The 72,089-nt window shown below is 43.8% G+C and overlaps 1 long non-coding RNA gene across 1 annotated transcript; it reads right to left on the bottom strand.

Moving 5' to 3' along the window:
• Positions 1 to 22,176: 22,176 nt before the first annotated feature.
• On the bottom strand, positions 22,177 to 56,848 carry LOC127055765 (uncharacterized). Its single transcript, XR_007775613.1, has 3 exons — positions 56,628 to 56,848; positions 55,557 to 55,663; positions 22,177 to 22,560 (listed from the first exon to the last, which is right to left on the bottom strand). It is a non-coding gene; the product is annotated as an uncharacterized LOC127055765 (long non-coding RNA).
• Positions 56,849 to 72,089: the final 15,241 nt, after the last annotated feature.

The following is a 72,089-nucleotide window of genomic DNA, read 5'->3' as shown; positions in this document are numbered from 1 at the left end:
GTCTGCTTTCCCCATTCCAAAAAGAATGCTGAAGAACTGGAGTAAAGAAAAGAGCCATAAAAATAATTTGAGGGCTGGAGAAAATGCCTTATAGTGAGGCATTTAAAGAGCTCAATGTCTTTATCTTTTAAAAAAAAAATTGAGGTGACTTGATTATGATGTACAAGTACCTTCATGGGGAGAAAATACACATGGTAGTAAAAGGCTCTGTAACCTAGCAGAGAAAGGCTTAACATAAGAACAGCCGTACCAGGTCAGACCAAAGGTCCATCTAGCCCAGTATCCTGTCTACTGACAGCGGCCAATGCCAGGTGCCCCAGAGAGAGTGAACCTAACAGGCAATGATTAAGTGACCTCTCTCCTGCCATCCATCTCCATCCTCTGACACACAGAGGTAACCATTCGTTACCAATCCTGGCTCATAGTCATTTATGGACTTAACCACCACGAATTTATCCAGTTCTCTTTTAAACACTGTTATAGTCCTAGCCTTCACAACCTCCTCAGGTAAGGCGTTCCACAAGTTGACTGTGCGCTGCATGAACAACTTCCTTTTATTTGTTTTAAACCTGCTGCCTATTAATTTCATTTGGTGACCCCTAGTTCTTGTATTATGGGAATAAGTAATTTATTTATAAGGAAAAGTTAACCACAACCACCAGCCCCACCCCCACACTAGCTAGAGCTTGAGCCAGACAAATTCAAATAAAAAAATTGTGCCTTATTTCTCAATAGTAAGAATGACTAATGCGTGGAACACACTCCCAATGGAAGTGGTGGCTTTTCCATCTCTTGAGATCATCAAATCATGATTGGATGCCTTTCTGGAAGATGTGATTCACACACGCAACTGGCTCAAACACACATGCAACTGGCTGAAATTTAATGATTGTGATACAGAGGAGGTTAGACCAGTTGATCTAATAATCCTTTCTAGCCTTAGAATGTACAACTTCATGACAAACTCACTGTGGCAAGACAAGCAGGTTCTGCTATTTTACTGTATAGCCTGTTTGATCTCTGAATCAACCATGTGTGAGTGGGGTGATCCATAGCAAACAAAAACTTCCACAGAGGACTGACCATCAGCTATGCAGGGGATGCTTCTCTTTCACTCCCCCACACCCTTCTTTTCTCTTGTTCACTCTCCCTCCACCTTTCTCTCAGCTTCCCTTCCTCCATGAGGAGGGTAGGGCTGCTTTCAGCTCTTATTGTGGGAGGACCTCATAAAGGGGAGGGGCTGGAATTTTACTCAGACAATGATCCCCTCCAATGACAAGAGCTGTCCTTACCTCTGGTGAGAACACTCAGCCTCTGGGCCCTGAAATTCTCCACTTTGGTTGGCCAAGAATGGGAGTATTATCGAGGAAACAAGGAGGAGACTCTGGTCATTGTTCTCCTTTAATACCAAGCAACTAATTCATAACAAATCACTGATCTGATCAATTTTGCTGCCATTTCCCCATGAATTGTGAGCAGTTTATGATGCTTTTGACAGGAAGAGTTCTTCCAAAACACTTCCTCAATTTATAGAAATAATTCTTGGTCTGTAGTAGAGCTGAGTGCATAATTGATTTTTCTGTTTGGTTATCAAAGGAAAAGATGCGGGGAGGTTAGTTTCTTTAGAAACTAATTGAATTTTCTTTTAGAGCTTTCCCCACCACCAAAATAAAGAACAAAAAAATTAATTAATTGAGTAGAAAATTAGAAGTGTTGATTCAATTCTACATTGTTTAGAAAAATGTTGTTTTGATCATATATTACAAAATTATTAATTCAAAACTAAGATGTCCAAAAGTTTGGGGGTTTTTTAAGCCATTTTCAAAAGGAATCATTTTGACATTTCAGAAACGAGGAGAGAATGGGGAAGCCTGCCCCAGTTTAGTAAAACAGATAAGTTGTTCAATGCACGAAGAGCAGTGGGGGACCTGGAGTTCAGAGCTGATCTGGGTGAATTACACAGTTGATCCTATTTGCCCCCTTTTTAGGAGGATTAACAAAAGTCATTTCATCTGCACTGGTATGAGTGATCATAGCCACCCACAATGCCAAGGAACAGAGGTGGGAATGGAGGGGTGGGAAATCACAGCTACCCACAAGGCCCCAGGGTGGGGCTACAAATAGGGCACTAGAACTACCCACAAGGCCACAGATACTTTTATTGCCCAATGACATGACAATTACTATCACAAAAGTGAAGCATGTTAATCAGAACTTGCCCTGCTTCTCTCCAGTCCTCATTTGTGTTTTGTCTCCCCTTGCAGGTGCAGAGATCCCACCAGCTCCTGGCCCCTCCTCCTGGGGAGCCAGCACTGGCTAGGTCCCTGCCACTTGTGCAGAGGCTGCAGGAAGATCTGCCCCTGTACAACTGCAATGAAGGTGCAGTGCAAGGCCTCCTGCCACCAGGTACCAAGAGGTTCTGGTTTCAGCCCTGACCTGGACCTTGTTAGTGAGCTCCATATAGCCCTAGAGGGAGACTGCATGCCGTGGTTGTGGAGAACCTGATGCAGGCAATAAGTGTCCTAAAGCTAGATATGCTGTTGAAGGGGGAGTCTGAGATTCCTCCCCTATAATTTGCTCCTTGCCATGCAGCAATAGAGCCCTGCAGGTAGAGATGTCACTGCAATGAAGAACTCGAGGCCTGCTTCCAACCCAAATATCATCATCATCATCATCATCATGCACTCCTGTAGAGCCCTGGAAGGATGTTCACCTGCTGTTGAGGCCTGACCCTACATAAGAAATTGACCTAATGGCTGGGCTCCTGTATAGCACTGAATCATGCTCTGATTACTGCTTAGGAAACACTAGGGCCTGGTTCCAGCCTCTGTTGACACTGGTGCCAGGCTCCTATATAGCTTGAATGGAAGGATGAACTGCTGTTTCTGGAGGAGAATAGGAGGCCTGGCTCCACCCCTTCTAGTGTTCTATAGCCAGGCGGCATGTCTGGCATCCAAATCCAGAATTAAGTCACTCCACAATGCAATATAGCCCTGCAGGGAAGGACACTCCGCTGTAGCACTACCAGCTCTATCCACAGAGACCTGAAGGCATGGTTCCACCCCAGTACTAACATTATAGCCCAACTCTTCTCTAGTCCTACATAGCAGCATATTCTTCTGCTGGAAATTTCTTGAGATCTGGGTCTACCAGTGGAATTGATCTAATTGCTGGGCTCCTACACAGACTTGCAGGGAGGGAAGCCGTCTTCTGCTGCCAATTCTATTCTGGAGACCCCAGAGCATCAGCCTGGTCCCATCCCTGGAAGCGATGTATGGCTGCTGAGCAGGCTGTACCATTGCTGCTAATTATCCCATTTCCTGCTTTAGAACACTGAGCAGTCACTGCTGGAACTGCCAACTTGCCTCTGCTGCTTGCAGAGCTTCAGGGTAGAAGAGAATGGTGTTCCCTGCCCTCCCCTCCCCCCGAACATCCTGCACCCACCGGGAAAGCCACATTTGAGGCTACTCCTCCCCATTCATCTAGTGGGACACCAACAAGCTGCTTATTTGTAACTCTAGAAGTCTTTGCCTTGATTTTGGTGAATTGTTACTGCATTTTCTATTATATGGTTTGTGAAGTTACTGGGGTTGAAACATAGTCTCTAGTTTATGTTTGCCAGAGAAACACTGAATGTCAAGGGAACAGATCAGCATTTTAGGAAGAAAAACAAATGTTACAGAGATGCTGCAATTCTCTCCAAAAAAAAACATTAACTCTGTCCTTGCAGGGTTTGTCAACTTAAAATAAAAATTACATACAGACCCCCACAAACCTGCACACACACCCTGTCATAAACAGATAAGTAAGAGTTAGTAGCACAGAAGTATTTCATGTCTCTTTTGCCTGTAAAGGGTTAACAAGGTCAGTGAGCCTGGCTGTCACCTGACCAGAGGACCAATCAGGGGACAGGATACTTTCAAATCTTGAGGGAGGGAAGTTTGTGTGTGTGCTGTTAGTTTTTGGTTGTTGTTCACTCTGGGGGCTCAGAGGGACCAGATGTGCAACCAGGTTTCTCTCCAATCTCTCCGATACAGGCTCTTATAAGTTCAGAATAGTGAGTACTAGGTAGATAAGGCGAGTTAGGCTTATGTTTGTTTTCTTTATTTGCAAATGTGTATTTGGCTGAAAGGATTTTAATTTGTAGTTGTATACTTAGGCTGGGAGGGTATTCCCAGTGTCTATAGCTGAAAGACCCTGTAGCATATTCCATCTTAAATTTACAAAGATAATTTTTACTGTTTTTCTCTCTTTAATTAAAAAGTTTCTTGTTTAAGAACCTAATTTTTTTTTTATTCTGGTGTGAGACCCCAGGGGACAGGGTCTGGATTCACCACGGAACTGGTGGAGAGAAAGGAGGGAAGGGGGAGAAAAAGGCTAATTTCTCTCTGTGTTAGGATAACTGTCTCTCTCAGGGAGAGTCTGGGAGGAGGAGAGAGAAGGAAGGGGGAAGGTGCATTTTCCTCTCTATTTTAAGATTCAAGGAGTTTGAATCACAGTGATCTTCCACGGTAACCCAGGGAGGGGAAGCCTGGGAGAGGCAATGGTGAGGGAAAGGGTTTACTTTCCTTGTGGTAAGATCCAGAGGGTCTGGGTCTTGGGGTTCCCCAAGCAAGGTCTTGGGGGGACCAGAGTGTACCAGGCACTGGAATTCCTGGTTGGTGGCAGCGCTACAGGTTCTAAGCTGGTAATCAAGCTTAGAGGAATTCATGCTGGTACCCCATCTTTTCGACGCTAAGGTTCAGAGTGGGGAATTATACCATGACACCCTCAAACACGTTAAGGTCTGGAAACACCTAATTGGAGTTCCCAGAAAACCTTAACTCTGCCCTGCAGTGAGTTATACCGGGGCGGGTGGCAGGGGAGGAGAAGAATGAGAGTCTTTAAAAATCAATTTAATCTAATCAGGGTTCACAAACATTGCTATACATAGGTCTTAATTGTATAGTGAGGCCATGCACCAAGCATAGACTTAATGTTTCTTGGCGTCTTTCAGTGAACCAAATTCTCAAAAATTAGTTCACACCCTCCCAGAGGGAACTGACACCATGGATTTTCAGATTTTCACATGCTGCATTGCTGGCCTAGGTCCTCAGAGTAGTTATGATTCACTTCTACCTCTAATTTCTCAGGTTCTGCTACACCTCCATGTGCTGGAACATCAACGCCTCCGCAAGTCTTCTCCTGCCATGTACCTCATACCATTTCCTCCCCACTGCTGCTGCTAACACCAGGCCACGCAAAGCAGGGTGTGAGTGCCAGCCCAGAATACCATCATTGCCAGGGGGCTAAAGGGACAACAACATGAGAAAGAGACACTGCTGTTCTTTTTGGTACCACTCCAGCAGAAATCCTGAGACCTAGCTCCTTCCCCCAGATTATCAATGCCAGGCTGCTATCTAGCCCTGCAGCGAGTGATGCTCTGCTGATGCTATTAAGACCCTGACGCCTGCCTCTGTTCCCCAAATTATCGATGTCAGTCTGGTATAGAGTTCTGCAGAAAGGGAAATCTACTGCTGCAGAAACCCTGATGTCTGGCTCATTCTGTGCCCCCCGGAAACACTTTGCCTCCCAGTCCCCACTACACAGGCATCTCATTCCAATCTCAGCTTCCTTTCCCAGACTGTCCCAGGGGATGTCATTGAGAGCACCGGAGAGACACACAGACAGACTCCCTGGTCTCAATTCCAGTGCCCAGATCTGGGTGGCAATTACAGGGAAAGCCCAGCTTCACCCCGATGGACCTGGGCTGGAGCATGCTCAGTTACTCTGTGGGGTGAGTGCAAATGCCATCTGGTCATCATTAGGATCTAACAAGGAATGGATCATGCTCTATGTGGATGGAAACTTTAAAGATTAAAGTCTCCTATTCAACTCCAAGTCTCTACTGAGCAAGTGCAAACTGCCATTTTTGGCAAGCTCATGACTTGGCCAAATCAGAGTGGATTTTCACTGGGACAGGAAAAGACCCATCCCTGGTATAAAGGCAACCCCTGACAAATTTCAAGTCCCTGCTCCAAAGTTCAAAATAAAGTAGCCTCAAGAATTTTTTAAAATGTGAGCAACGCTTATTCTTCCATAGCCTCATTTTTGGCAGTAGTATGAAACAGCCACTCTGCATAGAAAAGTTTACCCAAACAGTTAAATCTTGGCAAAGTTTGATCATCAACACATGAAAAACAGGGTCTTATAATGGAAAGCGATGAGCAACCTTACACATGATGCTACCTGCCCTGCCTAGAATATATACACATAGAAAAAAACATTTGTGTACAAAGGAATATAAGAGTGTACATATGTAACAAATAGGAATGGCACATAGTAATATGAAAATGAAGTTGTTTTTTTCTCCTTTCAGTCAAGTTCCCTCCTTCTGTCCCCCCTGCTTACTGCCTTTCATCCGAGTGCATCATAGGTCTCAACATCGCAATGAACGAATGACAATCTTTTACTGTGGCTGTTTTTAAGAATGTTCATTCCAAAAGCAGAAATTTCTGAAGACATATGGTGAGCTAAATATGCCAGAGATTTTCCCAGATGGCTTCCTCTACACAGGAACATGCCCCTCAGGTAGAAGCATTCAGAATCCCCAAAACTCAACTACAGGGTAAAAATCCTTAGGCAAGAGGTTCTATATATTCCAGAACTATACAGGGATAAGACTTCTGCTACTATCTGGTCCAATCCCAAGGCTCCATTGACTTTGAGTTACTTTGAATTTATGTTTGGGTAAGTGTGATCACAATCACACACAAATTTTAATGATACGAAATGCCTTGATACTAAGCAAACATGCAGAAACAGGGTGCAGAGACTTCCTGTTATAACAACCACTGTGCATCACAAAGAGGCAAGCACCAAGTTGCCTAAATTAACCTTCTACCAGAGCCAAAGGATTCTGTGGAAGAGTTCTTGAAATTCAATGTGCAATGTGTCTAAAACTAGTCAACTTGAACAGTGATGTTAGTCCCGCCTCTTTACACTGGTTCTCTCACTATAACAAGACTAGAGAACATCCCAGCATAGGCAAAAGTTGACAGAGCATGGGGGACACTGCCCCGCCTAAAAAAACTAGATATGTCACATAGGTGATATGTGCGGGCAGCACCCAGATTTCTCCCTTAGTCCTGCTTCCTCCCCTCAGAAGAAGTTGCGGGTGGGGAATGGTGATGCCAGGAACTCTGTGCCTGCTGGGCAGTTTCCCCTCACATGGTCTGTGTAAGGGGAAGTCAGCAGGAGAGCTGCTCCTGTTGACTAACTGCACAGCTCACATTAAGAAACCGACCAGCAAGCACAGAGCACCTGGAGTTACTGCTCACCCCCTCTTCCTGCCCAGGCCCCTAGGAGGGCACAGAGGCATGTCCGGGCAGGGTCTAAGTGGAGACAACAGCCAGGTGTTCTCTGCTAGCAGGTCAGTTTCCCCCCTCATGGGCTGGGTAAGGGGAGAGCGGGAAAACAGTTATCCAGGAGAGACAAGTGGCTGAGCTGCTTCCCAAGCATCTGTGCAGTATACAGCTCAGGCGAGTGACCAAGTTAGTTACTCCAGTGTGGGGAGCCTGGACCCTCCACCTGCCCTGGGTGATGTGCCCCAGGGGCTGGGGACTATTCTTCAGCCCCCCTGGCCCTCTGCCCAGTGCAGGTAGAAGATCCCCACAGCAGCCTGGACAGCTCTTTCCACTGCCTGGCTCTGGCTTCCAGTCTGCATCGGGGACAGGGCTTTAGGTAGAAGAGGAGGAGCAGGGCCATGAGGTGGAGGGGGAAGAAGTAGGGGGGAGGAATAGGGCTCCTGCATGTGTCCCAGTTTTGTATTTTGAAAAGGCGGTCAGCCTACTAAGGACATTGCCAAAGCCTCTCTGAAGGCTAAAATCTCCAAGATAGATGTTAATAATGATGTGGTTGCTGCCACCAAATGTTGCAACACTTGTAGGGCAATATTCACATGGAGACTGTTTAAAATTAGGAAGGAGACTATTGGGAATTTCTAAAAAGAAACTGTTCCTCTGTAGGAGAGTAATTATTAGTGTTGGCCTTAGAGATTAGTCAATATTTGGGGCCTTGCAGGGTTGTTTCCATGAACAGGACAAATCAGTAACATCAGACTAGGATATTCTTGGTGTAAACTTGTTTGTATACAAAGAATGTACGCAAAGATATGTTTCCCTGAACACAGTAACAAAACCACCACAAACGGGCAATTTCCTTGCTCAAATATCCGCAAGACTTTCATAAGAACAGCCATGCTGGGTTAGACCAATGGTCCATCTAGCCCAGTATCTTGTCTTCTAATAGTGGCTAGTGCCCCAAAGGGAATGAACAGAACAGGTAATCATCAAGAGATCCATCCCTTGTTGCCTATTCCCAGCTTCTGGCAAACAGAGGCTAGGGACACTTCAGAGCATAGTTTAGCATCCTGGCTAATAGGCCCATCAATGGCTATCTTCCAGGAACTTCTCTAGTTCTTTTTTGAACCACATTATAGTCTTGGCCTTCACAACATCCTCTGGCAAGGAGTTCCACACACTGACTGTGCATTATGTGAAGAAATACTTCATTTTGTTTGTTTTAAACCTGCTGCCTATTAATTTCATTGGGTGACCCCTAGTTCTTGTGTTAGAAGGAGTAAACACTTCCTTATCTACTTTCTCCATGCCAGTCATGATTTTATAGACTTCAATCATATACTCTTTTAGTTGTCTCTTTTCTAAGCTGAAAAGTCCCAGTCCTATTAATCTCTCCTCATATGGACGCTGTTCCATACCTCTTGCAATAAATGAAGGGGGGCGTAGCTCCCTTTTATGGACACCCAGCATGTATCTCTTGGTGGCTGTTCTCTGCTTGTTTTACCTGTAAAGGGTTAAAGTCCTCCAAGTAAAGGAAAAGGAGTGGGCACTTAACCAAAAGAGCCAATGGGAGAGCTAGAACTTTTTAAAATTGGGAAAAAACATCCCTGTGTCTGTGTGTTGTGGTTCTCCAGGAAAGAGGGAGACAAAGAGCAGCAATGCTGTAAGCAGCTTTAAAACCAGGTGAGTGTGTGTGTGTGTGTGTGTGTGTGTGTGTAGGGGGGAAATCATCAAATCATATCTCAACCCTACTTATCTAAAACCCCAAATATGTAAGTAATCAGGGAACGTCTAGGAAGATGCAATTAGGGTTATTTCTTATTGGCTTGTGAAATCTCTGTGCTAACCCCAGATGCTTTTGTTTGCTTGTAACCTTTAAGCTGAACCCTCAAGAAAGCTATTTTGGGTGCTTAATTTTTGGAATTGCTCTTGTAAAATTTAGCAAAAGCCTAAGTTCTAGGTGTATTTTCTTTTAGTTTTTAATAAAATTTTACCTTTAAGAACAGAATTGGATTTTTGGTATCCTAAGAGGTTTGTGCATGTGTTGTTTAATTAGATGGTGGCAACAGCTAATTTCCTTTGTTTTCTTTCTCAGCTCTTCCCTGGGGTGGGGATGAGGGTGAAAGGGCTTCCTGGGTTCCAAAAAAGGGGGTTTGCATTTGCGTGGTGGCAGTATTTACCAATCCAAGGTCAGAGAAAAGCTGTAACCTTGGGAGTTCAATACAAACCTGGAGTGGCAAGTATTCATTTTTTAAAATCCTTGCAGGACCCCACCTTCTGCACTCAAAGTGCCAGAGTGGGGAATCAGCCTTGACACTTCTAATCACTTTTGTTGCCTTTTTTTGAGATGGGGCAACCACATCTGCATGCGGTATTCAAGATGTGGGCGTACCATGGGTTTATATAGAGGTAATAAGATATTTTCTGCCTTATTATCTATCCCTTTTCCAACATTGTTCACGTTTTTGACTGCCGCTGCACATAGAGTGGATGTTTTCAGAGAACTATCCACAATGACTCCAAGATCTCTTTCTTGAGAGGTAACAGCTAATTTAGACCCCATCATTTTATATGTATAGTTGGGATGATGTTTTCCAATGTGCATTATTTTGCATTTCATTCCAGCAAGCTCTGTACTCAAGAAATTGTCCCTCCATTTTCTCTCATGGAGACACTCACTACTCATTCCCCTGGATTTCTCAAACTCCACAGCCTGCTAGCTGTAATAAATATCCTACCCCAGCTTCTGCATCCAGGGAAACCCCTCAGTTTACATAGCTTAGATCTCTGACCTGCTGCCCACCGCCTTGGCCAGTAGCCTGAGATGTTTTTTTACTACATAGATCAATCAAAAATTGTTTTTCTGTCGAGACTGAAAGAGGCTTTAGATAAGAGATCCTCCTTCTGGCAGCCATTAGCACCTTTCAGCATAATATACTGTTTGTGTTATTATTGCAATTCAGGTGAAGCAACAGATACAAGAAATAGTGTAAACAAAGAAGCAATGGCTGTGCCTTTCATGCTGTAAAATAAGATTAGTAGTGTTCATCTCCCTTCTGGAAGAGCACTTTCAAAAAAATGTTCTAAAACTAATTTTGTATTAATAAATGTAACCTCACCACTTGATCCTGCAACAAATCCAATCCAAAGGAGAGCTAAGTACAAACTGGATGAACAATTATTTCACTGCTTATGTTAAAAGCAAGACCCAGGTTTCCCAAGCTTATTTACCCTACTTATTAGGCCCTTAACCCATTACATGAAAAATGTCAGTGTTTTCTTTTTAATTCCCTCCCTGTCCCCACCTCCTGCCCCAAAAATCAGGCTTGGGGTTGGGGGTTGAGTTAAGTGACTTAATCTGAGAGAATAAAAGGATCTACTAAGTGGAAAGCCTAGGCAAATACATAGGTCTGACACTTAGCTCTGTATGTGACTGTTCTTATTTCTTCTGCCTGTGAATTTGATATCCTTGATCCAGCTCCTGTGTAAGGTTGCCAACTTTCTAATAGCACAAAACAGAATATCCTTGCTCTGACCCCTGCCTCGCCTCTTCTCTGAGGGCCTTGCCCCACTCATTTCATCCCCCTCCCTCTGTCATTTGCTCTCCCCCACCCTTGCTTATTTTCACCCACTGGGGCAGGGGGTTGGGGTGTTGGAGGGGGCTCAGGACTGGGGGAGGGAGTTTAGGGCATGCTCCAGGCAGCACTTACCTGAGGCAGCTCCAGGAAATGGCAGCATGTCCTTTGGCTCCTAGGCACAGGGGTGGCCATAGAGGCTCCACACACTGCCTTTATGCCAGAGGCACCACCCCCACTGCTTCCATTGGCCGTAGTTCCCAGCCAGTGGGAGCTGCCGAGCCAGCACTCAGGGCAGGAGCAATGCACAGAGCCTCCTAGCCGCACCTGCACCTAGGAGCCAGAGGACATGTTGCCGTTTCTGGGAGCCACGTGGAGCCAGGGAGCCTGCCTTGGCCCCATTGCGCTGCTAACTGGGCTTTTAATGGCCGGTTGTCAGTACTGACTGAAGCCTCTAGGGTCCCTTGTCAGCCAAGCGTTCCAGTAAAAAAAAAAAACAGATGCCTGGTAACCCTACAGAGTCCTGTGAGGGTTCTGTCTTCCAGGGCCACAAGCTCAGACCCTAATGATCAACAGTCACACCACAACAGTCAATGGAGGGCAGCTATTAGGAGGGGTCATGGTCAGGGCACCAGAACACGGGGCTAGTGGGCCATGGTACCATCACTTTTAAAAGTGGGAGGCCTCCCACTTTTTATCAGCCATAAGGGCAAGTGACAGCAGGAAGTGGGTGGAGAGAAGGGAGTGGGAGGCAGGGTCTTGGGGGTAGGGGAAAAGGGCAGCATGAGGGCATGGACTCTGGGGAAAAGGGCAGCATGAGGGTGCAGGGCCACAGTTCAGGTGCTCATGGGCCCCACCCTATCCTCCACTTTTACAAGAGCTTTCGTCACTCCTGTGGAAGGAAAGAGATTGCCTCCCAGGTAGCCAGGAGTAATTCCATGTAGTGCTGTGAAATTCAGGACATTCTCATGAAGACCTTGTCTATACTAGAAAAAATGTGCTGGTATAGCTATCAGGAAGACCTAAAGCACATGCAGCAAAGGGTGCTTTTGCCGGTATACTTTATACTAGTTCTCCAAACAAAATAAGCTACCCTGACAAGAGGACTGTTTTGTTAGTAGAACTACTGTGATGCTGGTAAGCCACATGCCAGCTCTTGCCCAGGTTGCAGGCTTGGGTAAGAACTGAAGCTCTCACTGGAAACCAAATCAGGTCCCCTCTATGTTAGTTTTTCCTCAAGATAGGCATCAGGTCTTATAAGAATGTATTTAGTGTTTAGAGTCTGTGAAATACTTTTAAGTTGCTGCATGTATCAATTTCACTGGTAATGTCTATAGTCCAAGCTGTAAGCATATATGTAAGGTTTGCTTTATAACTTTGAAAATGTTGGCTCTGAACTTGTGAGCCTAGGCATGGGAATCATTCCCCCATCTCCACTCACCCAGAAGGGCTATAAAATCAGATGGCCAACAAGGAATACCTCAATACAAACGATCAGTTAATGGCCCCATCCCACCTTGGAAATGCTACGTGCAAGGAAGCATGTCCTGACTTGGAAGATTTTCCTGTGACTTGGTTTTATTTTCTTCATTCAACTTCCATCTCTTTGCTGTTTGAACTCTCACAGGGCCAGACCCACCAAACTGAAGCCAGAGATCCTCAGGGGCTGCCTCCTGGATCCATCCTGAAAGATGCTTTGAGTTGAGAGATCATTACAACTCTGTCATACTGAGGATCTAGATGGTAACTCATTTGTGTTTATATGTTTGCTTTCTTTAACTTGTAAATAACTCATTTCTTTTTCCTAGTTAAAAAAAGTCTTTAGATAGCTTATTACAGGATTGGCTACAATTGCTGTCTTTAGGATACCAATTCATCTGGGGTAAGTGACCGCTCTTTTGGGACTGGAAGGAACATGAACGTGGTGTGATTTTTGGTGTAAATGACCATTTATCACTGAGTTCAGTTTGTCTGGGTGACAAGCAGAGTCTAAGGGGACAGTCTGTGACTTCACAGTAAGACTGTTATAGTGACCATCAGTTTGGGGGTGTCTGCTCCGTTTTTGACAGTCTGCCCTGAGGTAGGCACTTACAATCATGAGCCACTCCAGACAGCATGACAACTATAGCTACACTAGGGTTGTTGCTGGCAGAGCTATGTCAGTCATAAGGTAAGGGAGGGAAACAAACAAAACAATCACACTCCTAATCAACATAGCTATACTCACAAAAGTTTTAAGTTTAGACCAGGTGTAATGGGGTACACTGACCTCTCGCAAGCTTCCTTGTTTCCCCCCTCCCCCATCTAAGTGCATGGTACCTGCACACACACACACAGTTTGTGGTGGGTCTTTGGTGACTCAGAAAAAACAAAACAAAAACCCCTCACACCAGAACCGCCTTCTGGAATATACGTCCAACAGGGGGCCTCTCAGCCTCGTCTGTAAAGTCTCTCAATCTGAGCCCAGAGATAGGGCTGCATTCTTCAATCATCCCAGCAGGACCTATCACAGTACGCTGTTTCAAACTTTCTCAACCCCTTCTGGGCTCTCTCAAAGAGCCAGGACAATTTAACAGTCCTAGCCCTGGTGTAGGACCATGTTCCCCAGAGTTCCCTCCCTGAAGACTCTTAGCTTCTCTGGGCCTTTCTAGCCCCAGATTATCAGGCAGGCCCCTAAAATAGTTCAGTTCTCCTTCTAGGGCACATCAAAGTCCAGGCCACTTTCCCACTGACTGGTAGAGTGGGGATCTAGGCCCACCCTCTACTCCAGATCCCAGCTGAGGAATCCTATAACTAGCAGCTATCCACCAAATCCCTTTGAATAAGCTGTGTTGCTGCTATGATTCCCTGAGCCACTTCCCCATAGCCCCAGCTCATTCTTTGCCCTTACTTCAGTGTCTTGTCCTGATTGAGTCCTAGCATTCCCCCAGTCTCTGCCAGCACTGCTTTGTGCAGGGGCCCAGAGCTCCCTCAGCCAGCCAGGAACACCATCCACACTCTTCCAACTCCAGCAGAAAACTGATTGCCCTCTGTCCTGTAGCTCTTTTTATATTAGCCTGCAGCCTCTCTGATTGGCTGCTTCCCACATAGCCACTCTAGGCAGCTTGGAGGAACTCTCTGCTGCCCCCTTCTGCAGAGAGGCGTGGCTGCGCTTCAAGGTCTCCAGTGCTGGTCCACTCCATCACACCAGGCCTTACATCAGTACAAATCTGAAATAGCTACACTTAAATCAACAAGTTTACTTCAGGCTGATACTAGACTAAATAAGTACAGAATTTAACTCACTGATTTGAATTGCACTGGAACTGGACATGAAGTGAATCCTAGTGCTAATATAGAGTTTTGCTTGTATTTCATGATTTCAGTTTACCAGGGATAAGGCATGCTTAGAAGAGGGCCTTCACTGTTGAAGTTTGCTTCTGTTATGCTAGCAATATGTCTAAACCCAGCCAGGGCTACACTGAGTCTTAGCTCTAAACCCTGCTTTTAGGGCAATGCATAGCAGTGCCACCTCAGTCAGAGCCGAATGCATAGTAACTCAGAGGCACAAGTCCTTTCCTCCAGGAGGAAAGTGGTTTCCTGCTGTGCTATACAGGACATAGCTGACTTCTCCACTCACTCTCTGCTTTGCCAGCCAGGATATGGTGAGGAGCTGAGCCAAGCCTCTGCCAATACCCCAACCTACTTGCTCATGGTGGGCTGTAGCAACTGTGTGGAGCCTGCTTTCACACTGGGCCTGTGCTTCCTGTCTGGTAAGTCCTGCATAATTACAGAGGAAGGAGTGAATTAACCCTTCCCCTCCCACTGCTTACTCCCATTCATAGCCACATAAGGATCAGACTGTCACTGAGCCCTAGCGTATATCTACATTGCAATAAAAGACCTGTAACATGGTTGCAGCTGGCCAGGTCAACTGACAGGCTCACAGAGCTCAGGCTGGAGGGCTAAAAGCTGCAGTGTAGATGTTCAGACTCAGGCTGGAGCCTGAGCCCTGTGAAACCATGTCAATTCACCCAGGCTCCAAGACTTGATGCTGCAGGGTTTTTTATTGCAGTGCGGACATACCCTTAGAAAGTATTATAAACCACCTGTTTGCACAAGCTATTCTCTAACCTCTAGGTCTGGAATCCTTAACAGCCAGCCCACATGCCAGGTTCCCTTGCTCCAAATTGGCGTTAAGGTAAAGTTCAGCCCATTGTGCTGTTGCTTAGACAGCTGATGAGAAGGGATGGCGCTCAGTCCAGTTTCATTGGGCTGGCTTTAAGGTACAACACAGCAGGTTAGTGTTAAGAAGCAGGATATCTATGCAACTCAAGCAACCTCCTTGGTACCAAATGGAAAAAAAAAAAACAACAGAAAAAAAATATATATCATTCTTTTCCATTTTCTTCCCTCCCCTCCCCCTCACCTTTTTAAATGAGTGTTTTTACTAGCTAAGTGAATGCAGCAGATGCTGCCTGAGTCTTTATTGCAGGGATTGACAAAGTGGCTATAAGTATTGCACATACAAGGAGAATGCTTCTTTATGACCCAGTAGCAAGAACTGATATGATATACATCCCAATTTCCTTTTGTCTTGCAAAGGAGAGAGTGTTTGTTCATTTAGTACTGATTTAAGCTTATCAGGAAAAATCCTACTCCCTCTCGGTGTAAATGTCTGCTCTCTCATGTAAAACTATTTCAGGTTCTATATAAAGTGTATCTGAATAAGATATGTGATTTCTTATATATATATATATATATATATATATATATATATATATTTTAAGACCTGCTGCTAGAGCACCTCCTTATGGCTGCATCTGCGGAAGAGCTGTGCCTGGTCTGACACTCCCTTCTTTCTCTTGCTCATGCTGTGGATCCTCTCACTCTCCAGGAGTTACAGTGCTTTATCTTTTTGAGTCAGGCTGCTCCCTCTTCATGCCTTGGCCCTCCAGCTAGATCACTATGGGTACATCTACACTGAGATGCAGGAGAGTTCTAGAGTCTAGGCTTTAGGCCAGGTCCAGATCTCTACACCACAGTTAAACAGTCCCATAGCTTGAGACTTGCAAGCTTAAGTCAGCTGACATGGGCTACCCATGGGTGTTTAATTGCAGAGTAAACATACCCAAAAGGGGAAAAAACACATAGGGTATCAGAGTCTTTGCATATGACCTGCCTGAGGCACTCTTCCAATTCATTACCCACATGGACTGTACCACTTCCCCAGTGGCTTGTAGAAGAATCTGGGCCCAGCCATTGCTCTGGGTTCCAGCTCAGGAACCTTCAAACCAGAAGCGAAGACCTGTACCATCCCAAATCTTGCTGATGTTTCCTGAGCCTTTTCCTACTCCACCTCTATCAAATTTCCTTCTCCACCACCTCCCTAGGCCCACCTTTCCCTCTAGGTTGCAATTCCAGGGCTTCTCCTTTCCTCTTTGGCTTCCACAAGCCAATCTTCAGCTGCCTTCACTGCTTGGTCTCATCTCAGCCCTGCCTGCTCCTGCTTAGCTGGGCTGTGCCCTCAATCAAAGATTGCCTATCAAGACTAACTCTCCCTCAGGTGTGACCTGTCAGGTTTTTTAGCTCTTTCTGAGTCATGTTAACCCTTTCTGAGCTTAACTTTTCAAAAGCCACTAGTGCTGTTCAGTGCCACAACTTTTGGGAGCCCAACTTGAGATAACTTGAAGATGCATGATGTTTACAAAGTGCCAAAGTTCTGCTTTCTGAAAATCTGGCCCCTTTAAAGGGGTCTCAGATTTGGTACCTAAATATTGATGCCACTAATCACTTTTGGAAATCTAGGCCTAGATGTTAAAAGCTGGCAACTTCTGCGAGAATTCCACATTGTCACGCTTCTCACTGCTGCTCAAAATTCCTATTAATGAGTTGTAAGAATACCACACAGTACTTTTGCCTGTACCACTGCTATGCTATGGCTGTTATTTCAAATTCTGCTACTTAAGCTTCTCTATTCTTCTGGGACTACTGCATAAAATTCAGAGTGAACATTAAAACGTGGCTGCAATTCAGTGGTGTGTTTGCACTAAAAACAGACAAACCCTATGGCTTTACCCTGTTCAAGATCCCCCTCCCGCATAAAGGGATTCTCTACCCATGTAGAACTGCTGTAGCAATTTCTAAATTGCACACCACCTCAGCCACCAACATAAGAGGCATAATGGGGAAAGGGAATGTGGCCAGGGCTTCTCTGTAAAAATTCCTGGCTACCAAAACTGCCCCATAGGGTCAGAGGCAGATGGTGGCAGCTCCAAGCTATGCCTGCGGATAGACCAATTGCTCACTGGCTCTAGTACATTTGCAAAGCCCTTCCCCAAGCTACAGTCTGTTTTCATCAGACACAGCCATGGATCTGGGCCTATACAAAATTGTATAAAATAAAAACACACCAGGGAGCATGCAGGCAGTGTGCACACACATGAGTGTAAAAACACTGAACAGTTCGGGATTTTTACCTACATCATTTCAGCAAATTTATTTCCACTCCAGACTCAAACACTCAGAGCCAGAGGGTGGATGCAAATGTAAATGCTCAACCTTTCGAGGGCTTGAGGGGTCTGCTGGTATGTTTTGAAATGCACTAAAGAAAAAGAGGTGGGTTGGAGAGAGAAAGGAGTAACCTTTCAGGAGTATATTTGGGAAGAAGGACACTAGCGCTACTGAGGACAATCCATACGCAAAAGCTACCAAAATCTTGGCTTGCTTTCAAATTATAGACATGGAAATGTGCTGTTAAATACTGTCACATCTCCAAAGGTTCCACCAATTAGAAGAAGAAAGTAATCCTCAGCTATAAGGAAAATGGCAGCTGTTGTTTACATTAAAAGCCAGTATGTATGTTTGAGATATAGATATATATATTTTCACTCAGTGATATACATATCAGTTTTGAGCAGAGATGCCCAGAGCTTTGTTGTTGAACTGTCACTTAGAGAGGAAAGAACAATTTACATGAAAAAGGGCCATAAAGGAAAAGCAGAAGATGAGTGGCCGAGAAGCTAGGCATATATAAAAGCAATCTGAACATGCTGGATGGGGATGGGACTGTCTGTCCCCCAACACCTCCCACACCAAGACAATTCAATTTGTTGATCGTTGAATACCCACCAGTGACAACACAATAATGAGATGTAAATCGGGCCCTTTCAGAATAGCGACTAAAAGGTGAAAATCATGTTCTATAGAAACAGACAGATAGGTGTCTGAACTGCAGCCCTTCCTTCCCAAAAGGTTAACCAAATTTGCTGCTGAAGACAACAGTGCTGCAGTAACCCTGGCAGAGGACGTAGCTTTTTAAATCGTGCACAGACTCCTGAGTCAGTGAAATGTTTGACAGGGAATAATACGGATTGGCAGCATTGCTGGATGTGTGTTTCAAGGGCAGAATTGAAATCATACTCCCAGACAGTACAAACATAGATCATTGAAAGGTATTCTTATAAATACAGTGCTGCAGGAAGCAGGCCAATTATCCTCCTTCTCCTAGTGCAGAACTTGTACATCTAGCCAAGTTCCCAGGGTAACATGACAGAGTGGAAAAGTGACCAAATAAATAGTTCAGAACCTTCATATTGTTCTTAATGGAACACTGATAGGAGCAATTCGGGGAAAGCATTTCATGAGCCTTTATGTATCAAACTCGATTGGAAAGGCACTACAAACTTAATCTGCCTCTATCTCAGGGGAGTATATTTGCACAATTATCAGTATAGATCAGTTCGCAGGAATACATTTTATTTCATGGGAAAGTATTGCCAACTCTAGCAGTGGTGGGAGTTTTTCCTATATAAATCCCTGTTACTGAGGACTGCTATGTAGAGGTGATGGCACTATGCAGCCAAAGCGAGCCTTGCTTCCCTCCACAGTGAATCTGGAAGATGCTCCAGACTGAGCAGTGCATCCGTGCCTCCAGGTTACACACCTCAGAGAAGCAGAGAGCTGTGAGAGAAAAGTTTGATTAAAAAACAAACTTCATGACCTCTAGTTACCAGATATTAACAGCCTGATTTTCAGAAGCATTGAGCCCCCATTGACTTTAGTGGAAATTATGGATGCTCAACAGCTCTGAAAATCAGGCCATAAAGCTCTAGGAAGGCAGAATGAACATTCTACCAGCTAAAGGCTCCTAACTCTGACAGAACGGCACTGTTGTCTTCCTGCTATATAACTCCAAAGGATGATATTAACAAAGGTTTTAAAACATGAAAAGTATCTGTTAAACTCAACCTGGCTGTACTTACCTAAAACAATTCACGCTGTTTGCAGGTGTTGGTCCTTCTGAAGAATGATCAACTCAGTTTTGCTAACTCATTGAGGCAGGTGGCTTGTTACTCTCTATCCAGAAGAAAAGGAGATGGGAAGAGATCTAGACTGTGAGCTGAGCAGACCTCGAGGAAGAATCTTAAGAGTAACCAAGCCTGGGAATAAGTTTGAGCTGAAAATTGTTAAATTGCTAATTCAAAATTTGTTAATAAAGCCAAAGACCAGGAAGGGGGCTTGATTAAGCATGTATACCATGTTTTAAAATACATTGGGATAGGCACTTGCTCACAAGAGTATATGGCTCTCAGACCAAGAGAGAAGAGCCAACATTGGTAGACGCCAGATATTAAAAGATAAACACCCAGACTGATTTCAGCGAGGTTCAGCAAAGTTGAGAGCTGGACTATCAATTTTTAAACAGGTTTTCATCCATTTCAGCCATTAGCATTCTCCCAAGTAATGTGAAGGCACAAACTGGTGAGGAATTAGAAAACAAGAAAGAAAAAGAGAAGCTTTTATTCTTATGAATCTCTTCTTGTCCCTAAACTGCACAACAAGTGGAAAAAAGGCACATGCCCAGTCAATATTACGATATGAAAATCACATGTGAACTAAGAGCCAAATCCAAAGCTTGTTTAAGTAAATAGACAGAGTCTCACTTGACTCCAATGGATTTTAGATCAAATACTAAGCTTATAGTAGGCCCCTAAAAATAACCCCATGGGTTCTGGCAAACTCTGTACTACATAGAAAAATCCAGGCTACGTATGATTGTTACTAATTCATTTTGGAAGCATGCCAGTTACTTGCTATACCTTGGATGAGACAAGGATCTAATCATTTCTAGAGTGACAAGTCCAAAATGATAGAGAACATTGTTGTTGTTATTACAATGATCTATTCCTGCTGCTTTTCTCATTTTTCTCTTTCATCATAGTGATACAGATAAGATAGATTACTGTTGTAAATCACAACAAAAATATGGTTTTCTACAGCCCTTTTAACCTTTTCTGTTCAAAGTCCTATGCCAAAACAGCCAATTTGTTAGCTTCACTCCGGCTACTAGATCTTGTGCAATAAATTTGGGTACTAAATGCATGGGCTACAATTCTCAGATTTTGAGAGCCAAAAGTTAGGAACTAAAATCCAGATTTATCCAGCTAAATATATGCTTTGGTGTTTAAATATGGATTTTAGTGTCTACTCCAAAGCTCATTGAAGTCAGTGGGAGTCTAGGGACTCCAATGTGCTTTGGATTTAGGATCATTGTATCTAATGTCAGACATCCTGTTCATGCAATTACATGGATCAGTTGGCTGGGATTTAATAAGTGGAAACAACGAAGGTCGAAGTTTCTTTTCAGAGCTGTAGCTTGTCACCACTTCCTCACTATCCAAACTCTGCGGCCCCATGGAGAGAGATTCTCCTAAGTATATGATGCTGCCACCTCTGCTAGAACTATTCAAAACGTTTAATTCCGGAAATTTTGATCAAAAAAATTCTGATTTTATTTAAACCCAGCTTATAGGGTGGTCAAAACTTTTGGAAACTTTTAAATTTCCTTAAAAAAATAAAAAAAACTCTGCAAAAGTACCAGGTAACTGGTTGAACTAACCTGACATGTTTTATTACATGCAGGTAAAAACTAGTAGTGCATTTCCATACAGTATTATTTTATTATTAACAATATTGCTATTGTGTCCGAGAACTGACATTTTAATTTCTTGTTTCCAAATACAGTGGAACCCATCTATAAGATGTTTCTGCACTAGGAAATTTTGTGGCCGTATTTCGCAATGATGTTGCCAGCAGTGCAAGCTCTGTATTGACTAGGTCCAGGCAATTTTACGCCATGGTGTCACCTAACCCTGTTCTGAGCTGGATTAGATGCCACAGTGCAAACACTACTTATGACTCTCTCTAGTTTGGATCTGGCACAATTCAGGGGAGGGAGGGGGGAAGCACACAGCTGCTAAGGAATAAATAGCAATTCTAGGGTGTGATCCCATATTACTGAAGTTAATGGCAAAGCTTCCATAGACTTTAATGGTGCAGGATCATGGCCTAATAGTATTGGTCAGGTCACAGTGAAACCCTTGGTCTACATACAGTTTTTGTACCAATTTAACTCTTTCAGTTAAGGGGTATGATTTTGTCATCAGAATATTTTAAATCCGTACAACCACTAGTGTTAATACATCTCTACTGGCATAATGGTGCTTTATAGGAGTATAGCTTATTGCTGTCAGGGAAGGAGAATAATATATATTGGTATAAGCCCCTCAATACTAATATAACTGCAGCCACACTAGGTTGGTTGTACCATCTTAACTGTACTAGTATAGTTCAAGTGGTATAACGTGTTTGCAGACTAATCCTTCGAGTACAGTGAAAGTCTTGAGTAGCTTACGTGTATTTTAACAGACTTTCAATATTCCTTGTAATGAAATTTCACTCAACTTATACTGAAATTCATTGTCAAAAGGAGGTCTCTTTGGCATTTGCTTTCAGGGAGATAAGTGCTGTCATCCAAGGGCATCATGACCTTCTCCTCCTCTGCTCTTGCTGAACAGAAAAGAGTTGGGGGGGGCGGGGGGAAGAAGTTGCCAATAGGTAAAATTTTCAAAAGCACCTAAATTACTTTGGTGTTTTTGAGAATGAGACTTGAGCACTTCTGAAAATGTTCCCCGATGTTTCATGGAGAGAGGGGTAATGAGGAATCCTTGGCTCCCAATCTTGCCACAGCTAATTGCATTGGGGAGGAAAGAAGAGCTGGTCTTCAGACATCTATGTCCTATTAGGAATGTATATGTGGCCTTTCAGAGACTTTCATCCTTCTCCCCACATCTGCTAGGGGCAAAGAAACCCTACTACTGCTTCTGAGGTGTCCTCTTTTGCCGACTAGACCCCTCCCTTGTGTGATAATGAAAATAAAAGCCAACACAGTTAACAAAGACCAACTGTATTAATAATCATAGTTTTCTCAGAAATTTCCTCTTGTGCAAAGGTCCTTTAGACAGAGAAGGAAGAGGAAGGCATTTTTATTAGCCCTTCACCTTTAATTTCAGCTGTGACTTCAACAGTTTGTCCTTTTGCCTTCATTTCCCCCTGCATTTTTACATTCTCAAATCAGTACAGTTCCTTTGGATTCACCTTGAGTTCCTATTTCTGCGAGCAGACAGGATTGGGATGGTCACCTTTAACCATCCAAAGCAGCTCAACAGGATTAGGTGGAGAAAATGATCCAGAAGAGGCCAGGCTGACTGATCCCATTAAAACACACTTCCCTTTTCAGACTCACTTCCTGGCAGTGTATCATCGCTCCTTTCCCTTCATTAACAGAAGGTGTGTAAGCTGGAATGTTGTTAACTTGTGGCTGGCTGAAAATAGAGAAAAGAAAAGCGTTAGCATCTCATATTTGTGTGAGTACATCTGCCAGCATTTGGAATACCACCAGCCTACCCACTGCACGTTTTCAAAGGGTTGTGATGCACTATGTGGGTCTTTGATGAAAAGCTCTGAACCCCAGAATATGAGCTTTTTAGTGTGGATGGTGTGTGCTGAATCATAATGCGGCATTGCAGTGGCATTCAGTGAGAAAGAAGAAAAGTGACTGAATTTATTATTTCCCCCCTTCAAATGTAGGATCTCCCGAGTTCCAATTAATATTCTACTGCTTGTGAAATTACAAAAATATAAGAAAGATTAATTTTATATGTTCACTGTAATAGTTAGTATCTTGCTTTGGGGAAAATATAGCAGTCAAGAAAGTTCTCTTCTCCCAATTTTTTTTCTTGTATTCTACATTAAAATATAGAATATAAGTAACTATCATTTGAACTAAATCTACAGTATATGGGAACTTCTAAAAGTCTTGCTTAGACATAAATTACTTTTAAGACAAGTTTTAAATAAAATAATTCTATTTCTAGAATTCAGATTTTCAGCACTGACGTCAGACAGAAAGGTCTGTAAGTCAGCAATGGCCAAAAAAATACTGTGGCTTGCAGGTGCCGCAGGGGGCAGATAATAGGATACAGAGCTTTTCACTCTAGGTTCCCTATGTTGAACCTAGACTAGCACAAAATATAGTACAATGGAATTGATCTGTTGCAACACATTTCATGGCCCAGGAAAAAACAATTCATCCACATACAGATCACTGTGTGGGGAGGGGGAAAGGGTTAAATATTTAAATAGTTGGCATGAAGAAAACACAAAGCTAACACATTGGGCGTAGATTCCTTAAATTAGTCACCACAGCTAAATTACCTCCAAAAGTAAAGCGTCCTAGAGAGTAAGCATGAAGAACGCAACAACTGGAGGACTGAAGTGAGTAGGTGATGGAACAGGAGAATGAGGTCAAAGAGGTATGGTAAGGAGAATCCATAAAGAGTTTAGACATCCTAAATCCTTGATTTGGATTCAGGGATGAACAGGAAACCACTGAAAATATTGAAGGATGGTATGTAATGAAGCCTACATATACAAACACACTGTCAGGGCTGGGGTATGTGCACCAGTCAATTATGAGGTTGCAGTCAGGAGACAAGTAGCAGGATCAGGGTCAAGCGAGGTCAGGATACCAGGAAGTCAAGGTCAGGCACCAGACAACTAACAGAGCTAGGAAGGAAGCAGGGTCAGAAGCCAGGGTCCAGGATCCATCGTCAGCCAAGGTCTGAAGCAGAAGCAGGCAGTCTGCATCATTGCTAAGACACCTCCCCATGCCCATGCTGGCTTCCTGGTTTATATACCAGCACAAGACAATCAGCAGACTGCGGGGCGCGGGGGAAGCTACCACTTAGGCCCTCCTAGGTAGTACGTCCTGCATTTGCAAACTTCACAGCATCCTTCAGCAGAAACCTGACTTAAGCTTCTGATGGCTACGTGGAAGTGCTGGTAACTCAGAACCCCTATAGTCCCAGCTTCTAGCCCTGCAGGATCTTACACAAACTTGCCTAAGATGAAGAGATTGTTCAAGATGAAGGTTTGTATGTGGAGAATTATGGATGTTAATACGCAACATGTCCAGTTTTAGAGAGCCGTGAATATGGAGGAGGCAAGGGGTTATGGGTGGAAGATTCTATTTTTCTACCATTAAAAGTGTGTGCATAGTGAGAGAAAGTTAGTTCAGTACTTAGTAGGCCTGATTCATAGGTATTCTGTTCCTGTGCTTTTGGCAGAGGTTGCGGGGGGGGGGGGGGGGGGGAACCAAGATGACTGTAATCCACCACTGAGCACCCCATATTCTAGGGCTGGACAGACCGCTGTCCATCTCCAAGTGTCAGTTACAACAGACTAGTTGTAACAGACAATGTCAACTACTATACCTGCTCAGGAATTTGACTGCAATTTGTTTTCTTTTGTTGGGAAATGCAGATTCACCCAACTGAAAATGTTTGTGGGAAAGAGTCAGTGTTGTCAAATTTCCTATTTAAACAAAAATTTGAAAAGTTTTGGAATTGTTTCAATTTTTTCTTAATTAAAATTTTCTGGGTTTTGGGTCAAAATGACTTTTTTGTTTTGAGATTTACATTTATAGTAAAAACATGGAAAAATTTAAAAGGTCAAAATGGAAACCAAACATTTGAAAATTATTGAAACAAAATGTTTTGATTGACCCAATCTGATATTATTATTTTCATGAACATTTTTGAAATTTCAACTTTTTGTTATAATTTAGAATGGGAAAAAAATGTTAAATCTCAAATTCTCATGGTTTGGGACAAAGATTTCCCCACCCAGCTTTTCTCTGTGGTGATGAGAGAAAGAACCCATTCCAATGACTAAAACACTATTACTTTTAATTTTGTTTATTTTTGAGATGTCAAGATTTTATGAGTTTTTCTTGTTGATTTTCTAACTGAGCTAAAAGTTGGCACCAATTGATAAACGACACTTTCAGGAAAAAGGCAAATTCAGATTCAGCAGTCAGATATTATAAAGATAGGCGCCATATGTCTATGAATGAAATGATTATTCTGATGCCTGTGTAATAATCATTGTGAACTTGATGTTCCCAAATGCCTGAGCTAACTTGATCTAAACTGTGACCTGGTGCAATTAATAATAGTTCTATGCCATCTTTGCTGCCAAACCTGGCTCCTTAGTGCTTACTGTCCATTACAGATTTCTGGGGTGATGCTAATTTTATAGCTATTCTAATGTAGTTCAATAAGAGCACTATAATGCAATCACATAATAGATAGAAATGGCAAGTTCCTATTAGGTCATCTATCCCATCCCTGTCCATTCAGGATTGAGCCCTACATTATATTTTAGGTATCTTTCAATAAAAGCTGCAGAGGCTTTCATGATAAAAAAATAATTTTATCTGAGGTTAAATGAGGAATTCTTGGTTGTAGCCAGAGTTTTATGTTCGGTCAATTGAATGAGCACAGGAACAGCTGAGAGCTGAATCTATTTTTGGTTTCTGTGATGTATTCTGTTGCCCTCCCTTGTGCTATAAATCGTTATAATCAAGATCTTTGTCGTGGACTTATCATTAGGTGGCAGGCTGTGGCACAAGTTTCCAATCAGCTTCACCTTTGGTTGTGGGAGAGAGACTAGAAAGCATTGCAGTCAGGAAATGAACTGCTAAATGCAAAGATGGCGCAGTCTCATTCAACAAAGCTGTTCCTTGTGTATCTGTAAGTCATGTTGACTTACTTCAACAACAAAGCCAAAGTTTTACTATCCCTGCAGAGCCACAACAGTTTTGGGAGAAAAAGATGGATTCTATTCTGCCTCTAGCATCATCAGAATTGTGGTACGTGGTAACCAGAGAATCATTTGTATTGGTGACGTAAAAGGCAGAGAGGATACACCTTCATTTTTCAGAAACCAGGTTGAGACTGCAGGGCTGGTGGCAAGAAAAGCCATAGAATCGTAGAATCATAGAATATCAGGGTTGGAATGGACCTCAGGAGGTCATCTAGTCCAACCCCCTGCTCAAAGCTGGGTCAATTCCCAACTAAATCATTCCAGCCAGGACTTGTAAGCCACAGAGAATGAATAAATACAGAAGCCCAGTAGGGCATTTTTACAGTCACTCTTTCCTGACCAGCGGAGTGGAGAGAGAGAGACAAACTTTAAACTTTAGTTCAATTGGCTTGCCTCCAGCTCCTTTTTCCTAGAACTTATCCCTGGAAGAACTATCTGCAAGCTGGCCAGAAAGAGACAAAAAGGAAGAAGATGAGGATGGATCAACTAGATCTCATTCTTATCCCTGTTGCCCGAAAGTGCCAAGTCCCAAAGCTTCTAGTTCCTTTCTTAAAAGACTACATTTTCAGAAATGCCCTTGAAGCTAAACCCGTCTGTCTTAACAAAGACATCAGAGTTTTCTTTCTTGTCTGTCACTACAGCATCCAGTCCCACCTGCCTTTAATTGCTTAAAGAAAAAAACAAAAAACAAAAAAAAAAACCCATGCCCTTCTCCCTGCAGGTGTGTGGTTGCCTCAGACACACCACTTTAGGGAAAAGTAAGGCCTGAGAAGAACAGAAGCACACATGTGACAGGAGACAATCCAATTTGCTAATTAGAACTGATAACAGGCAGAATTTATTATTTAAAAATCTCTCTCACCATGTGGGACTCTCAGCATGTTCCATATCTAGCAGAGATAATTTTATCCTTTAAACAAATGCTGATTTCAAGTAATTTTAGACTGAACATCAGGTTAACCGCTTTGTTTTTGTTGTTGTCGCTTTCATTAGAAATGGGTGCAAAGGAGCCCAATGCAGGCCAAGGTGTTAGGGGATCTAATATCTGAGCTCTGGGACACACGTAAGGCCCCATCTTTGGTTTTTATTAACAGTAATGACCAGATCTTATAGAGAACTTTTAGTTTTATTTTTTTCCTGTTTAGCATTGTGTAGCTTTTGACTGGATATAGGTTATGACATGCTGCATTTTCCTTGCTCCTTGACTGGATGCACTCGCTCCCATTTTTACTCACACAAGGGTCTCTGAGGTTTGTAACATTTTTGGAAGCCATAAAGAATTTTGTAAAATTAAAAAATACTGTTTTGAACACTCAAAATTGGAAATATTTATATATTTTCTAATTTTTGTGAAAAAAATTTCAACCGGCTATACTTGTGAGACATTTCATCTCCACCACAGCTCTGAGAACATCCACCCCATAACATAAAAGGACAACCCCCCTTTTATTTTGAATCTTCATTGATCAGACATTTGAACTCTCTCTGACTAGAAGTTCATATAGGGGAAATTGACTTTAAATATTTCAACAGACTTTCCTGAAGCTGAGCCAGATTTTAGCCCCTGACTAGAATCCAATGCTTTATCCATTCCTACTTCAGACTATGCTAGTGACCAGGACTCGTATTTTCCTTACATACAGATCTGCTCCCTAACAATATAATCCAGATGGCTCAAAGGCATTTTTTATGTTGCTTTAAAGCTACAGTGTCAGGGTTCTTAGATTTTAAAATTAACCTACTTTCATAGTTTCCCCGTATCTTCAGAACAGGAGTTGCAACAGGACTGTTTAAATCCAGGATGTGGATTTTCTGTGCTTGCAGATGTGCACATGCAAAATGTAACATCCTATTCTATTCTCATGGGCTTGATGTAACATATCACCACTTACAGGAATGGACCATGAAAGCAAGGGACTCGGAGCCAGGACCATTGGGTTCTATCCAAATCTGTTCTTGACTCACTGGTTTTAATTCGGGTTTCAAAGGAGTGGAACAGCTCCCATTGAAGGCAGTAGAATGTCTAGTCAAGAAACTGTCTATTCCAAGACTGAACTTGGCATTAGCCTGCCTTTCTATAAAATGGGTATCTTAATACCTGCACCAGAAGGGAGTTGTGAATCTCAATCAGTCAAGGCTCAGATGTGCCTGAGAGGCACAGCCACAAGTAAGTGGCTGTGCAGAACTGCCCCATCTGAGCGAGAGCATCAGAAGGCATAATCACTCCTGAACTTCCCAAGCCTTTGGCGAGAGCATGTCCTCTGCTATTAAGGTAAGAAGAGTCACACTGCATCAAACTAATGATCCATCTAGTCCAGTATCCTGTCTTACAACAGTGGTTAGTGCCAGATGCTTCAGAGGGAAGGAACAGAACAGAGCAAATATTCAGTGATCCATCCCATCATCCAGTCCCAGCTTCTGACAGTTGGAGGTTTAGGGACAGCCTGAGGTTGTTTCCCTGACCATCTTGGCTAATAGCCATGGATGGGCTTAGCCTCCATACACTTATATCATTCTTCTTTTAAACACAGTTCTACTTTTAGCCTTCATGGAGGCCATGAGATGCAGCGTGTTCCTCTGTGTGTACAGGTGGAGAGGTGAGGCTAGGACCTGGGCCCTACCTCCTCTCCAGGAGCAGCGCCAGGGTTTTTGGTGCCGTAGGTGGGGGTCCTTCCCCACTCCCGGTCGTTGGCGGCAATTCTGCGGCGAGGGGGTCCTTCCGCAGCTCGCAGTCTTTGGGGCACTTTGGTGGTGGGTCCCAGAGCGAGTGAAGGACCCGCCGCCAAATTGCTGCCGAGGGTGGCAAAATGCCGCCCCCCAAATCCTAGCACCCTAGGTGACCACCTAGGTTGCCTAAATGGAAGCACCGGCCCTGTTCCTCTCCTTCCCTCTCCATTCTCTTTGAGCTGGCTAGTGACCAACAGAGAATGGTCCTGGAGCTTGCGGAAGCATATGAGCTATGACTGATCACGACAGTAGAAAAGGCTTCCTGGCTCATGTTGCCCTCTCCTTTTGTGCAATCTAGCTCAAATGTCAGTGCTATGCTGAGATCCTCAGGTGGCAGGCCCGAATATAGATGTGCAAAGTGGTAATAATATTTTTTCCAATATAAATAACTATCTTCATCTCAAAAACAAAACATCTGTGGCCAGACTGACATATTCCATTTTACGCTTAGAGGGAATACTGCAAAGGTTACACCTCCTCTGGTTCATTTTCTTGAGGGTAATGTCAAGATTCTGATTAGCAGAACATTTGTAAAATTTCACCCAGCAAGAAAATAAAACTGATATTAAGTGGGTACACACCACCCTTGCTGCTTGCACTCCTTCCAAATCTGCTATTTCATTTACTCTTTTTTAAAAAATAACAGATACAAAAATAGCCAGCTATCAAAGTGAGAATATGTCTCCATCTGCCATTTGATTCTGTGCAGTAGGTTGAAATGAGAATTCTATGACCTCTGTAAATCACATTTTGCTATGAACACTGTGCTTGGCGTCTTTTCCAATGAAAAGGTTTATTTAAAATTCAGTTTAAAAGATCTAGAGGCATTCATTTATAAATACAGCAGGAACTACTGGGATATTGGTTAAAAAGTTATTTAATCCTTTTAGCCCGCAGTATCAAGAATCAAGGCTTGTGTTTGATCCCTTGTCAAGCTTTACATTTTTGAAACATCACCCAGACAGAATGTTTGATGCTTCCTGCTACTGAATGTGTTCAGCTCAGGTGAGAGTAAATACCATAGGTGCTGGAACTAGGAGTGCTGATGGTGTTGCCTCACCTCTTGGCTTGAAGTGGTTTCCTTTGTATACAGGGTTTCTAGTTTGGTTCAGTGGCTTTCCTCACCCCCACTATACAAATTGTTCCCCTGATAAATACTTCTCTTTAAGTTCAGCAGTAAAGTACATATTCATTCCTAGAAACAAAGGGGCCAGTTCTGCTCTCAGTCACACCCACATCAGTCTAGAACAGGGGTCAGCAACCTTTCAGACGTGGTGTGCTGAGTCTTCATTCATTCACTCCAATTTAAGGTTTCATGTGCCAGTAATACATTTTAACGTTTTTAGAAGGGCTCTTTCTATAAGTCTATAATATATAACTAAACTATTGTTGCATGTAAAGTAAACAAAGTTTTTAAAACATTTAAGAAGTTTCATTTAAAATTAAATTAAAATGCAGAGCCCCCCCAGACCAATGGCCAGGACCGGGCAGTATGAGTGCCACTGAAAATCAGCTTGCGTGCCACCTTTGGCACGCGTGCCATAGATTGCCTACCCCTGGTCTAGAGTAACCTCTGCCCCCTTGATTTCAATGTTACTTCATATTTATATGGATATAACCTGCAGACAGAATCCCCACTATCATAGTCCCTGTTCAACAAGGCCCCTAAGCATGTCTGTAGCTAAGCACGTGAGCAGTACTATGGAACTTAATGGGACTAGTCATGTGCTTCAGGTTATACATGTTTCAATGATTTGCAGACTTGGGGAATCAGCTTTTTGGGGGGTGAGGGGTACATTTATTTATCAACATCTTTACTCTTTTAACACTCAGTCTTTTTCCATAACTTTGACTCCTAAATCAAAATTCAGGGGCTATGGCAACTTGATATATGGCAGGGCACCCATATACTATGATGATGAGCATGGTATAAGAGCCTATAGAGAACAGAACTGTGCCATGATGTGGCTAGAGAAGTGAAAGGCATGGAGCTCCTCAAAGTATCCTTGAAGCAGAATCAATGCTGGTGTAAATGGACGTAATTCTACTGAAGTCAATAGGACTATATGGTTGAATTTGGCCAGTAGAACTCAACACCCCTTCTGGCATTAGGTACATCAAATTTCAAAGAAGAATTGGGCAATCACATAAGTGCATGAAATGAAGCTGTTACTGTGTTTCAGTGGGTCACCGCTGAGGATGCCATGTTCAGGACAAACTGCTGAGAAATAGGGTAGACTCACCTGAAACTGGTGGTTATTCTTCCATAAGATATACCAAGCCAGTAACAAAAATAAACTTCTCTCTGACTACACTGAAGTCCAAACTGCAGTCTCCTTAAGCATTCCAGATCTTGTTTCCCCACCCAGACATTAGACTTAATGATGACTGGTTATTTAAAACCAATTTTATCAAACAAAGGGTGTTTCTAATCCCAAGAGATCAGCCACATAGCCAGGTCAATATATAATTCAGATCTTACCCAATAATCAGGCTGTTGCCAATCCTTTAGTATCTAATATCTAAAGGTTTATTTATAAGAGAAAAGAAAGAGGAGAGCTTAAATGGTCGAAGGAATCATATACATACAATCATTGCAGAATTCTTGTAGCAGGTTTGAAGCAGTGATGTTACAGATTGCTTTCTTGTAACGTCTCTAGTAACTTCCAAAAGGTTGGAAGGTCCTTAGTCCATTGGAATATTCCTTTAGTGTCAGTCCATAGTCCAGAGATCAGAGAAGGAAAGAGGCAAAATGGAGATACTTCCAAGGTCTTTTATACCTTCTCCCATGTGGAAGGGATGCTCAGTGTTAGTTTGTGGAAAATTACAGGCACAAGATGTAGTCCAGGGTCACATGAGAAAGTCACATGCTCTTACCTGGTTGATGACTCATAGGATCGGCCATTACCTATATTCTGGCTAAACAGTCCACAGGAAGGCTCACTAGGCAGGGATGAGCTTCTTCTATGTAAGAAGATACATTGTAAGAGTTACATGTTCCTTAATGCACCAACAACTCAAATAGTTCATTTGCAATGTGCTGGCCAGACTGGATGTAAATTACCTTGTGGGTGTCATCAGAGGAGCAAACACATTTGAAATACAGGTATATAGTAAATATTCATAACTTTAGATACAACGATGAAGGTGACAGATGCATACAAACAGGATTATTTTATTTAGCAAATCATAACTTTTCCACTGACACCTTACATGATATACTTTGTATAAGATTTGTTGCAATAGTCTAATAATGGCAATATTAATGATAGCAACGGTCATGTTCCAATCATGTAGCAACACAGAAGTAGAGGTTTTTTTCCTACACCACCATAAAAATGCACAATTCCACCTGTCTAGTACCAAAAAAGGAGGTTTGACCTGATTAAGAGAAATTCACTGCCTTGATCATGAACATGTGCTGCACTGTCATAGATGACAGGGAAGCTATTTTATATCCCTTCGTGTCTTTTTGTACAGAACAAAGTATCTGAGCAATGTTTTCACTGTCCATGTTCTTCAACACGTTTCCAGCCACTGACTGACAGATACTCCAACTTCACAGTTTTTGCACCTATTTCAGATTTCCATCAGAGATGGAATGAAATGCTGAATATCCCAGGAATATGCCCTTCTCTACCAGACCCAAATTCAAAATAATGACTCCTCAGTTATCTTATGAGGGCATGCAGTCCCTTGTATTTCCAGAACATGCCAACCTCACCAGTATTAATACTGTGAAGAAACTTCAAATACAATTATTTGGGCTTTAGAAATGAGACACATTATGGTTTCTATGTGTGTGTGTTAACTGCTATCCGAAAGTAACCCTTTTATTTATTCCCATCCTAGATAGGCCTGTAGAAGTTCAAAGCAGTGACAGAAAGTGATATTTAAAGCATGTGACCCATCTCAGATAAGGCCATAAGAATGGCCATACTGGGTCCATCTTGCACAGTATCTTGCCTTCCAACAGTTGCCAGTGCCAGATGCTTCACAGGGAATAAACAGAACAGAGCAACTATCAAGTGATCCATCTCTTGCCGTCCAATTCCAGTTTCTGGCAGTCAGAGCATTGGGTTGCATCCCTGATCACTTTGGCTAATAGAAATTGATGGACCTATCCTCCAAAAACTTCTCATTCTCTTTTGAACCCATTCATATTCTTGGCCTTCACAACATCATCTGGCAATAAGTTCCACAGGTTGACTGTGTGTTGTGTGAAGAAGTACTTCCATTTTTGGCTTGTTTTAAACCTGCTGCCCATTAATTTCATTGAATGAAATTCAATGAAATTAATGGAAAGTGAAGGAGTAAACAACATGTCCTTATTCACTTTCTCCACAGCAGTCATGATTTTATAGACCTCTATCATACCACCCCCATAGTTGTCCTTTTCTAAGATGAACAGTCCCAGTCTTTTTAATCTCTCCTCATAAGGAAGTTGTTCCATACCCTTAATCATTTTTGTTGTCCTCTGTGTTCTTTTCTAATTCTAATATATCTTTTTTGAAATGGGGTGACCAGCACTATATAGCATATTCAAGGTGTGGATGGACCATGGATTTATACAGTGGCATTTTGATATTTTCAGTCTTATTTTTTATCCCTTTCCTAATGGTTTCTAACATGCTGTTAACTGCTGCTGCCCATTCAGCACACGTAGTTATTGTGGCTAGTTCGTTGAAAACAAGATTGATTTCTTGTGTGGTAATGGCCAACATTTTGCACGTATAGCTGTGATTATGTTTTCCAATGTTCATTACTTTGCATTTACCAGCATTGAATTTCATCTGCCATTTTGTTGCCCAGTCATCTGCTCCTCTTTAAGATATAGAGTATCCCCTAAGGGATGTGTCTGTCTGAACTATGTGCTCCTCAACACCAATCAGCTTTTCTCCAGCCTTTTGTTTAAAAACTCCCTTACAACCTTTGTAATTTTACGTGCCAGCAATCTGGCTCCCTTTTGGTTTAGGTTGAGCCCCATCCTACCTGTACCAGTCCTCTTTTCCCAAAAGGTTCCCCAGTTCCTAATAAACCCGGCAGTACCAGAGGGAAAATGCCAAAATATCATGAGGCCTGTTGTTTCCATAACTATTCCTGACTCCAGACAAGCCAGAAATCCTCCGAGAGAGTCCACTCCAACTCAGTTTCAATTTTGAAAGATGCATGTTCCGTTCCACTCTACCTCCTACCACCCTCTTCCCTCTTTCAGATCGTGACATTAATTTGTTTACCTGACAGGTTAATGAAGGCTAAGATTGAGACACACCCAACAGGATGACACCAAACAGCATAGGTTGTATTAGAGTGAGAACTATAGGGTCAATCTGTATCCAGTAGCCTAAATAAATGATTAGTCTTTATACTCATTTATAACTAACTTCCCTCTAGTGATCCTCGTAATTAGGAACAAAGAGTCCAAACTGCACCGCTGTTCTCAGTACTTTTCACTTTGGTAAAAGTTATTCTCTCATTCTCCTTCAGTTTATTGAAGAATGGATTCTGGGAGTGCTCCTCTGGGGACAATGGTGACCCTCGCAAACTGACAACAGTCTGCTCAAATTAAAGTTAGCAAAACATAGCTAACGATTCTGGTTCCCACAAAGCCACGCTAAATGAAAGTGACTCAAACCAAACTGAAATATTGCCCCTGAAGTTATTACATCACCTTGGTTTATAGCAAGGACATTGCTGCACAGACACATAACTGCAATAGGTTTGTGATTTTTCATGCAGGCAACATAATAAAACATTATTATGCCCAGATTTTTTTAAATGTCACTGAATTGTATCTCCTTCCATTTTGTTTAAAATTAATGTAATCAGATGCAGTAGAGTCTATGCCACCAGGATTGGACCCAAAGGGATAGATAGAGATTGTTGGGAGGAGTAACAAGACAGAAGGTCATCAAAATAGCACCACATTACCATCCCTTGATACTTGATGGAATCATGATAGCAGCTCATATACTAGACGACATGAATATTCATGCAAATTATTTAAAATCACTTTGTGACATCGGAATGACTCTTCCTGTGTACACTGTTGTACCTCACCAGTGCTGTAGGGAAGAGGGCAATGTCAAAACACCATCTGACTTTGAAATGAAACCCACTTGTCTTCATCTTTTATTGTATAATTATTTATTTTGAATTGAACACTGCAGCTAGAAGCCAAGTTAAGCAGCAGGCACAGGGACTTGAGGATAACATTAGTAAATGTGTTAAAGAAATGAACCAAGTACTATTAATTCAAAAAACACTTTCCCATGGTACCCGGGGCCTTGCATGTCACTGCTTTATAAAAATAACTAGATTTGTTAATGAAGAAACATTTATGCTGAAGTTTCCTTCTGCTGGAGAGGGAGCTGATGGTAGTTCAGAGGCAGAGGAGATGAAAATAGTGTACCCAACTTGTAATGCTACTCCAAATTAGTTCCAGCCACAACACGCACAAAGCAACTGGGTAATTCAACACAGCCAACAGCACTCTGAGCCATTGCTTGCTGGTACATTGTTCCTAAATCAATTCTCTACTCTAATCAAACCTCATAACCCAGCCACACCAATCAATTTTCTCCTCCATCCCAAGATTCAGGAATGATTTTCTCCTTCCCCAGGCTCTTATCAGTTTCATAGTTTGTTCTCATTCTTCTGCTCAGCTCCTGCCGCACCCTCTGCCCTTCTCAGACTGCCAACCCATCCTTGCCACCATCAGTCATCCTCTTCAATCCCTTCCCCCCAGGATCCTTCAATTCCTCTTCTGACCACCAATCCACCCTATCTATCAATCAATCTTCTCTACCCAAGGCTCCCTAATGAACTGATTCTCAAGCTAGCCCTCAAGGGTCCCAATCAAATCCATTCTTAGAATACCATTCAATGCAATCCCTATCTCCTTCCCACCCCGGCCATTCTCTGAAAGACCAACTAATCAATCACACAATCCATTCTCTGCCCTTTAGGTACCCTCAACCAATCATCTAGTCCTCTAACCCAAGAGTCATTCCTCTGCTTCCAGTGAGTTTAGCCTTGGCCCGTGGACTCACCACATCTAATTAACCTGCCACTTCCCTCAGCCATCCCTAGACAATTAATCTTCTGCCTCTCCTTGTCCAATTGATCCTCTATCTTAGTCACTTCATCCTCTTCCTCCCGCTGCAGGCCCGCTGGATATCTGCAGTCTTCTTTCCAGGTTCTCTGGCTCCCTTTTTCTTCCCTTCCATGGCTAGTCTGGCTGTAGCGGGGGAGTCATCCTGTTTGAGGTACTCTCCTCAGCACAGGCAGAGCCAGTGCTCCCCCTGCAGACTCCCTGTGGCATTCAGAGTTGAGCAGGAAGCAGGCAAGCAGTCATTTCTCCTCCTCATACCCCCAGCTAGCCAGTTTCAAAAAAAAAAAGTACAATATGCACTGGGAGCTTGATACCCAAATATATCATCTGAAAAATGTCACCCTGTTGTTGGATTAAGCTCCAACTCTTAAACATAGAGCATCGCGGCCACAGCAGGAATTAACAACAAGGCCGAAATCAGAAGTGAGCAATGGGTAAAGAGGAAAATCTTCCAAAATGAGCTGTAAACAGGGTCTGTGTGTGTGTCTGTTCTGGACACAGTCTTAACTGCTAGGCAGAACATAAGCAGCAAGTATTAGCACAGCAGCCATTCAGCTGTGCATATCTGGCATGCAGATCCTTGATCTGTTTTTTAGCAAGCAATGGCCAGGCATTTTTCGGTGAGTTGCTCTGCAGAGAGATTGAAAAAGCAGCCCCATTAATCCTCTTTATTGCTTTTCTGTTCAAGATGTCACCAGAAGCTGCTCAGCAGCATTATATAACCTTGTAATTCACAGCTGTCCATCATTTCTTTTATTTGGAATCAAATCTGGTCCAATTATCTTTGCTAAGATATGATCAGCATATGCCCTTTGTCACTAGTCTTCCCTCTTCCTCCTACTAGATGCTGATCATAATGCTTTTCTCATACTCTTATTCAAAGCTTAAACCCCCAGCTCTCACTTGCCTACCCCCTTGCTAACTTCTCCCACAGTATGCACACTCCTCCACTTCAGTCCTGAGTCACAATCAGAATCAGCACTATCCTTATTGTATCTGAGTAACAGATTGCTTTGTCTGCGATTAGACAGTGACTGATAACATAACCCTCCCAGAGTACAATGCTATCTCAAAAGAGAACAATGTTTCTAATTGAGACATGAACATTAGTTTCTCTCCAATGGGTAGGATCCCTTATTTTAATGCACCCTTAAAGAGAAATAGCATGGCAGATAGACACACATTGGGGCATAAGTGAAACATTGCAGATAGAATTTAAGCATGTGCTGAATAGGGTTGGGGTTATTCACATACTCAAGTGCTTGTAGAATCAGGATCTTAGCCAGCCAGCATCAGATTTAGGATATCCCCAATAATTAGATACTCCTTTTACATAGTTAGAGGGTCTACCATAATCCCTTCATCAATCCATATTCCCAAATTGAATCTTCCCACAAACACAAAATGATTATGTACTTCACATTTATTTTATTTCACACCATGTACGGATCTGACTGTAGTGTCCACACAGCATTTGTTTGCTGTGAGCAAATTATTCCACTGAATTTAGCCCCATTTGTGGTTCACGAGCTGTCTCCCTAAAGATTGTAGATTGCTCGAACCAATGCAGCTCCCACCGAGTTCACTTTGAGCTCTAGCACTCCACCCTTCGGAAACATGAAGGTCACCATGTGCATTGCGATCTGAATTCATTCATGGAAGTCCAGTATTGGAAGGATATTTTCTAGACCTGGTCAACAAAAATGTGTTTACCTCAGGGAAAGTGTTGACTTTTGGCAAAAAAATTAATACCAAAATATTTTGACCAAAAAAAAATTTCAGCCAAACAACAGAATAGTTTGATTTGGAAAAGCTGCTGCTTTGCCTCAAGGGACAGTTTGGGTGCTCCTAGCTCCCGTTCTCCTCTATAAATCAGGGTCCCTGATTGGACATGATCTCCCATGATACACCACAATCTCCCCTCTTGGAGAAGGGAGGCAATTCATCATAGGAGTACCTAGCCATGGTGCACTGTGGGAGATGTCGTCCAACCTAATAAATTCATCGTTTTTCAATGAGTTGGTGAACACATTAGCAGCCAACAGTGCTGGTGACGAATGTCTATTTGATTGCTGGTAAGGAGGTGGAGCACCAAAAAGAGATTCACACCAAACCAACAATGGTCTCCCACTCCATAACAGAGAAGGGCCTCCAAAACCAAATGTCTGCTACATTTGGGATTCAAAGGAAAAAGCATAGGAACAGGAGTGAGGCCAAGGTCATTGCCACACTGTCTGGAGTGGTTCACAACCATGAGTGCCAGCCTCAGGTCAGACTGCTAAAAGGTAGGGCAGACACCTCAAGCTGATTGTATGTCCTATAATAAGACTTCACCAACCTATTAACAAATGTGAACTCCTGAAACACTATAACAGTCTCACCATGTAGTCACAGACAGTCCCATTGGGCATTCCAGTCTATCTTGCCACCCAGACAAACTGGACTTAGTGACAGTTGGTTGCTATATACCAAAAATCACAACAGATTCAAGTTGCTTCCAGTCCCAAGAGACCAGTCACTTACCCTAGGTCAGTTTGTATCTCAGATATCACAGCAAAAGACGACACTTGTAGCCAATCCTATAGTAAACTAACTAAGGATTTACTAATTCGGAAAAAGAAATGAGACAGTTATTTACAGGTTAGAACAGGTAAACGTGCACACACAAATTACAGTCACCTTTTGGAACTGTAGAGTCATAGCAATCTGCCAGCACTGAATTTTAGAGCTAATCTGGTTGACCCTGGGGATCTCTGCTTTAATAGCTCCAGCCCTGCGAGAGTCCAAACAGCAAAACAGATGAAAATTTTTTCTTGTTTACTAATTTAAATTCCTTCTTTCAGAATTCAACCTGATGGGACAAACCCTTTTGCACATATTGTCTTCATAGTTGTGAAGGGGTAAATAACAAAGGCTTTGTATTGTGATTCCCACATTGGCCCATTTAGATGTGATAGTCTTCTTAATGAGCAGAAGACAATCCCTCGTGACAGGCCAACAGTTTCAGGGCAAACATTTTTTTACAGTTACAAAGCAAAAACTTCAATATTATCTTATAGCATGTGAGATTAATGTATGCAGCAGCTTACAAGCATTTCATAAAGTCTAAACACTCAATGCATTGTCATAAATTCAATACCCATCTTAACAATACTAACACACAGGGGAAACTGACTTGTTTCCAGCAATGAATTGGTCAATACTTGGCTGAGGTCTAAGGCCTTGGCAAGAGCTGGCACTTGGTTTGCAAGCACCACAGTCACAATGAAAAGGGAACTAGAAGGGGACACCAAGCAGAAAGCTCTAATGCCCACTCCTCTGAGATGATGTCCAGGTTGTCAGTGGACACTGCTGTGAAAGATGACAGTCCTAGAAACTGAAGTCCCATTGGACAGCACGTTTCCCCCACACTCCAAGAGATGATCCACTCTCCATGCCAAGTCAGACCTTAGCCTCTCCTGTAAACCTGGCAGTAAGAGGTCAACTAAAGAGGTGATTTTATTCAGTGGACACTTTTCCACTGGGAACTAGACTGAGGCCACCTACTTCTTTTCCATAAGCCACCAGTCAGTCATCATCTGCAATGGTGATCAGTCACTACTCACCACTGACTTGGACTGGCTTTGAACAAGCAACTTAGAAGGTCAAAGGCTCTATCTGCCATTACCACTCCGCAGGTCACAGGAACTGAATGGTTCAGTTTGTTCCTAAACTTTTTATCATTTCATATTTGACAAGTGGGAAAATATATTAGCTCCTCAAATAAAATGGAACAGGAACTCATGCCATCAGATTGAACATTGCCCAGGGATATATTAATATGTTTGTCATTGAAATCTCACTCATAAAAATGCTAATGTAAGATATTAGCATAAATGTGCATCAAACAAAAAACAGACCCCTACATTTATATTTAATAAAATTGTTATTGCATGATCATCAAATAAATGCTGGGTGTTATTAAAATGTGTGTTGAAGTGTAGCATATATATACATTTTACATTTACAGCATTAATTCTCAGCAAGTACTGTAGATTTTGAATATAATGTTCAAAGGAAAAGGTCATTATGGCTCAGCTGTTCTCATTGTTCCTGAGTCAGAAAACTGTGGGTCACAACAAGAAATGGATACATTATACCCAGTGCAGCCACTGCAGTTCTGTCCTGGTAGCTTGCTACACTACTCCTTCAGACCTGTCCAATCGCCACTTAAAGCTGATCCCTCTTGGCAGAAATCCCAAAGAATAGGCAATGTTGCCTTCCCTAATCCTGCACCATTGGCCATAATGAGCTGTTTAACTGTGTCCTCAATGAGACTAGAAGCAAGCTCATTTTACTTCATCTTACAGAATGTAAACTTAAAAAAAAAAGAAAAGCACGTAGAGCCAGATCTTCAGCTGGTGTGAAGTGGCATAGCTCCACTGAAGTCAATGGGTCTAGGTTGATCTACACCAGCTGAATATCTGGCCTCTATTTTGCCTTTTTTAAAAAATGTTACCCAGAACAAGATATTTTATTGGATTTGGGGGTTGAGTTGTGTTGGAGCAGGAGCCTTCTACATATTGACATTTACAATGGAGCAAAAGTCTATCTAAAGTGCTGACAATCCTCTGTGGCTCTGGTCTGCATTATGCTATTTAATATTGTTATTAGAGTCTATATCAATTCCTTATGGAAAGGCTGGTTTGTAATCACACAGATGTCAACTCAATTTCATCTGAAACCTTTGCCATGTGGGGGAGCAGGAGTCATCTTTACGAGAAACCTACAGATTTTTGACCCTTCTATCTCTCTTCAATCTGTGGAGTTACCCCTCTCCATCCCAACCCCACTATATGACCCAGTGGTCATTAATGTTCCATTTCAAAAGAATTATAAAGGAGTATAATTTTTATGTGATTAAATTGGTCCAACTATTTCTTGAAGCCACAAATGTATAATTTCCTATAAGTGCTTAAAGAAATCAATATACCAAGTTCATAAATTATTTATGACTCCATCAGTCTTCTTTTTTTTTAAAAAAAAATGAAACAGAAGGACTCCTTTCTGGAACTGGATACGAATTTCAGCTTTCATTCACAAAGATAGAAAGGAAGTACATTCGAACAGCAAGCCAGCTAGAAGCAACTCACGTCCAAAGAGAACTGAGGTGTTTCTTCTTTCTAAGTTCATATATATTTTTCAGTCCCAGATAATAAATGATGACCTCTGAACAGGATCTATACTGTTAAAAAGTTGCATATGGCCCCTTCTATAATTGGTATAGCCACATTTGGTGGGATGTGGGGAAAGTTACTGATTTTGAAATATCAGTGGACTAAAGACATTTTGATTGTCTCACATAAAGTCTAAACTCATAATTAGAGTTTATGCAGCATCCAGATTCCTGAATGGTAACAGAGAAACATTAAGAAATGTTTTTAAGTAGGTATTAAAAAATGAATTGCCATAATGCCACTGCACATATTTTGCAATAGTTCCCTTAATGCTATGCTATAACTGTGAAAGACTTATGGAGATGCACTATTTATCACCCAAGTTATCCCACTAATTCAGATGCTAGGTGCTCAAAAACCTATTTGCTATTTTTTCCCCAACAACACGACTACTATGAAGCATTTATAGAGTGTTTTTTGTCTTCAGAGTGCTTTAGATCCCATTAGCTAATTAACCCTCACCGCAGTCCTTTGAGGTAAATATTTAATCCCCATTTCAGAGAGGAGGCAACTGAGCTACTAAGTGGATAAGTGACTCACACAAAGAGTGAGGATTAGAAATCAGTGGTTCCTGGGTCCCAGTCCTACACTTACACTTCACTATCTCTTTACACTATCACTTTCCTCTCTAGACAACTCAGAATCTTACTGACACCTGTTCTACCTAGTGGCAAAGTGGTCTCAGTATTAGGCTGGAAATACCTAGATTTGAAAACAAGCAAGGTTCAAATTCTAACAGGGGCAGCTCCCTCTTTAGTCCTTCTGACAGATAAAATTGAACAACATGCAGTTTACTCTCAGTATGTCTTTCTGATGTAACCTTGAAATAAAAGTTCCCTTCTGTCTTAGTTCAGGGCAACTGCATCAATATTCCCTCTTTGTGGTACAGGGAGGGCACCCATTTTAGCCTCCTGGCTCCTCGGCCATCACCCCTCTTGGGAAGAGACTCGGGACTCTTTTGCTCCTGACAAGGGTATTTCCAAGCTGCACAGTTCCCTGCGTACACTATGAGCTCCCTGTCAAGTCAGACTTACTCAGCAGGCGTACTTTGCTTTCTCCTCAAAGGATATAAACCGGGTAATTGCCCACAGTTAGAAGTTACCACATAAGCCTTTCTAAGCAAGCACATTTAATGAGAAAGCATTATAGACAAAACATATTGAAACACCAAAAGAACCTACATAGATACTAATAAGCTTACCAGAGATCACCCCAACTCCAGCGAGGGCTCTGACAGGTGACCGACCAGTCTTTCAAACCCCACCAAGGGGTTTTTCATCACAACTGTTAGCTCTGAACAAGCAAACCCATGAATCAGAGTCCCTCCTTTACACAGTTTGGGCCTTTGATCTTGGGACCCTGGGATCAGGTAATCATCAATCACCCTCTCCTCAGAAAGTAGCTTCAACAAGCTGATATTTTGCATAACCGGAGGCAGGGGGAGGAATTTGCCTTCACCTCCCCCTAACTATTTCCCAGGAAATCCACTTCACATGTGTGGTCCTGAAAGTAATTTCTTGTTTGCAACATTGTTCAAAATAGTCCTTTGCATTTAATACAATGGACACCAAAGATACTTAAACTTAATTCAATAAGATCTCCAAGGATATTGCAGGGACATGCTATATCTATCAGAGTATGACTTTCTGATATGACCTTGAAATAAAAGGTCCTCTCAACTTTATGTTGATAATAAATTATCATATTGCTTTTAAGTATGTAGAGATTTGGCCCAATGTTCTTAGGCCAGACTCTCATCTCCTTGTTCTCCACTTGTCCATATGCCTGCATCCCCAGCATGGTTCCAGGAAACCAGTATGCTTATAGTTTATAAAATCACTTTAGGCTAAAATGTCTTATTTAAAATATATTATTATTCCTTGAAATCTTCTATATCATTATTCCCTTTTGAAACATATATACATATACAAACACACATGTTGATTACAGATTGCTCTCGCCCCTCGCTCCACCGATATGGCCACCAGGTGCCCGTTATCTACCGGGTAATGAGCGTTGGAATAGGGCGGAGGTTCGATCACTGGATGCCCTGGGGGGGGTGACAAGTGCCCAAGGGTAGTGACGGGGATAACGCAAGCAATCAGTCGTAGTGTTAACGATTAAGGATTTATTAAAGGAGTCACAGATAAGGATAAGGGATAACACAATTAGTTACAGCTTGGGCTTACAATATAATACTAGAACAAATAACACAAACACTACAATTACAAATAGAAGTTGGCCCTGGTATTTTTCTAAGTCCCAGTAATTATTCAGGTCGTCCCAGGGGTTAATAAAAGTGATATTGGTGCTGTTAGTACTCATAAATGCAGCAACTAATCTTAGTAGACACAAATTGCTAGGCTCAACTGGTCCCCCTTGCGTTCAAGGTTTCCTGGTCAACGGGTTTCCCCTAGCAGGAGCCTTGGGGCAGCTGGAACCAGTCTCTGCCTCTTATCTAGTAACACAGATATACAGATATCCTTAACAACTAATTATACTTACACATACAAACCACAAAAGTTTCATTACGGCCGGCAAGCAGTCAGGCTCTGGGGAATGCGTGAGCCAGGAGAGAGCCAGGTTGATCAGGCCTGGATACGGTTCGACGGGAATTCGAGTTCTCTCTTCCCCCGTCCCCGGGAGGGGGTCAGGAATATATAGCGAATTTTTCGTCATAATTTGTGATAAGCCAATTGCGGGGTCGCGAGTGGCTTATGCCCATACAAGGGAGGCAGTCGGGCCCCTACATCCTTACCCAGGAAGCAACCATCGTGAGGGGAACTTTGTCCCCTCAGGCCGGCTGACCACAAGGCTGCCTTTCCTGTTACAAGTTCTGCTTTCCGAGCAGCTACGTGATCAGTGGCAGCTTTGGGGGCTGGGGGAAAAATCCGTTGGGGGTGGAGGCCGGAGCACCAGCTGCCTGGCCCTAGGGCCCAACTTGGGGGTCCAACATGCCCCCATGCTCCGGCCGACAACACCCAACGTACCTAAACCTCAGTGTCCGAGTCAGCGTCCGCTCCTACGAGCGGACGCGTCTCAGCGGCCGAGGCAATAAGGGCACTTCCCACCATCCGCCGAACACAGGCCTTAACAAAAGCACACCCGAGGCAGAGGAGGCAGAGGCCCACCACGAGCGACACCAAAAGGGACTGAAAATAAGCCTTATAGGCACCAAGGCCCAGCCACTCCAGCCATGACCAGAAGCGGAAGGTCTCTCTGGACTCACGCACAGCAGTTCCCAAGGCCTGAAGGTCATCAATCACTTCACTTAAGTTTCCAGAGATAGAAGAAAGAGAGATACAGCACTTATCTTTAAACTGCGGATACATAGATATGAGGGTTTCACAAAAATCCCGTGATTGTAACAAAAATTGTATCATTAAGCGATTTTGAAAAGAATACTCTGCTAATTCATCTAACCGCTGATTAACTAAGCTGAAGCCCCGTGCAGTGGTGTTAGCTAGCGTTTCAATAGCCAATGACTGGAATAATACTTGCTCACGCAATAACATATATCCCACGGGGTTGAATGAAACCGCTGAAGATACTACAGAGGATAACGCACCCTTTGCCCTCTCCCACCATCCCCAAGAACGTCGAACCCGCCCGGCCGAACTGGGCTGCCGGGTCTTGACATAAAGACCACCCCCTTTTATCAGGATAGACCCGATGGTACATATACCTTTGGGATTGGGGGGGAGTGCTGCAAAGGCCGTCTCGCCACATAGCCAAAAGTGACCGGGTCTTAACTTATTTAAAACCCAACTAGAATAAAAATAGGTGTGCCTAAGAGGGTTAAAGAAGTCACTAAAGGGTGGGTCCATGACATTTATTTCCACGACAGTTTTATTGGTTATCGGCAGGGGGGTGTCCCGATTCATAACAGCGTTGCCGTGGGATACGTTGTCATAGATAAGGGTTTGGGAACAGTTTGGATATGTGCCTACCCAGTAGGGTAAGTTTGACCGGCCTCGTCGTCCCCTATTGCCATAAAACACCCAACAGTGGGACGCCATGGGTCTCTGCCCGGGTGACAAGGGGAGTGGGCCTAGATAACGTGCCGAAGTTTTATTAAAAATAGGAAAGACACGGGGGGAGATGGGGTTAAAATGATCATTTATACAACCTGTCCACTGCACGATAGGGAGCCACTGAGCAAAGGAGGAAGAACAATTAAGGGGACTATTAATACTACTAAAGTTAAACACTAATGGCAATAAATCAAACAAAGGCCTATTTACAGACAGCCTATTGGAACATGCAAGGCAGTTGTCAGGTGTCAGTGAGGATAAGTCGATGTTTCCTCCCAGGACTTCTTGGATCCAATAGGCCGCGAACATAAGCTTATGGGCGTTCTCATCTACAGGATACGGCTGTCCTAGGTTCCGCGGATCGGGGCCCTTCTGGTTGTCGTCCCGTTTTCCTGCTGCCATTGCGAGCTGCAAGACAAACAGAAGGCGGCCTTATTGGCCCCCGTTAGTTCGTTCCTGACTCGGAACGCTTGCTTATCCAGTTATGATGGACCAAGGTGTGGGTGCCCCGGGCATCCACAATCGTGTAGGTATTAGGATATTTACCTGTACTTACAATTTGTGCAGCGTAGGGTTCTCGGTGACCTGAGGCCTGTGGCTCAGCCACCCAGACTAGTTGGTCAGGCTGATATACGGGTGTCCAGGGGCCTCTAGGTCTGGGGCTGATTTCAGGCCAACGAGAATAGTTTGCATTGAGAGAGATTAGAACCTGCGGTAATAGTGCACTCCAACCCTTATAATCAGCGTTGGGATTAACTGAACGTATCATGGTTTTCAGAACCCCGATTTTCCGCTCGACAACACCATTACTTTCGGGGTGATATTTTAAGTGAATATGGAGGGAAGCCCCCCATCCCAGCACTAATGCTTCAAAACGTTTGCTGGTAAACGGGGGTCCTCCATCTGCTTGAACTTCGGAGGGCACACCCCATGCTGCGGCTACCTGTTGCAGTGCCCCAGCCACAGCCGCAGCCGTGGTGGTATTCAGGGGGATGCAGTGAGTTTGACGGGAGCCCAAATCTACCACTAGCAGAGCCTTTGGGTGGCGACGGGCTCCGGGTAGGGGTCCCATTAAATCTATTTGCCACACCGCGCCAGGAGGAAAGTACTCTGCAGCGTACGCCCACCGCTCATAACGTGGGCGGTTTTGGGACTTGATTTGTGCACACTTAAGACAGGACTGCACGATTCTTTCGCAGTCCTGCCGCCGCACCTCAGGCTTTCCCTGAGCACCTAGGGCTAACTGATTGTATAGGCGGCCGCTAGGCAAATGCCCCCAATCCTCATGAAGCCATCGGAGGAATGGGTCGGTGTTTAGCTGGAGCTGCTGCCCCAGGCACACTTGGGGTGCTTGAATTTCCCTCATTCTGTGATCCAAATCGGAGTGGAGGGGGTTAGAGTCAGGACGATGTGATGGGCAATGGGTTATAAACCAGGGCCGGGAGAACTTACGTATGAGGTCAAAAATAGTTTCCCACAGTGGCATAAACGCTGTGGGGTTAGCCTCTCCTGTGAGGATGCTGAGACAAAATTGTGAGTCTATACCCAATACGACCTGAGCAGAAACAGAATGGGCCTGGGTAACGTGCTGGGCAGCGAGAAGGACCCCATGAACTTCGCTATGCTGGGCCGATGAACCCGGGGGAAGGAGATCAACCTGAAAGTGGTCGCATTTAGCACAGAGGACTCCTGCCCGGGGGGTCGGGGAAGTGCCCCCGTCGGACACAATCCAGGGGTCATATTTTGTTTCTATACACAAGGGCTCCGAGGCTGCTGGGAATCGGACATCGTTTGGCAGCGATTTAAGCGTCCATTCCCGCCACGTGATCTCCCCCAAATAGCACAGCTGTTGCCAAGTTAGGCTGGTCCCGTGAAAACTGGGAGGGGGCAACCGCGTGAGCCATGGAATGAGGTGTACTTCGGGGCCTATCAGGGTCCCTTTACTAGATAGCGGGGCCCAAACGCGTGCCTCGCCTGCGGCTAGTAACATAAGTCCTATGGGTCCATATCGATACTGAGGGCCCTTGAGCCTTCGGGCCCAATTATAGACCGGTTGCCCGTCTTGTGATACTGAGTACCCATAATGATGTTGTGTAAAGAAAAGGGTAATGATAAAAGGCGAATCCCTTTTATATCGCGTTAGCCGTGGGTTAGAGGCAAACCAGGTGGCTATTCGTTCCAAGCTTTTTTGGGCCTCAGGACTCCATATTTCCCGTTTCCGTTTGGACGAGAGGGGTTCCTGGATCGTTTCCAGGTCTACAAGGTGTTTATCTGGGATGAAGTGTCGGTGATAATTAATCAGGCCTAAAAGTCTCTGCAGTTGCTTTTTATTCTCGGGTGGGTCTTTAACCCAAGGGTCTAAAATTCCCGAGGTGGGTTGGCCACAGTTATAAGGGTCATAATGTTGGCCTAAGAAGGAAAAGCTTTGAGAGGGTACGAGGTGGCTTTTTGCCTCATTAATTCGCCACCCATTGGCCTTTAGTTCGGCTACCACGGTGTTAGTTACGTGTTGGACTATGTGTTCGTTGGGTCCAATTATAATTATGTCGTCCACATAGGCCAAAATGGTGGTGCCCCCAATGGCTTCTATTCCCTTTAAGGTTTTCGCAAGAGCGGCCGTGGCCAAGGCGGGGGAATTGCAGAACCCTTGAGGGCACACCTTCCACTGATACTGTGCGCCCTGGAAAGCGAAATTTAGGATTTGGGGTTTGTCCTCCAACGGGATTTGATAGAACATATCCTTTAAATCTAGGGTGCAGGCCCACCTCCCACTGGCATCGCTTAGCTGTTGCCGTATTTCTGGAATGGTGGCTGGGCCTGCGAATGGGAGGTGTCGGACTCGGCTGTTTGCCTGCCTGTAATCAATTACCAATCGAAATTCAGAGGGGTTGCCGGGCTTGGGGATACCCCAGCCGGGAGATAGATAGTTTGACGCGATCGCCTGTGATATCCGTCCCTCCTTTAATAATTGGTCGAGCAGTTGCTTAATGAGGGGGATGCCTTCAGGCTTTGTGGGAATGGGGGAAAATTTCCATGAACTGTTATTAACAAGCTCGGGGCAATAAGGGGGGGGGGGCTTCGGGCGACAGGGTGACAGGCAGAGCCTGACAAACTTGTTTTTGTAATCGCAGTCGTTTTATATCCCCAACCCCCAGCAAATTTGTTCCCCCCAACAAAGCCTTAACTTTTCGCTTATACCCCTTATGAATCAGAATAAAGGTGACTACAGGCTTTTCTTCAATACTGTTAAGACCCTGAATAAACATAGTAGAACTTGTGGGTACATGGGGTACATCGGATTTTATAACGGAGATTTGAGCTCCGGTGTCCAACAAAAAAGATACAGGGGTGTGAGGGGGTTTGGGACCGGCTACCAATAGGGTGTGATATGGTCGATCATCCCAAGTCTCTGTGGAGGCCGGGGCGCACCCGGCCTCTACTCGTTTTTTGTTCTCAAATAATCGTCCCAGTCCCTCCATCCTAACTGTCTCCCCAAATCTTGCTGCTGGGTATCAGACATTTTCCGCAGTGCCTCCTTGGGGATTCCCTTATGTAACAGGAACCCAAAAAGTGCTCTTTCAGCCTTGGTTCGTTCAGGGTGTTTAGGCGGATGCTTAGGCTGACCCTTGGAAACAGGGCCCTCAGCTGGAAGGGCTGAAATGGGGTTCTTCGAGGCTGGTGGCATTCGAAGCCGGGACATGACTTCATATAAGGTAATAAGGGGTTGCCCAACCCAACCATGTAGCAGCAGGGTCCCCCCTGTGTCAATCGGTGGGGCGCCTTCTACGGCCATGTCCACTGCGTCCCGGTTGACCGGAATTTGAGTGGGGTCTGCGACAAAAATAAAGGGGAAGCCCGACTGGAGCTGTTGCGGGTTTAAATTTAACGGCGTCGCTTGTGGGTCCCACGTTAAGATGGACGCTCCGGCAATGGCCCATATAACTTCGTGGGGGGTGTTTATGCTGCCAGGGGGAATATACATGCCCTTAAAACTTCCCTTCATTGTTAGGGCGGCCGCGGCTGGTATGGTAAGCGGCCAGACCCCATTCCCTAAGAGGTGATGACCCGGGAACCCCGACGACCAATTAGACGTTTTGGCCAGAACAGCGGCCTCCTCCTTATCCACTACCTCCGCCCCATAATCCAGAGCCAGACGACCCAGCCATATTAGGGGTGCCTCGCCCTCCCTGCGCCTCGTGTCTGCTAAGAATTCCTTCAACTCCGCCTTAGTGCGAGTTCGAAGCTCGGTGGTCGTAACCGTCTGGCCTGTATTAGAATCCAACTTACTTTTGGTGATAACAACGGGCATTGCCTCTATCTGCCCCTCCTTCTCAGGCGCAGGTGGGGCTGAGGGGAGTGCGGGGTAGATTAAAGGGGAAGGGGGGTCTTCATAGGGGGGTGGGCTTTTACTAGTCTGACTCCCATCCTCCTGCTCTTTTTCACTTATCTCACATTCTGCGCTGTCGGTGCTGTTAGCAGCGGCTTGTTTAGCAGCAAACATAGTGCTTCCATGAAGGACCGCGCAGAGGTCCAGCGCCTTGTTCAGTGCGCTGAACAAGACCGTGGACACGTCCTCTGACTTATACTCGTCTGGTCTAAGTTTCTTTGTTCGCCTGGTCTGTTCTAATTCCTGCACTAACTGGGCTAGCAACCCATGGGCAGGATCACCCGGCTGTACCCGGGGCGGGGGTATGAGTTTGGAAACGGTGGCCCCGGATCTTTTTATGATACGGCTACACTCCTTCCAAATGCCTGACGGTGTCTCGGTCCGACTAGTCTCCGCAACCCCCGTGCACTGGGGTTGCAGGGAGCCATCGGCCGGCTGACATTTAAAGGTGGGATGGCAATGGAGGAGACATCCTACGGCGGGCAGGGTTAATGAGGTCGTATAGCTTTTTGACCCTGACCCTGACTCTATAATACAAACCCAGTCTAGGGTGGGCTTCGCAGACTGTCTGCTGGCCACTTGGTGAAATTGCAGGTGTTGAAATTGCTCGAGCTCAGATTGCTCACGGTCCCCACTATACCACGGGCACTGACCCTCCCGAAGGCATCCTGTTCATGACGCCATGTTGATTACAGATTGCTCTCGCCCCTCGCTCCACCGATATGGCCACCAGGTGCCCGTTATCTACCGGGTAATGAGCGTTGGAATAGGGCGGAGGTTCGATCACTGGATGCCCTGGGGGGGGTGACAAGTGCCCAAGGGTAGTGACGGGGATAACGCAAGCAATCAGTCGTAGTGTTAACGATTAAGGATTTATTAAAGGAGTCACAGATAAGGATAAGGGATAACACAATTAGTTACAGCTTGGGCTTACAATATAATACTAGAACAAATAACACAAACACTACAATTACAAATAGAAGTTGGCCCTGGTATTTTTCTAAGTCCCAGTAATTATTCAGGTCGTCCCAGGGGTTAATAAAAGTGATATTGGTGCTGTTAGTACTCATAAATGCAGCAACTAATCTTAGTAGACACAAATTGCTAGGCTCAACTGGTCCCCCTTGCGTTCAAGGTTTCCTGGTCAACGGGTTTCCCCTAGCAGGAGCCTTGGGGCGGCTGGAACCAGTCTCTGCCTCTTATCTAGTAACACAGATATACAGATATCCTTAACAACTAATTATACTTACACATACAAACCACAAAAGTTTCATTACGGCCGGCAAGCAGTCAGGCTCTGGGGAATGCGTGAGCCAGGAGAGAGCCAGGTTGATCAGGCCTGGATACGGTTCGACGGGAATTCGAGTTCTCTCTTCCCCCGTCCCCGGGAGGGGGTCAGGAATATATAGCGAATTTTTCGTCATAATTTGTGATAAGCCAATTGCGGGGTCGCGAGTGGCTTATGCCCATACAAGGGAGGCAGTCAGGCCCCTACATCCTTACCCAGGAAGCAACCGTCGTGAGGGGAACTTTGTCCCCTCAGGCCGGCTGACCACAAGGCTGCCTTTCCTGTTACAAGTTCTGCTTTCCGAGCAGCTACGTGATCAGTGGCAGCTTTGGGGGCTGGGGGAAAAATCCGTTGGGGGTGGAGGCCGGAGCACCAGCTGCCTGGCCCTAGGGCCCAACTTGGGGGTCCAACAACACACACCATCATACACACCATATATGTGGTGTAGAGAGTCATGTGATGAACTGTATTTATCATACACGTTTGACCACATCACCTGCACTCTGCCCATTAAGCCATCTCCATTGGGTCCACATTTTACATAACAAATTTATAAGTAGCTTCAAATGGCTGCCATTTAAAAAAAATAAAATCATCCTCCAAGAAAAGTGTTTCCATCTTTCTCCAGAAACTCCTGTTTCTGGCCCCAGTAGATTGTAAGATACTGGGCCATCATATCACAACATTGTTCTGTATGGAAAGGAAAGTCTAGGTAATTTTATTATTTTTTTCTCTTCTTCTGAAGTCCACAGAGTTGGATTCATGGCAATCAAGATATCCCAGCACATGGAAAATAGGGTAATAAAAATTTTATCAGTAATTTTTAAAAAGCTCTCATATATGACCAAGATACTTTAAACATAACAAATGTGACATGTGCAGAATATAATGTGGTTGGTACCAAACATATAGTTAGATGGCAAGTGTTCGGCAAAACCTCTATTACTCAGTTGTGGCTTCGGCACTCATGGGTAAAGCAGCCATCCTAGCAGTTGAATGAACCATTTATAGCACATCACATTAACATGTGTAGATCATCATCTTATATAAAAGAGACAAGGTGGGTCAGGTAATATCTTTAATTGGACCAACTTCTCCTGGTGAAAGAGACAAGCTTTTGATGTCCACAGCTTCAGGTGTCTTGAAGAAGAGCTCTGTGTAACCTCGAAAGCTTGTCTTTTGCCAACAGAAGTTAGTCCAATAAAAGATATTACCTAACCTACCTTGTCTCTCTCTCTCTTTCATCCTAGGACCAACACAGATACAACACGGCAAACATCATCTACATAATTCCACAGGTTATCCATTGGTTAGCTGGTTCCTCACACAATTTAGCAATTACAAACTGGAGGCAGCAGTTTCAGAAGTGTGTAAGTGACCAACGAGCACACAGGGTGACCAGACATCCCGATGTAAGGTCGGGACGCACTTTGCACCCGCCCGCTGGCAGGAGCCTGCAGTGCAGCCCCAGGCACAGAGGCAGTGAGGAGGTCTCTGCTGTGTGCTGCAGGGGCGGTACTTGCAGGTGCAGGCAGTGGGCAGAGAGCCCCCCACCTCTGACCTCCCTTGACCCAACCCGATCTGACCTGCTACCCTAGGAGCCAGAGGGACCTGCCTGCCAGATGCTTCCCAGGAGCCGATCCAGGTAAGTACCACTGGGACTCACCTCGCCCCCTGGCAGGTTCCTCTGGCTTGGGGGATGGGAGAGACCTTCAGCGTGCTGCTGGTGCCTGCAAGCCCCGCTCCACAGCTCCAGCAGCTCCCACTGGCACCTTTCCCGGCCAATGGGAGCCACCAGCCACGGAACTCGTGCTTGTGGTGGGCGCAATTTTAGTTTTTCAGGTTGTTTTCTGGTGTAACACAACTTAACGGTAGGGATATGTAGTTTACAGTTCTGAACTACAGTGCATACCATAGGACAAATTGCAGTGGGCACGTAATAACGTAAGAAGCACAAAGACTGCGCAGTTCTTTTCAGTGGCTAGCCATCTAGCTAACAGTCTTCAGCTGAAAACCCCACCTGAAATGGCAACGGCAAGCGAGGAGCCAACTACCAAAAAACAAAAAAGACAGTGCAGATACAGGACAGAATGGGAAGCCACTTACACCTGGATTCGGAAATTCTACAAAGCCTTTTGTAAAGCATGCAGGAAGGAATTTAGCAACTGCCATGGTGGTAAGTCTGATATTAAGCATCATGCTGAATCAAAAAATCATGGACAAAACACCCAGACTCACAAGAGCAATACCCTGGTCTCACATATTTTCAGCCAGCCAAATGAATCCTTCAATAACAAGGTTATCGCTACTGAGCTAACTCAAGTTTACCACACAGTATTCCATCCACACTCCTATCGCTCATGTGACTGTGAACTTAAACTGGCAGCTACCTTGTATCCAGATTCAACAATTGCGAAGCACATCAGCTGTGGCTCAACTAAAGCGGAGGCTTTCATCAAAAATGTGCTGTCATCGCTCTCAACATAATTTTTAAAAGACCTCAGCAAACCAGATGGTCCCTATTTCTCAGTTGCCACAGGTGCATCTAACAAGGGCAATGTGAAAACTTTACCCTTATCACTGAGATACTGGACACATGAACATGGGGTCCAAGATAAACTGTTAGACTTCTATGAGCAAAGCGAAGAGACTGCAGAGGCAATAACCAACACATTACTTGAAAAACTTGTGACACACAAACTAGACCTAAAAAAAGGTGTCTTCCTACTGTGCTGATAATGCAAATGTGAATTATGGAAAGCGACAATCAGTGTACCAAAATTTAAAAAAACAAAATGAAAATATCTTGCCAGCAAACTGCCCTGCCCATGTTGTGCACAACGCCGTGAAACATGCTAGCAATACCCTAGAAGTTGACATTGAGACTCTGGTGATTAAGATGTTCAATCATTTCAGCAGTTCTGCTAAGAGAGGAGCAGCATTGAAGAATATGTTTGACTTTGTGGAGATGGAGTATGCCACTTTACTGCACCATGTTCCGACGCGCTGGTTGAGTCTTTTCCCTGCTGTAAACAGGCTTGTAAATATGTGGCAGGCTGTTAAGTGCTACTTTGTTTCTCTAGGCAGTGAGAAGTGCCCAAAATTTCTATGGATGCTGTTCTCGGACAGGGAAAACAGTGAACAAGCTGAGGGGCCTAGCAAAGTTGAGGTTCATCTGTTTTTCCTCCAGAATGTCCTGAAAATCTTCAATGATACTGTGCTCTGTTTGGAAAGTGAGAGTATGACAGCATGTGAAGTGTATGCCATAATGAATACTCTGAGAATTAAACTTCAGCAACGGAAAAATGACATATTCTTTGGCTCCAAAGTTGAAAGTGCATTAACTGAGATGCTGCCTGTCACTGCTGCATGTCTCCAGAAAGACTTCATGACATTTTGCAATATGTCAATCCTATATCTGGAGAAATGGTTTGATTTTTCAGCTACTGGCTACTTGTTCAATACTCAGTGCTTGAACATCAAAGTTAATAGGGTATTCAAATACAAGGATCTGTCTGCAACTGTCACAGCTGTAAACCTTCAGAAAAGAGTGGATCTTGATCAGCTCTATGATGAATACTGTATCATCAAAGACATCAACTCCAAGTTGGAGCCTGGAAACTATTCAGTTAGGGAACTCTGGTCTCAAGTGCTGAGAAACAAGGACTGTAGCACTGAATTCCTGAACATGGCAAAGTTAGTGTCATATGTGCTCAGAATATCCATAAGCAATGCATACTCAGAGTATGTATTTTCAGTCATGAAAGGTGCATGGACTGATGTCCAGAATTGAAGCAGCATAGACTTGGTGCGGAGTGAAATCCTTGTCAAAATGAATTTCCAGATGAGTTGCAAGGACTTCTACAGCTTTGTGATTGCCCAGAAGCAAGTCATGACTATGGCAAAGTCATCCAAGAAGTACTAGATTTCTAGCATATCTGAGAGATATGCAAATTGGGAAGTTGATTTATTGACAGAATAAAAAACCCGGCCTTTTACCCCGTTGTTTGTTTAGTATACAAATAAATATGTATGTTTAAATATGTATTATGACTAAGTCTATAATTTAGACTCACTGATTCCAGACCTCTGTGATGTAGTTTGCTTCAGCTGTCAGTGACTGAAGCTGGGGCTGAAGGCAAAACTGGAGGCCTCCTCACTGTGACTGCTCCCCTGCCCTGCAACTGGATCTGACTTTGCAACCAGGATCCTTCACCCCTGTCCTGCAGCTTCAGCCGGGGCTGGAGCCGGAGCCCTGTGCCTCTGGCCCCATGGCTTCTACTGGGGGCTGGAGCTGGGGCCATGAGTCCTTGCCCTGTGGCTTGTGGTATGGGCTTGCAGCTTCCTAAGGCTGTGTGCCCCCTCTCATGGCTCTGGTCAGGGCTGTACCTGTGTTTATCATCATCATCATCTCCCCTCCTCCCCACCCTCCACTCGCCCAATGTGTCCTGATATTTCACTCTTGCGATCTGGTCACCCTATGAGCACAATTCTCATTGACATTCATTTGGACATTGTGCTCCTAAATCACTTAGGCACATTTGAAAATCTGGCCCAAAATGCAAGTGAAATCAGGTTTAAGCTGCTTTTAGGAAAATGTTGGCTGAAATTGTATTTGATCGATTCACTTTCAGTGTGTGCTTTTAATATATAGTTTTCATGCTCAAACTGGAAATCCTTGCAGATTCTGAAGAATTTTGCACACCAAGAAAGTACAAAGTGAATTAAAAATGGCTAGAGTGAAGGTAGAAAACTTTGCAAGGATTTATATACCAGGCTGGGCCATGTATCAATTGAAATAGGATCAATTCAAATAGAGGAAAGAAAAAAGGCTTTTAGGCAATAATTGAAGGAGAGTGACCTTCTGAGACCCCGCTGATTACTTACATGATTTTCTTGCCAAGTAATGAGTGCTTCACAGCTCTGAAGCCCTAGTGGCCACAAATAGTGATCCTGGTACACTTGTTTCAAGCCCCAGGCTCAGGGTCTGCTGACTGTGTATGGTGACAAAAAGATTCTCTGAACATGGTATATATAAGTATATAGATACTTTTTATGGATCTGTTTTGTTTCATTATCCAAACTTAAATTTACTGAGATTCCAAATAATAAAGCTAAAATACTCCCCTTTTGTTACCAATCACAGCTCCACAGATGTGCGTACAGGAAAGTAGCCTCTTATCATCTGACATTCCGGACTAAGGTCCTGATTCATTAAAGCACTTAAGTAAGATTTAATGTGAAGCTCATGCCTAAATGTTTTGCTGAATAAAGGATAGGTGTAAGCATTTGCTTCACGTTACTCACATGTTTAAATGATTTGCTGAAATCATGGCCTGAGTGAAGAATATCAATAGGTGTTTCAACAGGGCTAGATTAAAATTAAGATTAAATATGGTCTGCATCAACCACAATTTGAGTAATCCCCAGAATTTCAGATAGTCTCTCCAGTCATCACCCAGAATAGATTCAAGCTTCCTGCTAGAGGAAATCTGCTTCCTATATCCAAAGATGGACTCCTGTCTTCTCCCTATTCTTGATTCCATAATTTTCCTTCTGTTAGAGATAGCCCATCTCACCCAAGCAAGCAACTGTCAGATTCCTGCTATTCTGTCTCTCATTCAATACTCTGCCTATGGACTCTTCCCTATCTAAATGCATTGATATCTCAAGGATCCAAAAAGCATGCCTTGGTTCCATCCCTGACTAATGGCAAGACAGCTAAGTAGGAAGCCATGTATTAACAGATGCTCTGTACATAACCACGGGGGTGGGTGGCTTTCCAGAATGAGTGTAAAAAAAATTTCTAAAAAAAATAGAAATTTTGCTTAAAACCTAGTTTTACAAACCACCACTGACAATACTTTAAAATTTTGTGCACACAAGTTGTTCTAGCTGCAAAATCATTATACATCTGAAATACATAATGTACAAGGAAAGGATTAGCATGAGCCTTACCTTGGGAGAAAAAGACATATTTAGGCAGACTTTTCTAGCAACAGTCATTCCTATGCATTAATTACTTGGCTTCTGTAATCCAGCTGCTGATTCTCTTCTTGTTCCCATCTCTTCACTTGCCATCAGGAAAAACTCTACAGCTGCGCCTTGAGTTCTGTAGATTTTCTCTTAATTCCCTAGTCCTGAGGGTGTCCTGTCCATCTTACCAATGAGCTCCCTATTAAAAAAAAATGAGCTTGGGAAATGAAATTAAAGAGACAAATTGAAACAGAAGGGGACTGATCTGTATGCCTACAGGTTTCCATTCCACTGCAGATAAATAATATCCAGATAACACAGAGATATGAGCAAAGGAAAATAAAACACAAACCACAACAAATCAAGCAATATCCAGCCTGTTTGCTTAGTTCTTCAGCATGGTTATTTCAGATTATTTCTTTAACTCTTGAAAAATTATTTGAAGGGTCAAGGTGACTTGAAAATGTTTACAATTTATCAACAGCTGGACAATCTCCCAATTCAATAGAAGAGCCAGGACGCACAAACTTGCTTTTTATAGCATTTTTTCCTTTCCATATTTTAGCAAAACTCCATCTTTGAAACTAGAATTTTAGCAGCAAACAACAAGAGTGAATATTTTCATGGACAAAATCCAAATTCTGTTCACTGTGATTCAGAGGATTATATTATTTGCTATTCATGAGAGTTTGGGCTTCCACCAGGTATTCTTAAAAGTGTTTCAGAATCCTAAATAGAGCTGGTTGGTTTTGTTGAAAAATGTTAATTTGTTGACCCCAAAATGTTGAGGTTTGACCTTTTTTGTCAAATCACAGGCAAGGTTCCCATGGAACCAGTGGTGAGCTGGAGCCGGTTCCCACCGGTTCATGGGAACTGGTTGTTAAATTTAGAAGCCCTTTTAGAATCGGTTGTCCCTCAAGGGACAACTGGTTCGAAAAGGGCTTTTAAATTTAACAAAACCTCCAGCAGCTCCCTGCCCTTTCCCCAGCCCCAGCTCACCTCACTCCGCCTCTGCCTCCTCCCCTGAATGCTCCCCCAGCTTCTCCTCCCCCTCCCTGGCTTCCCGCGAATCAGCTGTTCACGTGGGAAGCATGGGAGGGCTGAGAAGGAAGCAGCGGCTTCCTGCAGGTGAGCTGGGATGCGGGGGCAGGAGGAGGGCTCCAGGCGCTGCACGGCTCCACCCTGGCCCCTGACCCCGACCCCGGCCGGCGCGTGTCCGGCCCCAGCTCTGACTGCAGCCCACCGGGCAGTGCAGCTCCTGCTTGGCCCTGACCTTGGCCAGCGGCGCAGCTCCGGTCTGGCCCCCGGGCCCGAGTCGGCCCCGACCTCAGCCAGGCAGCGCAGCTCCGGCCTGGCCCCCAGACCCGAGCCGGCCCTGACCTCGGCCGGGCGGCGTGGCTCCAGCCTGGCCTCAACCTCGGCCGAGAGGCTCTGGTCCCAACCCCGGGCCTGGCCCCCACCTCCAGGCAGCATGGTAAGGGGGCAAGGAAGGGGTGTTGGATAGAGGGCAGGGGAGTTATGGGGTGGATTAGTGTCAGGGCAGTCAGAGGGCAGTGAACAGGGGGATTGAATGGGGGCAAGGGTCCTGGGAAGGCAATCAGGAAGGAGCAGGGATTGGATGGGGCGGTGGGGGGCAGTTAGGGGTAGGGATTCCAGGGACAGTCAGGGAACAGAGAGAAGGGGTGGTTGGATGGGGCAGGAGTCCCGGGGTGCCATCAGAAATGAGAGGAGGGGTTGGATGGGGCGGCAGGGGGCAGTCAGGGGACAAGGAAGGGGAGGTGGATGGGGCAGGGGTCCCATGGGGGGCTGTCAAGAAACATGGGGGGTTGGATGGGGCAAGAGTCTTGGGGGAGGTGAGGGGGCATGACCCTCTCATGGGGTGAGGAGGAGGGAACCGGTTGTTAATATTTTAGCAGCTCATCACTGCATGGAACCCTACCTGCCAGGAAACCTGCCTGGTTCCCTGCCAGCTCACCTGATGAGTTGCCGAACAACTGGGCTTCCAGGGATCACAGCTCTGGGATGGACTTGTCATATGGACTGGCTCAGAGTCAGTGACTGTGTTTCCAGAGTCCCTGATGCAGTGCTCAGAGACTGGAAGCCCCACCTCAAGATAAGGCTCTCCAGGCTTCCTGTCTCTGAGCTGGAAGCTTGCAAGACTCCTAATCCAGCTGGCTCCCCAGGCTGCATGGATGGGGTAGCCCAGAACCCAACTGGCATGTGAGTTTGGAAGACTAGGGGTCCCTGGCCCTGGGGTAGTCCATATGGTAGAGCTGCCACAGATCCCAGAATCCCCAGCAGCTGCTGAGTGAAACTGCCATGCCGAGGGACATATTTCACTTTAGGAGCACAAGATGTAGGTGCTGAAAATTTCAAAGTGTCAAAATATTCAGTGATCTGGCATTTCCAGGTTTCACACATCTTTTATCCTAAAGCTTTAATTAATTTTAGGACAAAGGATTATTCATCCCAAATGTATCCCCAAAGTATATTATTTGCTGGTTACTTTTAGTCATTTTCTCGGTTTTGGATATTTCATTTATCCAGTGAGGGTGCCTGAACAATACCATTCTGCTTAGATGACCAATCACATGACACATTTAGGGCTAGACTGCTAATGCTTATTCACAATGGACAGGACTCATGCCTTTTACTTCTATGGGACTAGTGTGAGAAAAGTGCTCAACATTTGTAAATGTGCATAGTCTAACAACAAATAATGGAAGTAAATACTTTGCAGACAATCCATAGGTTGATAAATATTCATCCAAACTCTTCAATGAATGCTTACAAATAATGAACTCGCTACAAGAAACCAGGCACAGTCCACAAACGAGCTGTGGACCACAACAGGGGCTAAACTCTGTCATGGGATTCAGGGAGCAATCCAGACCAGGGAGGGGTTGTGTCATCACTTGCCCTGCCACTCTGGGTGCCTTACAATGCTTTGCTCCCAGCCAGGGAGGCTTACAGCCAGCCTACAAGCATGCAGATCAGACCCTGTGCGTCTGTATGCTAGACGGCCCTAGTTGAACAACTCTGACCACAGCAGCCTGTGTACAGCCCCACTCTTGTTTCCCCCATGCTTAATTTACATTGGAGACAGGTAGATAGCTGCCTTCTCTCCTGTCTGGGAGGAAACTTGTCTCTCCCTGTTTGGCCACAGACTTTAAAGCATAATATCATTAAGTATCCATATATCCTCATATTGTGTTAGTATATACAATTCACAATGATATTAATCATCAGTGTATCATTAGCTTTTAGAAAAGACCTCACTCAATACACTTTCATAATACAGTTATATTGTTTACTGTCACTTGGTACAACTGCTTATCACCTGAGGTTCAGCTCCCTCCCCCTCTAACACATTTTACAGTGAACCTTTCCATGGTATTCTTTCAAAGTAAAATCCAGATCAAACTTCTCTCTCCTGCTGAGGCATAGGCACCATGCTGTCTCCTCCCTCACTTGTTAGCTTGATATCTTTGTTTACCTGGCATGTAAATGTACCTTCCTTGTCTCTGCCTGGCAACTCAGCTGCTGGTCAGAGAAACGAAAACATTCTTTTGGCTAGGGCAGACCTGCTTGCCAATTCCCCCGACATGCCTCGTTTAAACACATTCTAGCATATATCCATTAATCATAATACATACTTCATACGTACATACATAATATTAATGATCAGTGAGTTATTAGTTTTCAGATGATGCATCACAAGGCATATTTTATACAAAGATGATTACAATAGTGTGTACAGTGTGAATACAGGGGCACTTAGGGTCAAAGCACTAATATTATTTGTAACAAAGCAATCCACCAGCTCTACTTTGGACCCAGTTAAACTACTTGTGCCTATTCCAACAGGTGGTCACATACATTTTTCAGGCAACTTGCTGCACTGCTATACGAAGTATCTCAGCCAAGTACAGCTAACCTGGTTTATTTTCCTGTCCACCTCACTCTCACCCTGGTAAACACACACCCACACACACACGCATAGATGTAAAAATCTGGCTGAGAATCAGGTTGGATGGGTCCCTTAGAGCACGGCTGCAATGGAGTTTGGCAAGGACAGTACTACTGGTTTATGTTGTGTTGGATGTTTATTGGATGCCCACACAAATGACCAGAACTTTCTCCTTAAACTCTCTCCCCAAATGGCAAAAAGTCTATAAGGAGACACTTGAGGCTATATTTACCCACATCCCAGTTGCCTTTTGAAAGACAAGGCCCACCCTATCCTATAATTTTCCAGTATGAGATGTGAGACCACCATAGCGCCTTTCAGCATTTTGCTTGGAGTGTCCTCCCAGCCCCCTAAGGGTTTATTCTCAGCAGGCCAGGTTGCAATGGGATAGCTTTAGATTGTGTTGGGGGCTTCACAGAAGCCCTGCTGGCAGAGGTGACAGAGAGGATGAGCTGCAAATTTTTGGCAGCAAATTTTTGAAGGGTATTGGCCATCAACAAGCCACCTTCCTTCCAAAGTGCAACTGAGGGAGAGGCTGCTTTGTGCCACCACAAACTCTTTCCTAGTGGCATTTTTCAACCAGGGCCCTGTACAAGTGTTTACTCCAGCATACGTTTGTGTGGATACATTAGTGAATACACAAATTCATGAGTTTTAAATGGCCAGTGTCCCTAATGGCCAGAATTGCAATATTTCATGTTTCCAGAGAACCCCAGCAAGTCACAGGTCCTATTAAACCAAAGCTTGAAAAGAAATAGCATACTATTCAACCTTAGCACCACACTGTGGCTCACAGAAGTGTTTTTAGGACTTACCTAACCATCACACACATATAAAAGCGTCTTATGAATGAAACAAAGATGATTAAAATTAGAATTATGCCAGAACCACCATATTTGAAGTCACATTCAGAGGAGAAAAAAAGATGCTCCAGTGGCTAGGATGGTAACCTTGGATTCAGAAGACTTACCACAGATTTGCTGTGTGACCATGGACAACTCACTCAGTCTCTCTGTGCCTCAGTTCTCCCTATTTAAAATGGGGATAGTAGCACTGCCCTAGCTCTCGGGGGTGTTATTAGGATGAATACATTGAAAACTGTGAGTGCTCAGGACCTATGGAAATGGGAGCCCCTGAGCACCTTGCACAGGTAGATTTTTTTAACTCCCTGACTCAGAGGATTGAGATCTGAGTAGGATTTGGAATCAGAGATAGGGGCCAACCTCGCAATTCAGATCTGAACCTTCTGAACTGCACTTGCTCCCTGCAGTCTGACATCTTTCTGCTGCAGAGCTTTGGTCTGAGTTCCTCTCTACTCAGGTCCAACCTGGCATCTCTTGGCTCACCTCTTGGGTCAGCAATTGCCCCTTAATTCAGTTTTTATTTAGAAAATACATAGGGCTTTTATCCCTTTAACTGGAAAAGGCTGAGGAAATGGAGGTCCAACTGAAGACTCTTAAAAGTACATTTCATCTTATAAAGAAGGGGTCGGGTTTTGGAGAGAACTGTTGCCTCAAAGTAGGGCCATGGGCCAAAAGGAGGGGAGGGGAGAGAGTGCAAGCCATGTACTCTGATGAGAAGCCTGGCCTGCTGTTGCAGGAAACTACATATAATAGAAACTGATGAGCTGCGGCATTGGAACAAATTTTATATTAGGGGCTGAGAGCCATTGAACAAAACTGTAACCTGTATATAAGATGGAAACCTCTTCAAGCCTAGAGGTGCTACTGCACCTCCCACACCCTGGCTGAAGCAGAAACAGTCAAATGGCCCAAATTCTGAGAGAGCTCAATAAAAGGAGGGAGGTTACTTACAACAGGAGTTGCTGATAAACCACAAGCTCAATGAGGTGGGAAGCACAAGTAATTTCAATAAGAAATGAGATCTATATCTAGACCAGTGATTGATTGATCTGAGCCATTTTTAGTCCAGTCAATTATTTGAGTTACATTTCAATCAAATATATGAATTAAAAGTGAAAAATAAGGCTGTTGAAGCAAATACTGTAATGAGTTTTAAGAGATATGGATATTTTTATGAAGATAAAGGGGCATGAAGTAGAGAAGTGGACTTGATTTAACTTTTCAGGCAACTAGTGGACTTTTCCTAGCCAACGTCCTCTGATCAGTTTATGAAAGAACTTGTGTTTTTTAAATAATCCCATGCAGCCGTGAAAATAGCAACAGCTGCATACTAGCAACTTGGCATGTGAATTCCTAGCGCTGTTCAGTTCATGTGTGCACTTGCTGATGAGAGATTTGAGAAGAGAGGATTGTCAAAAACTGCTGCTGAGCCCCGCTAATGATCACTGAGAAAACTGAATTTTAAAATATACCTGTGTTGCATTATTATATGTAAAAGATGCACAGATGTTGGCTCTAAAAGGAACAGAGCTGTAAAAGGTTAGACAAATGGGCCAAATTTTTCAGACATGCACACCTAAAGTTAGGTATTTATGTCCATATTTAGACATTTAAAAGTGGATTGACTTTAAGAGGTGCTGAGCAGACCCCATGTATGTGCCTTACATTAGGCACCTTGTCATAACCTTAGTCCCAGATTTGGACCTTAGCGTCCAAAATATGGGGGTTAGCATGAAAACCTCCAAGCTTAGTTACCAGCTTGGACCTGGTACTTGCTGCCACCACCCAAAAAATTAGAGTGTTTTGGGGCACTCTGGTCCCCCTGAAAAACCTTCCCTGGGGACCCCAAGACCCAAATCCCTTGAGTCTCACAACAAAGGGAAATAATCCTTTTTCCCTTCCCCTCTCCAGGTGCTCCTGGAGAGATACACAGATACAAGCTCTGTGAATCCAAACAGAGTAACTCCCCTTCTCCGTTCCCAGTCCTGGAAACCAAAAGCACTTTCCTATTCCCCCAGAGGGAATGCAAAATCAGGCTAGCAAATCCAACACACAGATTTCCCCTGATTTCTTCCTCCCACCAATTCCCTGGTGAGTACAGACTCAATTTCCCTGAAATTTCCCAGTAAAGAAAACTCCAACAGGTCTTAAAGAAAGCTTTATATAAAAAGAAAGAAAAATACATACAAATGGTCTCTCTGTATTAAGGTGACAAAATACAGGGTTAATTGCTTAAAAGAATATTGAATAAACAGCCTTATTCAAAAAGAATACAAATTAAAGCACTCCAGCACTTATATTCATGCAAATACCAAAGAAAAGAAACCATATAACTTACTATCTGATCTTTTTGTCCTTACACTTAGAAACAGAAGACTAGAAAGTAGAAACTACTTCTCCAAAGCTTAGAGAAAGCAGGCAGACAGACAAAAGACTCAGACACAAACTTCCCTCCACCCAGAGTTGAAAAAAATCTGGTTTTCTGATTGGTCCTCTGGTCAGGTGCTTCAGGTGAAAGAGACATTAACCCTTAGCTATCTGTTTATGACACACCTACATTTGAAAAGTTAATGTCTGATACATAAAGATTTGTGAGAAGCACAAGTAACATGGGAACAGAGCAGCTGCCTACTGTATTTCACCGAAACAGGTAAAACTTGAAATAATAGATTAGATTCTTCAATGGTGCTATACACCAGTTCTGGTCCGCATTCTCAGTCGGTGTACAAAGTGCAGTTGCTGTGTACTTACTTACCAGCCTGTAAAAGGTAGGTTTTTACAAATTGCTATCAACAGCCATTGTGCATGTAGCTGTTTCCTAACAGGTATCTATCCAGTCCTGTTGTCTGCATTCTCCAAGCCTGATCCTGGAGTCTTTTTGAAGGCAAGGTTCCCGTTGTCTTCACTGGACATTTGACCTGTGTCAGAGCTACAACGTGGATTTCTTTGTCTATACATGTATAATGTAGGATCAGTAAATTGAGCATCATCATCATCATCGTCATCAGAGGCATATTCTAACTGGATGTGTCCCGAAGGGTTGGTTTGTCTCGGCTCAGTTTGGATAAATACCAAAGAATGTGGATGCTTATTTGAACTAACCAGACTTTTTAGTGTTCCTTTTCCACACACCCGTAGCCCATGATCCTTGTCAAATATCTGCCATCTATCCTAGGCTCCTACTACTACCCCCCTTTCCTCCCATGGTAGGTTCCATTCTTCCCACACTATCTCCATCCCCTTAACTCCTTTGGAGGTTCTGTCCCCTCAACTGCCCAGAACACTTCTGTTCTAGGGTCAGTCTATACTGCAATCATGGAGTGTGAACGGCAGCTTGCATAGCCATACCTGCGCTGGCTGTATTCTAGCTAGCTCACTAAAAATAGAAGCAATAATGTAGTGCCATGGCTTCAGTGGTGGCTGCACAAGCGAGTACCTACCACAGGGGGTCAGGTTGGCTTATGCAACCTGTGCTGATGTCTGCTCCAGTGTCCTCAGTTCTATATTTAGTAAGATAGCTAGAGTACACCTAGCACAGGTATGTCTACATGAGCTGCCATTCACACTCCCGGCTGCAGTGCATATGTAACTCAAGAACCTTTCATCTCTCTACCCCCTTTTCAAAAGGCTCCCCAACTTGCTGCCATTCTCCCTACCTCTGAATTCCTGTAGAACCCAATCTCCTCCAGACTTGCCCTGCCTGCAGTTTCCCAGAAAGCTCCTTCCATCCTCCAGTTCATTTTTGATGGAAAAAAAGGCTGTGAAGCTCGGTGGTTCAGGCACTGAATTCCTCTCTGCTGAGATCTTGATCTCTGAATTCATAATTTTCCACAAGCTGGGGGATTCCCAGCAGAGATCATCCAGAATGTATTTATATCTACTAGTGTGAATGAGATTACCATTCAGAGAAGCTGGGGCCCTGGAGAGATGCTTCTGAGTCCTGAAAATCAGCATCGAAAATAAATGAGTCCTTTCTAGGAGGGGGCACATCACTCTTCCCCTGTTTAAAAATAAATCAAGGAGCGTTTGGGGCCAGTGGTTTTGTCAGAGCTAGTCTCACATCCTTCCTCTCTGATATTAGTGTTTTAACTGCACCCTGTAAATCCCTGAAAAGCACTTGTGTTTCTCCATGACTTACCCATCCTTCTAAATGATAATGATTTGAAATAGAAGCAGTTTATAAGAGAATTGATTAGATTTCAGGAAAGTAAGTCATATTCCTAGTTTCAGTGGTGAAATGAAAGAAAAAAGTCTTATCTAAAATAAAGTAAAAGGTATCCATAAGTATGTTTATAGAGATGAAAATAAATGGCTGAGCAGTATTAATCAGCTAAATTACTTGCCATTTTTTTGTCAATTGGCAAATGCATGACAAATCATTTTTCCCTGCTCTTCAACCAGATCTAGACTAAGTTGGGGGAGGGATAGCTCAGTGGTTTGAGCATTGGCCTGCTAAACCCAGGACTGAGAGTTCAATCCTTGAGGGGGCCATTTAGGAAACTGGGGTAAAAATCTGTCTGGGGATTGGTCCTGCTTTGAGCAGGGGGTTGGACTAGATGACCTTCTGAGGTCCCTTCCAACCCTAATCTTCTATGATTCTAAAGAAGCCCTAATGATCAGAAGTGGGACACAAAAAATACACTACAGGAGAGCCGATGGGAGGTAGACAAAGAGACCATGCTCAGGCACCAGCAGGAAGAGAATAGAAGGAGAAAGACAGCATTGTAGGTGGGGTTGAGCAGTGCTGCAGCACTCTGTCTATGCAAATAGCTTCAGCCAGAATTCAAACTCACCAAAACTGAGCTGCCTTCTAACGTGCCAAACCAAACCCAAACTGTTATTTTTCTTAGCATCACAATACAAACAAACAGTCTCAGGTCATGCTGCTAGCCCAGAAGAATCCTAGGCTCTGACTCTTTTCCCAGGGTTGTGATTGCAGTCAAGTGTTCTGAATTTTAGGGTCAACGCCAGAACTTCCCCCATTTCCCTAACTCCTACCATATGCTTTCTGAATAGTACCATTTTTGTTTCATATACTTCCGATTACGCTTTATATACACAATATTTTTTATTTCTGGTGTGTTATGATGGTGCTCTACCTATTTTGAATTAACCCAAAGATGCAAATAATCCCAAGCTCTGGGGAGTTCAGGTCCAGCGCTCTTAAGCAGGGGCATAAACTTTAAGCAAGCAATTAGTGCTATTGACACAAATCTAATATGTAATAGTAAATCATAACTGAGCATATGTCTAAACTGCGATTAAACACATGGCTGGCCCATGTCAGCTGACTCAGCCTCAGGGGTTTCAGGCTGCAGGGCTGTGAAACTGTGATGTAGATATTAAGGCTCTGACTCGAGCATGGGCTCTGGGACCGTCCCCTCATGGGTTCCAGAGCATGGGCTCCAGCCCAGGCCCAAGCATCTACACCTTAGTCTTATGGTTCTGCACCCAGATACCCACAAGGCCAAGTCAGCTGACCCAGCCGCAGGTGTTTAATTCAGCATAGACATATCCTCAAAAGTCTAACTTCAGTGGTTATAGCTACATGCTTAACTTTAAGCACGTGTATAAGTGATTTGCTGGATCAGTACAAGTATTATATAGCAGTAAAAATAAACATTATATAGCTAGATAGATATTATCAGAGATGAATCCAAGCCATGAAGTTCATATGCAGTTAATTTTACTTACGCACACAAACACACAAACACACACACGACTCAGTGGAGCGGAAAGACAATTGGGACCAAAATTAAATGGAGATGTTTATACATGCACATCTGATTTTTTCTTTTCTTGCCAACTACCTTTGCACTCCAGGAAGTCATCTTAGATCTGGTTATGACCAGGTGCAACAGTAGCTATAGAAAGGCCCAGGATATTCCTAGAACTGGCAGCAAGCAGCTGTAGAGCATTGCAGCTGCCACCCCTTCTCTTTAGGGACATAACCCATCTTTTTCACAACACATCTAATTTCTAGTAGGATGAACAGCAACAGTCATTACTAATTCACTCTTGAAACAAAAATCAGAGCCTATTGTTGCAAAAATGCTATTTGAAGCAGCTTACTAAGAATGCTCCTAATAACTCTTGCCTTTTTATATAATTTACTATACCAGTCTATTTTGGTTTTGTATGAAAAAGTTTGCCAAGACACTTCACACACTATTAAAAAAAATAAACTGACACAAGCAAAGTTCCTACTGAATGCTGATGAAATGGAGGAGGTCACAGGTATACAGCTGATTTTAATTATTTGTTTTTAATTAAATGAAGCGGCCTTGCAGGCTTCCAGATGCACAGCTCTGGAGAGGGAAGTCTTCCAATTAGAGAAGAGAGATGGCGGAAGTTTTATAAGTTCAGGTTGACCTTTATGGATATCTCCTAATACATAATGTAATTCAATATTTTGCCCCCTTTTTCTGTCAGTGAATGGTCCATGAACAGACCATGACTTTCTGAACTAAATTTGGTTCAAATTATCTGGTGAATAATTATTTGTCTGTACTTTGTGCACGAGGACTTAATATATATTATTCAAAATTCCAGCTGTTTTGATTGGCATGTAGATCCCATAGAATATTTCTATTCCTTTTCTGGATAAAAGTAACTTTGAATCACTAGGAACACTCAAAATTAGTCATTTAAAATTTGCCTTCTGTGAATCTCTGCAATACTCCATTAAATCCCACTGTTCTCACAAGCATGTGTGCAGTTATGGGAGACAGTGTTGCCTAGTGTACAGAACACTGCACCGGGACTCAGGTTATATTTCTGGCTCTACCGCAGGCCAGCTGGGTGACTTTGGGCAAGTCAATTCCTTCTCTGTGCCTCAGGTTCTCATCCGTACTGATGAAAAGTGCCATACAAGAGCTTGGTGATGTTATAAACTCATGCACTAGAATAGTCACAAAGAGTGAACAAAAATGTGAATATTCATTCGTATTAATGCAGCCTTCACCCAGCTCTCCAGTGCAAGCTTCCTCACTGCAGCTGTCCCTCTTAACAGCTGCACATTTAATCCATACAGGCTTTATGTGAACAGAGTGAGTTGACCCTAGGTTAATTAAAAGTCCTTGAGAATTTCTAGTGACTAACAGTGTGATATGCCCTTTGAAGTATACTTCCTCTTTCAGGATACTAGTTCTGGAAGCAAATCAGTTTGTGCAACAGGGTCCTGAAAGGTTCTGTTGAGCTGAGATGTTGCTGGTTCATGAACTGTGTGGATGGATTCTAAATAGCAACAACACTAAATAGCAATAGCACTAATCCTCTCGTCAGGGAGGAGTACAAAAATCGATTTTAAGAGCCCTTTAAGTCGACAAAAATGGGCTTCGTCGTGTGGACGGGTGCAGGGTTAAATCGATCTAACGCTGCTAAATTCAACCTAAACTCATAGTGTAGACCAGGGCTTAGATTTCTATGCAGTGTTAGGTAGCATAGCCCTATTTATTCTTACTAAGCAATCTCTTACTGAAAGCAATGGGCAAAAATGCCTTCTTCATTGCAATGGATGCTACGGATTATGTAGAATAAAAGTAAACTCTTACATTGTACATTTCATCCACAGACACCAAAGCACTTTTACAAAGGTAGGTATTTCAAATACCTTAGCCCAGTTTTTACATAAAAGGAGACTAAGATAGAAGGGTTAAGTCACAATTTACACACGGTATGTTTACATTGCAATAAAAGACCTGTGGCAGAGCTGCAGCTGGCCTAGGTCAGCTGACTCGGGCTGTGGTACTATAAAATTGAAGCATAGACATTCTAGCTTGGGCTGCAGCCTGGGCTCTGAGACACTGTGAAAGGGGTGGGTCCAGCCCAAGCCCAAACATCTACACTGCTATTTTTAGCCCCACAGCCTGGGTCAGCAAACCTGAGTCAGTTTTCCACAGGCTCTGAGATTAAGGATTGGTCTACACACTACCACTTAAGTGGATATAACTTATGTTGTTCAGGGGTGTAAAAGACACTACCATGAGCAACGTAAGTTACATTGACCTAAACACTGTCCACACTGGTGCTATGTTGGTGGGAGATGCTCTCCTGTAATCATAATGCATCTTCACCAGACACGCTACAGCTGCTCAGCTGCACCAATGTAGCACTGTAGTGTAGACTTGCCCTCAGTGCCACATGTATGTTTTATTGCAGTATAGACATACCCACAGTGGCAGAATTGCCAGTAGAACCCTGGTCGTGTGGCTGCCAATTCTGTAGCCTATTCACTAGGCCAACCCTGCCACTGAGCAATTACTACATGTGGTAACTACACTATTGAAAATGGCCCATAGAATGACATTTGACTCACATAAGATGCACTCCAAAGAACCATTCTACATAATATCAGGCATTAACACTCTACTGTGTTCTTATTAAAGCAAAATCTTACTGAAGTGAGTGATGCCTAGATCTGATCTTTTTGCAAAGACTTTGCCAAATATGTTAAATATATAGCAATGTAAATACTGCCTATGCACTTTATTACGCAATAAAAAAGTGTTTTAATGCAGCAATGAAAATTCAAATATGCTTTAAGTTATTTTAAAAACTGTTCTAAAGCTGACAGCTAGTAAGTTTTAGACAGATGTGATCTGAAAAAGCCTGGACATCACACCATGTAAAATAAAAGTAAAATATTCTGCCTATCAACACTTACTAAATAAATCTCAAGATTTTTATGATGGTAATGAATGAGTGTGAGCACACGGTGATGGCTCACTAATTTTTATTTAAGATGCAGAAGTGGAACCTAGCACATCTCTTACTGTGTGAGCTGTTTGTGCAGTGCCTTGCATAATAGGGCCTTGACTGTGGCATGCGGCATTATGGTCATTCAAATAAATATTTATAATAGTCAACCAGGAAGAAGCCAACTGCCAGTAAGAAATTAAAAGCATCATCATTTACTCTGTTGTCAAGGCACTCCAGAAGTAAAAACAAAACATATCACTGCCACTCTGTAATAAGTTTGGTTGCTCTTGTAATTACAGGTAGACACTCTGTAAATATGAACCCTCGTTGCACACTTCTGAGACAGGCAATCAGGGCCGGCTTTAGGAAGTGCGAGGCCCAATTCGAACAGTTTTGATGGGGCTCGAGCAAGGATGACTTTAAAAAAAAAACACCTAAAAAAACACGTGGGACTTGTACTCACCAGGCGGTGCTCCGAGTCTTCGGTGCCACTTCGGCGGTGGATCCTTCAGTCACTCTGGGTGTTTGGTGGCACTGAAGGACCCGCCGCCGAAGTGCTGCCAAAGACCCAGAGCAAGTGAAGGACCCGCCGCTGAAGTGCCGCAGAAGACCCAGAGCGCCGCTGGATAAGTAAAAATTAAAAAGGCGCCTCTAGCCAGGGAAGGGATTCTCACTGGGTGAGGGGCCATCTTAGGCGTGGGGCCCAATTTGGAGGAATTAGTGGAATAGGCCTAAAGCCAGCCCTGCAGGCAATTAAGTATTATTACCACATTATAAAGATGGGGAATCTGAAGCAAAAAGGTTAATCCATTGTCCCAGATTTGGTTGGCATGCTTCCCTCATACATCCCCTGCACAGCTGTGAGGCGAATCCAAGGTTCTAAGTCCCTGGATTCCCTTGGTGGTTTAAGACCCCCTGGGTCTCAGCAGCCTACAGCAATGTTTCCTACCTTGGTCCTTCTTGAAAGTTTCCTGGAAAGCCAACTTTCAGTCTGTTCTCTCTCCTTGGAAATGGAGCTCCTCAGCCACCATTGGCCCCCAGGACCAGCGCTGACCCCCAGCTGCTTAAAATATACCCTGGCACAGAATCTTATTGAAAGATGCAAGCCCTCTGGCTCACGGTTTAACTCTCTCTTGAGGCTTGCATAATTGTGAAGCAGATAACACACTCTCACACTTTGCCCAGAGTATAACCCAACTGCCCTTTTACTTAGTCATACAAAGCACAAGACAGTACAGATCATACAGAACACAACAAATATTCAAAATGAAATAGTTCACCTTTCTCTGGGAGACCATCTGAGCTCAGGAAGGCCCCTACATGTTGGGTTGTTTTCACTCCTCTTGAGCTAAAGACAAAATGGATAGAGACTCCAAAATGATCAGCTCTTCCTTTCTGATAACCTTTCAGTCTCCTCTGTCGGTTGACCTCATTGCCAGCTTTGCCAGGGAACTAGAAATCAGGGCTGTCAAGAGCACTTCTTTCCCACTACATCAGTTTTCCTGGTTGAGAGCCAGTCTCTTGCCTAGAGAAATTAAATTTCAGTGGTTGAGCCCTTAAGTTAAACAACCCTCTATTGTTACGCAATAACAATACCCCTTTCCTTCCAACAGACTTAAAAGGACAACACAGAAGGCAACCAGCCTCACATTCAAAATGGAGCTTGCAGTCTGCCACGGATACACGTAAAGAGTCTTTCATGATATGGCAGTTTTCATAGGGACACTTCATAATATTAACCAGAATGCATACATTTGTACAGATAAATTCCCAAGTTGTCGCACACGAGTTGCCCGAGGACTGAGAATCAGGGTAAGAGCTAAGATTAGAACTCAGAGATTCTTGACTCCCAGTCATTTGGGCTCAGGCCACTAAATTCAGGTGCACCACAGACAAGTCCCCACTCACGTG

This window comes from Gopherus flavomarginatus, chromosome 1, assembly GCF_025201925.1.
Source record: "Gopherus flavomarginatus isolate rGopFla2 chromosome 1, rGopFla2.mat.asm, whole genome shotgun sequence".
NCBI classification, from domain to species: Eukaryota; Metazoa; Chordata; order Testudines; family Testudinidae; genus Gopherus; species Gopherus flavomarginatus.
This window is presented reverse-complemented; position numbering and strand designations above follow the sequence as displayed.